The sequence below is a fragment of the Rhinatrema bivittatum genome, chromosome 6 (genome assembly GCF_901001135.1).
Source record: "Rhinatrema bivittatum chromosome 6, aRhiBiv1.1, whole genome shotgun sequence".
Lineage (NCBI taxonomy): Eukaryota > Metazoa > Chordata > Amphibia > Gymnophiona > Rhinatrematidae > Rhinatrema > Rhinatrema bivittatum.
In genome coordinates this window covers 24578239-24650327 of record NC_042620.1, presented here as the reverse complement: position 1 = coordinate 24650327, position 72089 = coordinate 24578239, and the positions used below count along the sequence as shown (strand labels likewise).

Below are 72089 nucleotides of genomic sequence, written 5' to 3'. Positions count from 1 at the left end.
CCCACCGTTGGCATGTGGAGTGGGCTGACTGACGGAGGCCGGCTGGAGCTTTGGCAATAGCAGCCCTCGTTCCCCGCGGGTTGAGCCTTTGGGTACTGGGGCCGGCTGGAGTTAGGTGGGCCTTTGTGTGTAGTCGTCGAAGAGGAGATAGAGAGGTCAGCCCAGAGACAACAGCAGCAAAACTGAAGAGTCTGTACTGGACGAAGCAGAGTACCAGAGACCCGGGCGTCAATAAGAAACCAAAGTCTGACAGGGGGCACCTGAGCAAGAACAGGCCGAAGCCTGAAAGACCAAGTCCAGGACAAAGACAGTGAGGTGTTGTAGAACAAGCTGAAGTCGGAGCAGGTGGCTATCAAGGAGTAGTGGCAAGGCAAGGATGAGGTCAAGTTCAGAAGAGAAGCAATAGCACAATCAAGTGAAGCAGAGGTCTGGGCTAGGAGATGATCAGTAGTATGGTCAGGCGAAGCAGAGGTATGGACTAGGAGATGATCAGTAGCATGGTCAGGCAAAGCAGAGGTCTGGACTAGGAGATGATCAGTAGCATGGTCAGGCGAAGCAGAGGTATGGACTAGGAGATGATCAGTAGCATGGTCAGGTGAAGTAGAGGTCTGGACTAGGAGATGATCAGTAGCGTGGTCAGGCGAAGCAGAGGTCTGGACTAGGAGATGATTCATAGTGTGGTCAGGCGAAGCAGAGGTCTGGACTAGGAGATGATCCGTAGCATGGTCAGGCGAAGCAGAGGTCTGGACTAGGAGATGATCAGTAGCGTAGTCAGGCAAAACAGCGTTCAGGTCCAGGAGAAGATCAATAGCGTAGTCAGGCAAAGCAGTGTTCGGGTCCAGGAGAAGATCAATAGTTTAGTTAGGCAAAGCAGTGGTCGGGTTCAGGAGAAGATCAATAGCTTAGTCAGACAAAGCAGTGGTCGGATCCAAGATAAGATCAATAGTGTAGTCAGGAAAAGCAGTGGTTGGGTCCAGGAGATCGGTCCATAATGAAATCTGGATAGTACGAACACAGGAACAAAGAAGACAAACCAGTAACAGGAACTCGAAGGGATCAGGAACCAGGAACACGAAGGAATCACCAGAAGGCAACGAAGTTCATGTCCAGCATGGGGACCTGTTGCAAAGGCGACGAAAAGGAGCTGAATCTGGCCTTATATACCGGAGCCTCAGCGACGTCATCATTTGGGGCTGCGGCCAAGTTCCCGCCGTGGGCCCTTTAAAGAAAGCAGAGATGCATGCGCATGCACCTAGGGAGGGGCTTGGCACTGGATGGCGGCCTCTCCGCGGACCACATGGAAAGGCCCACCACAGAGCACAGGAGTCTGTTGTAGAACCAGGGGCACCAGGGACGGCCTGGGGATGGAGCCGGCGGCCTACAGCCGCGAGGGAAGTGGAGTCAGATGCTGGATTAGGCAGCAGAAGGTAAGAGGGCCTGGCCATGGCCGGCACACGCAACAAATCCTCCCACATTACTATAGAAATAAAACAATTACCCCCCCCCCCAAGTCTTCCCATATCCCCCCATCCCTGCCATGACACAGCTTATCCCATCTGTCAGGTTCCAGTAGGCCAAATGGAGCAGAAGTCTTTTCATTTCATTTTCAAGCACTAAGTGGTGCATTTTTTATGTAGTTTGGAAACAGGCAAAGTGCGGTGAGGCTGGGGGAGAGCAAACTTGCCTCCCACTTCACTCTTGTCATCTTCAAAAATGGCACTGGGCCAAGCTCTTGCGCCCACCTTATCGCTTGAAAGTTATTCTGGGCAGGGAGGGGAGGTTTAGAAAGGAGGGAGGGAGGAGGGTTAGCAGGCCAGCGGGAGCTCGCCTGAGACGCCAGGGGACGGTGGAAGAGAAGGAGGAAGTCAAGTCATTGTCTCAGTGGGCCACTGAGGGGTGGGGGTGATTATTGAGGCAAGCCAGCCCCTTCATGTTTGTCACAGTAGGCATGAGATCCTCTTGCCTGCCTACTGGTTTTTGTTTGGGCCTGTTAGGATAGGCAATTTCACAACAGTTAGCATAGATGTTATACTTTTTTGGCTTAATATATATTTTAGTAGCAAAGCCATGTTATGGAAGGCAAGTTTAAGCATGCCCTCGGAAAAATATATTACCTAGGGGGTTTTAACTTGCAGGCAATAAATTGTACCAAGTTGCATGTTAAAACATTTGTAGCACATATTTCATTGTGTAGGAGGCCTCATTTCTTTTCTTCCCTCATTCTAGCTCCTCACATTCTGCCATATTTTTCTTCTGTCCATACACTCTCTTAAAATATCATTTCCTTGCACCCTTAGGGGTAAATTTTAAAAGGAGCATGCGCGGCGTACATGGGAGCGCTACCCGGCGAGCACACATGTACGCTCGATTTTACAACATGCGCACACAGGCGCGTGCATGTTATAAAGTCCGGGGTCGGCACGCACAAGGGGGTGCACAATTATGTACCTTGCGCGTGCCGAGCCCGCTCCGAGCCACGCTGCCTTCCCTCTTTCCCTCTCAGGCCGCTCCAAAATCGGAGCGGTCTCGGAGGGAACTTTCCTACCCCCCACCCCACCTTCCCTTCCCCTACCTTCCCCGCCCTTTCCCCCTACCTCTGATGACTTCTTTTTTTTGTTTCTAAACTTACTTCAGCCCTGGGGCTGAAGTAAGTTGTGCGCACCGGCCAGCTGCCAGCACGTGATCCCCGGCACAGCGGCAAATATTGCCACTGTGCTGGGAGCCTGACCCCGCCCCGCCCACATCCCGCCCCCTCCCCGCCCCTTTTTGCAAGCCCCGGGACTTACACGCATCCCGGGGCTTTACGCGTGTCGCCGGGCGTTTTTAAAATAGGCCCGGTGCATAAAACCGGTTACGCGCGTAAATCCTACAACTCTTCCATCTGTTTTCATATCTTTGTTATTCAAAGAGTTTGTGCTCTCTTTCCTTTCCTACTCCTTAAATCCACATTGAAACCATGATTCCTTCTCATCTTGCAAAACTAACTTTTCTCCAGGTAGGATTGCCATTCTCTACTTTGAGACATCTTTTAACTTTATTCACACACTGTCACTCCTTAACTAGTTGTCAACTCTTCATCGTTTTCTAGACCTTTTCATTATTTAGTTCTAAATATATAGGACATCGTCCCTACAACCATCCTACATAATCTTTGATATCCTCTTTTGAAATTTTCATTAAAAGCATGAATGTTGTAATAGGTGATGTCATAATCTGTTCATACTTCCTCGCTGGTCAGATCTGACTGTCTTTGATGAAGCCCTGCATTCTATATTCTGCCTACCTTTGGTGACTTACTATAGGTAGCTGAATGCAACAAGAGGAGGGAGTATGCATGCTAATACCATTACCCTGAGAATAACACGTTATACTGAACTAATTGTGAACCCAAATATTGTAGCTTCAAGATCAGCTCAATGTGTGTAGCTTCAGTTACTTCATGAAGTTCTATGGTATGTGAGATTTTGGAGATTAACAAAAAAAAACCACGCACCATATTTCAATATTTCTAGTCAGTACAGACAAGGATAGTAGACTATAAACTCTGCAGGATTATTAATTCACACTCATTCACAGTCATCTGGGTTATAACCAATGCAGCCTGAAAATCTCTGTAAATGTTGGGAGAAATTCTAGTGCTTCCCGCCTTTAATCTGATCTGACCTAGTTACAGTATTTTTTGACTTTTGGATTTATTGTTGGCAAAGTGCTGATGTTGGTCTGGTAGAGCAGAGCAGCAAAACTTGATTTTCTACTCCAGTAAATATCTAGATGTGCAACTTTTTCTACAAGCCATGATGAAGAGGTTCAGACATGGGGGAGACATTCTAATTGAAGACTGATACGTGCTGGATGAGGATTGACCTGGCCTGGTATGCCTACCTCTAACTGCATGAGTGTACAGTTGGTACAACCACGAAGCTTTTTTTGGGTCAAAAAACAAACACGAAGTATAAGCAGAAGATTTTGTCCTAATCATGAAAACGTGTAGTTATCGTGCAAGAATTATGAAGTGAACTTGTGTCACCCTCACATTTGTTTTGAAGAATAGGAGTAATGGCAGCAATAAGATGCCGGCTTCTGCAACAATCGCTTTAATTGTTCATTCTGTCACACACGCGCACTCTATTAAACACAGATTAGCCAGTATTGAATAAAATGAATACCAACGAAGCCGGCACATCATTCACAGCACGTCAGTGGAAATAATGAATTGCATCGTCTCATGAAAATGTAGAACAGGGCCACAGTGGGTCAAGAGCTTGTTAGAGTTTCATGTTGCCCATTTCTATCCCACTTTTTGAAAACAGGCTAAGTTATGGAGTAAGCTTGATCTCTGGTGAGATCGGTGGGATTTTCTGAACAGCAAGCGCACTTTTACCTGCACTGAGGGGAAGCAGCAATCCAAGCATGTTTTCATGGGAGTAAACCACACCTTTTGCTCAGGTAAAAAGCTTTGATCATTGCCTCCCTAGTTTATATACTTTTTTTTTTGACTTATACAATTCAATAGTTGGATTATCCGTTCTCGAGGGCAGCTTAAGTCTGCATGCGCTCCGACCCTACTCATTGTACAGCTCGGCTCTGAACTTGTTTTCTACAGCAGCTCGAGTTCTAGTTAATCCATGTTATTCCTTCACATTTCTGTCCTTGTGTTTGCATAATAATATAGAGCATAGAAAGAGAGAGAGGTAAGGAGAGCTCCCCACTCACTTTCAGATCCCTGGGAGATTCAGATCTACAGGATGTTTCACGGCAACTTCAATGCCAGAAGTTGTACACTGTTAGAAACCTGCAACAACCTTCTCTAGGAAGTTGATCCTCGTATCCACCACTCTGCGAATAAATATATTTTTTTATGTTACTTCTCAGTCTACTCCTTTTGAATCACATATCATGTTACTTCTTGTGTATTATTTATACCTTTGAGGTATTTGAAGGTTTATATGTTGGATGGCGGGCTTGATGGACCCTCGGTCTGACCCAGAAGGGCAACTTCTGATGTTCTTATGTTCTTATATAGACCCTCCCCTTACATTCAGGCACCTCAAAGGTATAAATAATACACATGAAGCAAATAGTTTCCAGTGAAACAAGACATCATGATATGAGGTTCAAAGGCGGTAGATTCAGTAGTAACATTAGAGAAAGATGGTAGATGTATGGAAAACAGTAACAGTGATGGAAGCAAAAGCAGCAATAGAATGTAAGAAGGAATGGAATTGGCACAGAAGACAGAAGACTCTTACGGGTCGATTTTAAATGCCCTGTGCACTCAAATACCAGGAGATATGTGTGTGGCTGGGCCGCATGTGCCGATCACATTTTCAGAGCAGGCCCAGGCACGCACGTATCTCCCGGTATGCGCGGAAGAGCCGTGTTTCTGAAAAGGGGCAGGCCGGGGACGGGGTCTGGGCAGGGGCTGACTGGACAGCGTCATTAGGTGCTGTGCCAGTGAAGCGTGTGCCGGTAGCCGGCTGGCGCACAGAACTTACTTCTGCTCATCAGAACAGGTACGTTTTAAAACAAAAAAAATGAGGGTAGGTAGGTAGGTCGGGGCGGAGAGGGGAAAAGGGAGGAAGGGTAGCTAGGAGGTTAGGGATGTTCCCTCCCAGACCGTTCCTTTATTGGAGTGGAATGGGAGGAAACTGAGGAAGGCCAAGTTGCAACAACACATTTATTAAAAATCCCCCCTTGCACGCACGAGTCAGCAGCCACGTACACGTGCGTGTTGATATAAAATCGGGCGCGCATGTACGTGCCTGTATTTTATAACCCGCGTGTAGAGACGCGCGCATGTTATAAAATTTGCACGTCCATGAGCGCACACCAGGAAGCGTGCACACATGGACCCCCATGCAGTCCTTTTAAAATGTACCTCTTAGTTGGGAATAAGGGTAGAAACATGCTTAATTGAGGTCTGTGACATTGCAAAAGGAAGTAAATTCAGCTTGCTAGATTGTCTTTGTGATCCTTGTATTCCATCATAAATCCTTCCTTTCATTCATCTGTACTTATTTTACTATCTGGTTCAAAGCCAGAAGGAAGAGATCAGTCAGTCCTGCTTGTTCAGTCTTTGCTTTAAAGTGTCAGTATCAGCAAAAATACAAATAAAAAACTTGTAACTATTCAGAAGGTAGGTAAAACATGGCAAATCATGAAAATCCTTCTTTGCATTTTGACATTTATTCCTTTCTTGATAAGATTTAAGTGTTTAAAGCCCTGGAAAGCTCCTTTTTTCTTAGTCACCCCTAGCACAGCTAAGTAAATCACACCGATCACACCGATCACACCAATACAAAATGTGAAATATGAATACAGCACAAAGGGAGGATGCGTGAACTCGGAGAATATAACATTTTAAACAAAGACCTGTGGCCTTTCCTCTCTTTCCCTTAGGACTATAATATTTTGCCCATTTGTTTTGGGGATTTAGAATGACATTTTCTGTTGCCATTATATAATGCAGGATCCGACCATCTCAACCCAGTTCCTGTAAGGACGTATTTTGAACCTGGAATTAGATGACTAACTTGCTCTTAAAAACATCTGGGCAGATGCCCTCTCATGCTCCTTCCAGGTGGCAGACATCCAAGATCCTCCTAGACACATCATTGACCCAGCTAGGATCCTCCAAGCTACTTCCATGACCATCCTGTCAGAGAAGATGGTCATTCCTCGCAAATTCAGAGAAAAGGTTTTGAGATGGTCCCATGACTCCCATGTCACAGGTCACCCTGGAAGGGCCTGAACACTTTTGCTGCAATAACAGTACTACTGGTGGCCTCGAATGAAGTGAGATGTTCAGGCCTATGTGGATTCTTGTCCCATCTGTGCGCAGCAGAAGTCTCTGTCAGGACAACCCCGAAAGTTATTACAGTTGTTACCAGCTCCCAAGGAGCCTTGGATCCATTTTTCCATGGATTTTAAAGTGGACCTTCTGCTCTCAGATAGCGCCACTGTAATTTGTGTGGTGGTTGATCGCTTTTCTAGTTGGCTCACTTTATCCCTCTTCCGGGACTTCCCTCTGCACCAGAGATAGCATGCTTGTTTATGCTTCACATCTTCTGTTTGTACGGATTACCCAAACATATTGTATCGGACCGGAGAGTATAGTTCACAGCCAGATACTGGCTATCGCTGTGTAAGAAGCTCGGCATCTCCCTAAACTTCATGACTGCTTATCAGCCCCAAGGAAATGGCCAATCCGACTGTACCAACCGAACACTTGAGACCTTCCTTTGAGCCTGTACCAACAAACACCAGGATAACTTGGCCTCCCTCCTGCCATGGGAAGAGTTCTCTCACAATTCTCACATCTGCAGTGCCATCGGGTCATTGCTTTTCCAAACAGTCTATGGGAAAACAGCCTTTGCCTCCTCTGCCTCTTCCCATGGCTGTACCGTCACCAGCGGCTCAGTTGTCTGCTCAGGAGCTCCAGAATCTCTGGAACCATACCAATGATATGATCAAAAAGGCAGCCAAAAGGGTCAAAAAGACCACTGATGTGCATCAAAGACCCGCACTGCGTTTTAAGGCAGGGGAGAAAGTGTGGGTTAAGCATGTGCAACATACTTCTCAGGGTGCCATCCATGCGTCTTTCTCCTCGGTACATCAGACTATTCACTATCCTTCGACAAGTCGGGCCCGTAACTTACCAGCTGAGACATCTCCATACACTGGGTATCCACAGTGTTTTCCCACGTATCATTAAAACCCTTAATGCTCTCCTGGCCCTCCAGGGCATCACTCACACTGCAGGTATTCAGCAGTAAGGAAGGCACAATTCACAAAGTAGAGGAGATTCTGAATTCTCGTCGGAGGGGCAAGAAGTTGGAGTACCTCATTTACTGGAAAGGGTAATGGCCGCAAAGAAAATACATGGGAACCCACCGGCAACATTCTGGATACCAACCTGCTAAAGGAGTTTTATGCTCTCCAGCCCAAGTGACCGAGAGCCTCAGTGAATGGATTTAAGAGGGGGGGGGGAACTGTTGTGCTCGGTGGTCTGCAGGATAAGGCCATGGACCGCCACCCTTACCTCCAGCCTTAACGCAGTGGCAGGCCCACTGGGCCATAACATAGCCGACCACCACACTTCTGCAGGCCCAACCTGGCCCGCAGCAAGACGCTGCTGGTCGCACTTGATGCCTCCTCTAGGCATGCGCACGCATGCCCGGCTGAGATTTAAAAGGCCCACAGTGGGAAATTCCCCACAGTACACGTCACTAATGCCACTGCCTTCAGCCCTCATAAGGGCCTTGCTCTCGAATCTCCATGTCTCGGCAGCGGGTTGTCTACCTCATCAATAGTGTAGTTGCCACAGCTGCAGCTTCACCCACAGCCGCAGCCTCAGCCGGAGCCGCAGTTTGCCTTGTGTCAGCCACAGTCGCAACTTGTCTTCAGCCTCAGACTCAGCCAGCCAAAGTTTGTCTTCTTCTCCTCATCACCAGAGACATTTTCCTAAGACCTGCCGCCCCAGGAAGGGATGAACCTGTGGGGAAAGGGGCTGGTAAAGACGAAGTTCCAGCCAATCTCTGCTTCCATTATCCACTGTGAAGCCTAGATCTCTTTCCTGGGTGGTAACTCCTAAGACAGAACCTAACATTGTGTAACTACAGCATGGGTTATTTTTTCCTAAATGCATCACTTTGCACTTGTCCATGTTAAATTTCATCTGCCATTTGAAAGCCCAATCATCCAGTCTCGCAAGATCTTCCTATAATTCATCACAATCCTCTTGAGATTTAACTACTCTGCATAATTTTGTGTCATCCACAAATTTGATCACCGCACTCATTGTATTCCTTTCCAGATCATTTATAAATATATTAAAAAGCACCGGTCCAAGTACAGATCCCTGAGGCACTCCACTGTTTACCCTTTTCCACTGAGAAAATTAACCATTTAATCCTACTCTCTGTTTCCTGTCTTTTAACCACTTGTAATCCACGAAAGGACATCACCTCCTATCCCATGACTTTTTAGTTTTCGTAGAAGCTTCTCATGAGGGACTTTGTCGAACACCTTCTGAAAATCCAAATACACTACATCTCCTGGTTCACCTTTATCCACATGTTTATTAACCCCTTCAAAAAAATGTAGGAGATTTGTGAGGCAAGACTTCCCTTGGGTAAATCCATGCTGGCTGTGTCCCATCAAACCATGTCTGTCTAAATGTTTTGCGATTTTATTCTTTGTAACAGTTTCTATGATTTTTCCTGGCACTGAAGTCAGGCTCACTGTAGTTTTCCTTAGTATCTTTTACGTTTCAATTGCTATTGCCAAGTGGCCCAACTACATTTATCTCTTGCACCAGATCCTGCATTGTATTGAGCTTTAGATCTAGAATATTGCCCCCTCTCGTCAGTTCCAGGACCAGGTGCTCCAGTCATCTATGGCATCTAGAAACTTTACTTCCCTCGCATATTCCGATGAGTCATTTACCTAATCAGTATTGGGGAAATTGAAATCTCTCATTGTTGTTGTGTGGCCTTATGTGTTACTGTTTGCAATTTATGTTAGCATTTTTCTGTCTGTTTCTTCATCCTGGCCAGGCGGACGGGAGTACATCTCCACTGCTTTACTCTTCCCCCATCACACAAGGAGTTCCTATCCAGAGAGATTCCAATGGTGCATTTTGTCTCCTGCAAAACTTTTATCTTGTTTGACTCACCCCTCCACCAATTTGACCTGAGCTATCATTTCAATATAATTTTTACCCTGATATGACATTGTCCCATTCATTAGCCTCCTTCCACCAAATCTCTGTGATGTCTATTATGTCCACTTCTTTCATTGCCGTACATTCCAACTCTTCAATTCTATTTGTTTGGACTTCTGGAATCCACATAAGTGTGTTCACAGCATGCCTAGCAGTTCAAATGGATGATCTGGAATCATCTCTCTCTATAAGCTCCTTATTTAAATGTGCCTGGACTACATCTGCTCTATCAGAAACTCTCCATTGGGATATTCTAACTTCTCCTTTATGCCAGTATCTTAAGTGACTACCAGCTTTCCCCCGTGATCTAGTTTTAAAGCTGCTCTAGCTCCTTTTTAAATATTGGTGGCTGAATTCCACCCTGGTTAAGTATAGGCTTTCCCTTCCTCCAAAATGTTGCCCAGTGCCTAAGAAACCTAAAGTCCTCTTCCCTGCGCACAGTGTGAAACAGCACATATAGTTTTAGCTGCATTCGGGAAGGGCAACTTTCAAAACTACCGTTCTTTCCAGGGAAATAGGTTTTTACCCAGGTGTGAAGGATTATATATTATTAGATCCTCCTTAAAAGCCAAGGCCCTTCCACTCTGAGGGCGTTCTCCTTAGACGGGAATAAGAAGTTAGGCCCAGGTAGAACATGGAGGCCCCAGGGAAGAGAAGGAAGCCTGGGGAAGGCCAGTACTGTTGAGCTGTGAGTTATATTGCTGTCTTTTATTTTGTGAACAGTGAAGGGAAGCAGAGCTGCTTCTTTTTAATTTTCTTGTCATTAATAAAGAATTTTATGAGAGAACAGCCAGAGTGCAGTCTGAATCTCTTCTCTGGCTAGCCCAAGACCGCTCACGGTGTCACGCCAGGTGAATGCCTCTGAACGTTTTCCTCTGGGAGGGAAGTTTTGGAAAGTCCTTCTCAGGTGTGCAACTTGGCCGTTGGAAAACTGTCCCCCTCCAATCCGGCTGAAAGTAGATGCAGCGTTGCACAACTTGTGCACTTTCTACCACATTCAGAAGAGGCATTCTGGGTTCGTTTAGTTTGAGATTGGGGGGAGGGAAGGGGGGAAGCATGACACATGTAGATTGCATTTGAAAACCTGTGCATGTCATTTTCCATGGAAAAAATACCTGCAGAAGTTAAAAAAAACCCCCAAAAACAAACAGGTGCCAATGCTCCTGCAGCAAGTTTCAAAGTAAAAGTATGCATGCACTTTCACTTTCAGAATGGTGGCAAAATTCCTGGGTACCAACCATCCGTGAACTTGTCCCAGTGCAGCTGGTTTGTAAGTTGCCTCCTGTATGACGACTTTTATTCAATAGATTAACGCCGTGGTTATTTTTCTGCAGTTATTTCAGTTTGCTGATACAATCCTTTTCCAGAGGATAAGCAGAAGGAAGCAAAGCAGGCCACCACATGCAACGCAGGGAAAACTGGGTTAGCTTTGTGCCGAAAAGAAACAGAGCTGGTTGTCAGTCCTGCAAACGTGGCTTTTGGTGTGTGATCTAGAATTCATGGGAACGTGTAGGTAGCAGCAGAATTCAATGCGCTGCCAGCTCATTCGACGCTGAGCACGCAGTATCCTGTCAGATGGCAACACGGAAATGCAACTATGGCATTTCACATTTCTATATGAAAAACACCATAATCCTTGACTGTATTATCAGATTTGTTTTGGTAGAACTATATTCCAGTATTTTGCCTGAAATCAATTAATGTAAGAATAAACTAGAAAACTGCAGCTTTGCCTTAAAACACATGAAATCTGTTTTGTTTTGGTAAATGTTGGTATTAATAAGAAAAATGCATAGCTGTGCTTCATTGACATGAGTAAACAGTTTGTAAAACCAAGTGACAAGCCATTGATCATGTCATGTCAAGCATTCAATTGCTCTGTGATTTGACACCAACTGGCTGGAGATCACGGTTGCAAGCCCTCTGCCAGTGCAGGGTCAATACTTTTGACTACACTGTATTAACAAAGGCTCTGTTCACGGTTCCTGCTAACCCAATGCCTCTTCCCTACGCCATCCCAAGAGCAGAGGCTCATTTACCTGGCGCTGGAGAGCCTAATCTCTGACTCAGCAGCAGCTCCGGGTACACAGCTCACCTGGGCGCACGGTTTCCCCACTCTGGTAAACATGGAAGGCAGTTCTCCAAAACCAAAGGATAAAAGATCAGTGTCACTGGAAAGAGGTCATGAGGGATACTCCAAAGGTCTTGTAGCAGATGCTTGAACGGAAATCAAGCGCGAGATCTGTGATTTCAGAGTGCCAAGAAGGAGTTTCATATTTTCCGCTACCCAATATGGATTTATTTAGAAACGATTTTTGATTATTTTTTCTTTTTGGGCAAGGAAAAATGAAGGGAAACCTGCCTGGCATTGATCTTGGTGGAATGACATCTTGTCTTTTGCAACATGCTTACATCAGCAGAAAAGAAAGTTTAGCATTAAGACTCCACTAACAGCTGAAGGTAAAATTTGCAAATGCCACATCAATTTTCAGTGACATTTCGGATTACAGTATGCATTCATGGAGTTCAGCGAAAGCTTTTATTCTGACAAGGGGTTTGTCTAGTGCTTACAGTAATAGGCTGGTAACTAGGCAACCGGTGTTCAAATTCTGCTTCTCCCTCTGGCATCTCTTGTGGCCTTGGGCAAATCATTTTTGGGTCCATACACTAACGGTCATTGAAATCGGGAACTGATGCCTTATCTGGCTAACGTTAATGAGTGTTTCATTGGCCGGGTGAATGCACAATGTGCTAAATAATTAGATGCATCATAGGGCAGGCTAAAAATCTGTGCTAATCCCTTAATACACATAGGGCTGGTGCAAGGGGGTTAGGCGCCCTCGGGACCTACTGACTTGCGCCGCCCACCCTGGTCATGCCGACGTCCCCCACCCCTGGTCGTAGCCCCAACTCCTACCTCTCGCGAGCGGAGGTGGCAAAGAGGAGTGGAGATTCAAACCCCCAGTCCTATTTGCTGCTGCTGCTCTCGCCCCCTAATGGTCGACGCCCAGGCCCAGGCCTAGGGCGCCTGGTGCTTCCGCCAGCCCTGAATACACATAGGTGTGGAATCATTTGTTCAGGGGTCAATCCTGATGGTCTATGGGTTCTTTAGAAAGTGCTCATTCAGGTGGTGCAGTGGAACGTGGGTGAAAGCACTCACATGAAAGGTTGACCAAATCCTCTCTGTGGCAGCACTGATAGCAAGAGCCAGGATTAGAATTCATTGTGGACAAGTCCTAAGTTGTGGTTTCAACTGGTCTGACTTGTATTTATAAAGAAAAATATTTGCAATGCTGCTACACAGAGACAATTTGAGTTTACACAGTTCTAAATTTTTCTGTGCTAATCAAATGGGTCAATTTCACAGTTCATTCCAAATATTTTACATCATTCCCTTTCTCGATACGATTCTCATGAAAACATTGAGGATATCAAAGCTTGTTGCTTTACCCAACCTTCTTGGGATAGAAGATCTAACAATTTACTGTCCAGTAAAGACTTCCTCCTGCTAATGGTTTCTAGAGATAGGCATCGGCCTCAAAGCCTGGTCCCGATGCTTAGGCCCAAGCTGAAGCCTTGACCTTGAGTAGGCCTAGGCCATGGTAGGTTGCCATGACCTTGGGCTTGGCCCGTCGCAAGGCTCAGGCTTTGGATCCCTCCCTGACTGGAGTAAGTGGGGGCTGGGGAGGATCCTGGCCCCGGTATTTTTCATGTGGGAGGGATGGGTGGGGGGGAATGGGAGCCCTTGAGAGACCCCTTTCCTTATTTTTTTTTTCCTTTTCTGGGAGGGAGGGGAATTTTATGTTTATTTTGTTTTTTAACAAAATTTATGGGACCACACCTCCAAAAATGAAACAAAATTGTTTCTTCATCCCACCGCTAATATCCGAGGCATCTGTATGACCAACATTGAATATTGTTAATGACTTTAAAATGAAAATATTCATTGGCTCTCATTTTGGTCTGTTATGGTAGTTTGAAAAGAAAAAAAAAAAGTTTCAATTCATGTATTCGGGCTCTTGGTTTTGGAGGATTAAGGAAATGAAAAACACATCCTTCCAAACTGAGCTTACCTGAATTCCTCCTTAAATCTCCTGCTGTACTGGCTTTGAAAGGGAAACCGATGGGGAAGTTTCTAGAAGAAAGATTCGGTACTTCAGGTATCGTGTTTTCTGCATGTAGCTCTGTTTCTTCTGCTAACATCCACTTTCCAATTTTTTTCTTTTTCAAAAAGCCTGTTTGAGAAAAGAATTAAAAAGAAGAGCTGTCAGTCCTTCGTTCCACAGATCTGAAACCCTCACACACACCTAGACACAAAAGAAACGGCACCGCAGAAGAATAATGACATTTTTTTTTCTACAAGTTGAGAGGAAGACAGTGTGAAGGGAACTCGGCAAATTGTGATTCATTTATAAATAGTGACTTTTTCCTTCTGTCTTACTTTTTGTGTGTGCAAAACAAAGATGGCTTTGACCTGGCTAGGAGTAACAGTGGCTGCCAAATGTGTAGGCAGAATTCAATATATTCTCTTTTGTAAAGAAGCTGTCAGTGTGAGATGAGAACAAGAGAGAAATGCTGAGCTGTTGTCTTGGTTTTTCCTTTCCAGCAAATTCCACATTCCCCTCCTCCTCCCCAATTACGCTTTGCCTACTCCCCCCTACTAATTGTAGTGCCCCTTGCATCGGTTCCTTGGAAACTGAAGAGATGCAGCCGTGGCATTGCTGGTGCTTCGGTTTTAGAAAATCAGAGCGCATGTCCCAGTTTCCTTTCACCTTTCCGTTCGAAGTACGAAAGGAAAAGAGCAGGGACACGTTTAAAATTCAAGGGCATGTTCAAAGTTGGAGCATTTCAGCCTAGTTCAACAGTCGGATGCAAAATTTGGATTGTCCCCTCCCCCCGATTTCCTGGAGAAAAATTGTCTAGACTCATGCAGTGGATTTGCCAAGTTGCGGGAATCTGCGTTGAAGTTGCCTACTTGCAGAGCCCCGCGGTCGGGCACATCTGCTGGAACTTCAGTGTAGATTTGCAAATATGGGGGTTTTACATTGGATTTCTTTATCTTAAAAGATTGATAACCTTATTTAGCAAACCCACGGATGTATTTTTGGGCTTGTTGAACTGGTTTGCAATTTTGCTTTTCGGCTCAGTGGTTCATCTTTTCTCCTTTGTCTTCCTGGGAAATGAGCGCCATGATCATTTGCAAATGCCTGTGGACTTTTCTCCTATCTTCACAGGCTCTGGAATTTGTCGCCAGAGGATGTGGTTAGTGCCTTTAGAGTAGCTGTGTTTAAAAAAGGATTGGATAAGTTCTTGGAGGAGAAGTCCATTACCTGCTATTAAGTTCACTTAGAGAATAGCCACTGCCATTAGCAATGGTTACATGGAATAGACTTAGTTTTTGGGTACTTGCCAGGTTCTTGTGGTCTGATTTGGCCTCTGTTGGAAACAGGATGCTGCGCTTGATGGACCCTTGGTCTGACCCATCATGGCAATTTCTTATGTTCTTATGCTTTCCTTCCTCCTCTTCCTAGTTTGGTCATTGCAGTAATGGTCCTGAGGCCAGAGGCCATGCATCAGGGTTCTTTCTGGAATCCTCTATCATGGGCTCTAAGGTCAGCCTCAGGTGTGACCTTTATTGATGACCATGATTCCCTCTCCACCAGGGGCTAAGAGAACTGACTTTGCAACATCCCTAGCCTCCCCTGTCCTGGGGTACAGAAGACCTGATCTGGGTGTATATCAAAGCAGGGTTTTTATGCATGGCAGTGCAGTATGCTGTCACTGACCCAACAGCCAGCTTCGATTAATTTTTTTTTTAAGTTCACAGAAACATTTTTAATTGCCTCAATTTGATAGAGAAGCCATGTGCAGTTGACGGTTTAAGCACCATTACTAACCATGTTTATTTATTTTTTTATTTATGTAAAAGTTTTTTTTTTTACACAAACACAAATCATTCTAAGCAGATTACAATGTAAAACACATCACAGCAACAGAAGAAAAGCAAGTTTGCTTACCGTAAACGGTGTTTCCGTAGATAGCAGGATGAATTTGCCATGCTGTCATGGGATCTGTCAATTAGGTCCGGGAGGCAGAGATTAGATTTACCAAGCAGAGATTAGATTTTAGCTCTTTGCGGCTGCGCGTGTGTTCCCACGCAGGAAAGTAACAGATTCTCCTCAGTCTGTGATTAAGCTGTAGTATGGTCGAAGAGACGGCGACTGCCAGGGAGGAGGGTGGGTCAGCATGGTTAATTTATCCGGCTATCTAAGGAAACATCGTTTACGGTAAGCAAACTTGCTTTTTCCCATTGATAGCAGGGCTGAATTAGTCATGCTGTCATGGGAGTCCCAAGCTCCCTATCACGTTGTTTATGATATATATGTTTGTACGTGATCATTAACAGTGTGGCAGTCACCGTGAAGAAGAGGATAGAGATTGCAGGATTGCGTGCCCTATCTTCGCATCAGTGGCTGCTTGTTTATCAAGGCAGTAGTGAGATCTGAAGGTATGGAGCGATGACTATGTAGCTGCCTTACAAATGTCTACAGGTTGTACATTCTTAAGGTGTGCCAAGGAGACTGCCACTGCTCTGACTTGGTGAACTTTAGGAACAGAATGTCGCTGTAGTTTCTGTTTGTCGTAGCAGAATGTGATGCACTGTGCTATCCAGCTGGAGATGGTGCGTTTAGCCACTGGTAGTCCAGGTGCCTTCGGGTCGAAAGAGACAAAGAGTTGAGAAACACAGGAGTCTGAGTTTGTTCTCTCTTTGTAGTATCCTAAGGCTCTTTTGCAATCTAGTGTATGCAGTAATTTTTCCCTATCATTTGCATGAGGTTTAGGGAAAAAGTTGGGTAGTTCTATGGTTTAATTGAGATGGAATTGAGAAACCACTTTTGGTAGGAAGGACGGGTGAGTTCGGAGAACTACCTTTTGATGATGAAACTGTAAATTTGAAGAATAATGGACCAAGGCCTGTAATTCACTGACTCGTCGTGCTGATGTTACTGCAACCAAGAATACCACCTTCCATGTGAGGTATTTAATGTGTGCCGAGTCCATGGGTTCAAACGGAAAAAGCATGAGCTGTTCAAGAACTATGTTGAGGTTTCATGGAACTGGAGGCTTAGAGATCGGAGGACGAAGTTAACCCCTTAATGAAATGAGATAGTAAGGGGTGATTTGATATAGGAATATTGTTAACTGGTCTATGATATGCCGCTATGGCACTGAGATGAACTCTAATGGATGATGTTGCGAGACCAGCTGCATATAGTGTATGAAGATAATCCATGAGTAGCTCAGGTGAGCAGTCCAATGGTGGTACGCCCTTGGAAATGCACCAGGTAGTGTAGCGTTTCAATTTATAGCTATAATTTTTCCTTGTTGAGAGTTTCCTGGATTCTAACAAGATGAATTGTGCAGAAGTGGAAACTCCTTGTTCTGTTAAAAGGAGCCTCTCAATCTCCATGCTGTCAAGTGGAGAGATGAGTGTAGTGGGTATAGGAGCATCCCTTGATCTTGGCAGAGAGGATCTGGACAATTCGGTAATCAAATTGGATTCGTGATGGACAGTTGGAGAAGGAAACTGTACCACAGTTGCCTCGGCCAAGCCGGGGCTATGAGTATTAATTGAGCTTTGTCTGCTATGCACTTTTGAATTGTCCTTGTTATGAGTGGTATAAGAGGAAAGGCATACAGGAGGCCTGTCGTCCACGGGATGAGAAAGGCGTCTTGAGCGATCCTGAATTGGCTTGGTCATATCGAGCAGAATTTGGGAACTTGAGCGTTGATCTCCGTTGCAAAGAGATCTATCGCAGGTGTCCCCCACTGAATGAAGATGTCTTGGGCTACATCCGAATTGAGTGCCCATTCGTGAGGATGAAAGAAGCGGCTTAGCCTGTCCGCTCTTGTATTTTCCACTCCCGGTAGGTAAGTTGCTTGCAGATGTATGCAATTTCGGTGAGCATGTTCGAAGATTGCCAGGGTCTCCTTGCAAAGGGACCATGAACCGGACCCTCCTTGTTTGTTGATGTAAAACATCGCCACTTGTTTGTTCATGTATATCATGACCCTGCGACCTTTCAGGTGGTCTTGAAACACTTGTAGTGCATTTCAAATCGCTTTGAGTTCTAATAAGTTTATCTGCAGGGTCTGCTCGGAGATTGTCTTTGTGTTTCGTAAATCTCGAGATGTGCTCCCCATCCCTTGCAAGACGCATCTGTGGTTAAGACTGTGTTGTGAGGAGGGGAACTGAATAATGCCCCCTTGGACAGGGTGGAGTCTAGGAGCCACCATGTTATGTCCTGTCTCATCTCGGCGGTCAACGATAACGTCTGTGTCAACGGTTGTGAGTGTTGTTTCCATTGACATTTTAGACCCCATTGCAGGTGTCTCATGTGTAGCCTGGTGTTGGGAACTGTGAAAACAGTTGCCACCATGTGGCCTAGAACTAACAAAACTTGTCTCGCCGAAGGTCTTTGAGTATGGTTCAACACATGGCGAAGTTGACGCAGTTGTGCTATTCTCTCGGTTGGGAGGTATTCCTGGTTGCAAGTGGTGTCCAGGCATGCTGCTATGAATTGCAGCTGTTGTGTTGGTTGTAGGTGTGATCTCTGAAAATTGACCACCAGTCCTAATTCCTGTAAGCACTCTATCACCTGCCTGAGGTGGTCGATTAAGATATCTGGAGCTGAGGCAATTATTAGCCAATCATCCAGATATGGAAAAATGGTTATACCCTGTTGTCTGAGATGAGCCACCACCACAACTATACATTTGGTGAAAACCCTGGGTGCAGCCGACAGTCCAAAGGGAAGAACTTTGTACTGGTAGTAGTGAAGCTTGTAGCAGAAGCACAGGTATCGCCAAGAGGATGGATGGATTGGAATATGTGTGTAAGCATCCTTTAGATCGATGGAACACATGCAGTCGTTGGGTTGAATCAGAGGTAGGATCGATTTCAAAAATACCATCTTGAATTTCTCTTTGATCAGGAATTTGTTCAATTCCCGCAGATCTAGTATGCGATGAAGGCCACCCGACTTTTTAGGTATGAGGAAATATGGGGAATAAAACCCCGCTTGTCGGGTCTTCAGGGAAATCCGTCGAATGGCCTGTTTGCAAAGCAAAGCAATTTCCTCCCCCAGTTGCGGTTGGAAGCTTTGAATCTTTAGAGTGGAAAGGTGAGGTAGCATGGGTTTTGTGGTAAATTGGAGTTGGTAACCATGTTGTACTATCTCTAAAACCAATTGATCGGATGTTATTCTTTCCCAGGCTGCCAGGCAAGAATGTATTCTGCTGGGTGGTGCTTGGTGTTGTGGTGGTGGCTGGGTACTAAAAGATGGCGTAGATTTTACTGTGGCAGCCGGTTGCTGTGCCTGCTGTCTTTGGTTACGTGCTTTGCCCCTACGTTGGTTCAGGGTCTGCTGTTGCAGCTTAGAACACTGATAAGATGGATACAGTTGTGTACGAAAGGACCTGTAAGGTCTGCGGGCATATGATTGTCGATGAGTGGATCTGACATAACGACTTGTGGTTGAGTAGTGAGGATGTGATGTTAAGGATTGAACTGCTAGAGCTTGCTCTTTCAATTTGCCCACTGTGTCCTAAAATCATTCTCCGAACTGGTTGTCTCCTGAACACGGGAGGTTCACCAGCTTCTCGTGTAAATCTTCCTGTATCGTACTGGAACGTAACCATGCCATTCTACGGGCTGCGATGGCTGTTGCAGACACTCTGGAAGATGCCTCAAATCCCTCATATATCGACCGCAGAAGGTGTCGAGAACATTCTTCCATATTGTGAAGAGGTGGTGGTATCTGATCTGCCGTCGAGGAAAGCATACCTTTTATGGCTTGTATGCACTCATATAGGTATTGTACCATGTAGAATTGGTGCTGCATAATGCAGGCATTCATCATTGAGTTGTGGTACATCTTCCTGCCAAACTCATTTAAATATCGGTTATCCTTGCCTGGTGGATATGAGGTATGCGACTTTGTTTTCTTGAATCTTTGCATCGCAGATTCCACTACAATTGAAGCATACGGTAATTGTGGCATAGAGTAAGGCGATGTTTTCCGCATACGAAATTTTATATCTGTTTTCCTTGAAACCACTGACAGAGAGTAAGGTGTTTCCCACGATTTCTGTAAGACGGTATGTAGGAGTTCTTGTGGTGGAAGAGATGTTTGTTCCCGTGGAGTATCAAAAATTTTTAGGAGACCTAAGGTTTATGATCTATGGTCTGTCTCCTTATGGACCTCTAGGTGTAATATAGTACCCAATTTTTCTAAACTTTTGGGTACGTAAGGTCCTCTGGAGGAGAATACGGTTCTTGCGGTTGTTCCTGTGGGTCCGACGGGAACCCGGTAGATGATGATAGGGAGGTTTGTGGAGACGGGGAATCGATAGATGTATCTTGTTTTTGAATTGGTGAAACTGGTCGTTTTGTTCTTGGGGATTCCAGAGGCTCCACCGACGGTTCTCTTGAAGTATGTGTATTATGTTCCGGGGAACTCACAGAGAGTTCATTAGACATCTTAAAGGATGATTGAAGAGTTTCATGAAACCCTGCTAATGATTGGGATAATTTTGTGTGAGGAGGCATTGTTGGACGACCAGATGGATTTGGTAAGTCACATGCTTTAGAGTGCATTAGAGGCACTTGAGGTAAATTGCTTGGAACATCATATTCTTTCCCTATCTTGTCATCTGCTGTCCTAATGGAATTATCTGAGGATGTAGAAGCATTAGAGGAAGTGACCTGTATTATCTCTCTATGAGATAAGGTCCTTGCACCTTGTGTGTGAGACAACGTAGACATAGAAGGGCTTACTTCCCATGTTTCACTCATCTTCGAAGTCTTTTTATGGTGCGAGTGATGTGAATGTCTCTTATGAGAAGACAGTGATCGTTTTCTCTGTTTTGTTGTCAAACCTGTAGAAGTGGATCTCGAAGAGCATGAAGTACCCCAGCGGTTCAGTGTTACCGTTGGAGAGGCAGAACAAGATACTTCTGAGGACTCATGTCATCGTTTAACCCATGTTTCCTTGGGTGAGATGGGTGTTTGGATTTATCTTCAGCTCTTTGTGGTGTATAATGCGATGCCGTAAGTTTATGCGTCATTAGGCCTCTAATGTGTTGTGTAGGCGTCGGGCTTCTCGATGCTGTAGAATCTTGTTGTGTAATGTGCGTCGCCTTCTGTGCTGTGTGCGTCAATGTTTTCAGCGCCATGTGAGCAGATTTTGACTTGTGCGCAGATTTCGTCTTGTGTGCAGATCTCGACTTGTGCGCATATGTTTTCGGCGCCATGTGCGTAAATATCTGTGGCACCTTTGCCTCCGGCGCCATGCGCTCAGCCGGCGCCCTGTGCGCAGATGGCGCCGTGCGTGCAGACATCTTTGTCGCCATGCGCGCAGATGTCTTCGGTGCCAGGCACGCAGATGTCTTCGGCGCCATGTGTGTGGATGTATTCGGCGCCATGTGTGCAGAAGTTTTGTGCACCAATAATGTCTTGGGCGCAGAAGTTGTGTGCGCCGATGGTACTTCAGGCGCTGAAGGCATCTTGGGCGCATAAGTTTTTGTCGCCGAAATTTTAGGTGTCGTTGTTTCCCGCGCCGGTGATTCTGGCTCTGTCGGTTCCTTCAAATCCGATGGCCTATGCCTTCATGGCAAGTCCTTTCCTCCAAGCCTGGAGGGGTGAGGATCCCATGACGATGCTCTCTTCTGTGCTGGAAGCATAGTTTTTGAGGGGCCAGGTGACGAATGAGCCTCCGATGGTTGCGATGGGCTGAAAAGTTCCCGCATTCAATAAGCCTGCTGTTTCTGGGCTCTCGGGGACATTCGGGCACAGAATTCACAGGCTTGTAGATTGGGATCTAGCCCCAGGCATCGGTAACATCGGTCATGGCCATCCGTGACCGACATTACCTTGCCGCAAGTACAGGGTTTAAACCCCGATTTCTTAGACATTTTTAGAAAATTTAATAAAACGCTGAGAAGTCAGCTCCGCGTGCGATCCCACCTGCGGAAAAAACAGACTGAGGAGAATCTGTTACTTTCCTGCGCAGGAACAGACGCGCAGTCGCAGAGAGCTAAAATCTAATCTCTGCTTGGTAAAGCTCCGCTCCCGGACCTGATTGACAGATTCCATGACAGCATGGCTAATTCAGCCCTGCTATCAACGGGAAAAAAACCCGATTGATAGACAAAATAACTATAAAGGTTTTTAGTAACGTCTTCATCAAAATCATCCCTTAAAGAAAATCACGAGAGAAAGACATAGAGCCTGTACCCAGAAAAGGTCATCACTGATTTAAGTATGCCTGGAACAACCTTCCAGTGTCTCATGCGCCCTCCTTGATCCTGTTCAAGACCTGCCTCAAAACGTTCTTTTTTGAGGTTGTGTTTACATTTTCAGCCCCAGCTTTTTCCAATCTAGCCTTGACCAATGTAACTATGTTTGCTATACTAAACACATTTCCTGAAACTTATCTTTGTGTGTCTTGACTACATTTAAAGCTCCATGAAGCAGACACTAGTTCATATGCAACTAAAGTGTATTATGCTGATTCAATAGCCCTATTTATTTATTTATTTATCTGAATTATATTCCATTTTTCAACAAAGTGGATGACAGATCTATTTATTTATTTATTTATTTGATTAGTGGTAGTAAGTGGGTATATTGGTAGGATGGAAACACAGTGCTAATGATAATGCCTGAATTGGCATTCATACAACAAGGATTAACAGATAATCTAATGAAAAATAAGGATCATCTATCCAATTTAATTGCTGTTGCATTACCTTAGCTGAATTTTAAAACCGGCATGTGTGTCGACCCGCCCCAAGGGACTTGGCTATTTTATAACATATCCAAGACATATGCATGCATGTTATAAAAAAGCCGTGTCCCTGGGCACATGCACATTTGCACCCAATTTTAAGTGGGGGGATTTTAATTAGGGGCACGCGCCAACACCATTGCCACTAAAACCGGTTCATTCCCAGTTCATCTAGATAAGAGATAGTTCTTCCAAACCCCGGCATAGTTTATTAGCCTTCTTTCCCCCCCCAGTTAGCTCTGACCCATTAAACACTGCTGATCTGCCGTTTTCTTTATTTTATCACTTATATGTCAGAAATAGCAGAAGTAAAGTTATATGGCATGGAACCTCGGCATGTGCCGGGGCACTTACGTCTTTACATGCACTTGTCAGGTACATGCCCCGATACACTCATGCCCTGCCCAGACCATACCCACACGTTTTGAAAACGTTCGTGATATGCACGATCTGGGAGATACGTATGTATCTCAGTGACTTTTAAAATCCACTCGGCATGCACAAGCCCAACATATTCACGCATCTCTTAATTCATGCATGTGCCAGGCTTTTAAAATTCCCCTTTTTTTGACCTCTGTCTTTTCTTTCACTCTTTTGCAACTAATCCTCTATGCTTATCCCATACCTTCTTTCATACTAGGGGTGTGAATCGTGTGATCGATCATCTTAACGATCGATTTTGGCTGGGGGGGGAGGGAAATCTGATCATCGTGTTTTGTTTTGTTTTTTAAATCGTTAAAAATCGTAAATCGGGGGAGGGCGGGAAAACCGGCACACCAAAAAAACCCTAAAACCCACCCCGAACCTTTAAAACAAATCCCCCACCCTCCCGAACCCCCCAAAATGTTTTAAATTACCTGGGGTCCAGTGGGGGGCTCCCGGCGCGATCTCCCTCTCTCTGGCCACGACTGCGTTAAGAGAAATGGCGCCGGTGGCCCTTTGCCCTTATCATGTGACAGGGCAAAGGTAGCGCCGGCGCCATTTTGTTTCCTGGCTCCCGACGTCATGCATGCAGGAGATCGCCCCCGGACCCCCGCTGGACCCCCAGGGACTTTTGGCCAGCTTGGGGGTGGGGCCTCCTGACCCCCACAAGACTTGCCAAAAGTCCAGCGGGGGTCCGGGAGCGACCTCCTGCACACGGGCCGTATTGCCAATCTTCAAAATGGCGCCGGCGCTACCTTTTCCCTGTCACATGATAAGGGCAAAGGGCCACCGGCGCCATTTCTCTTAACGCAGTCATGGCCAGAGAGAGGGAGATCGCGCCGGGAGCCCCCCACTGGACCCCAGGTAATTTAAAACGTTTTGGGGGGGGGGGTTCGGGAGGGTGGGGGATTTGTTTTAAAGGTTCGGGGTGGGTTTTAGGGTTTTTTTGGTGTGCCGGTTTTCCCGCGCCATATTTAACGATACAATACAAATGCCCCTGACGATAAATCGGGGGCATTTGTATTGTATTGTGCACTCTAACGATTTTGGACGATTTTAAAATTATCTGACAATAATTTTAATCGTTCAAAGACGATTCACATCCCTATTTCATACTGTTATTGTTTTGGTTTGTGTACTACCTCCACATTGGGAAGCTATTGTTGTGGGTGTGGACCCTTCGGCCGAGGTGGAATTGGTGCAACTTGCAGGTTCCCACTTTCGGCAGGCCAAGCTGGCTGAAACAGAGGCCTAACTGGAGCTTCACCAATACCAGTCTTTGTTCTTCTTAGGTTGAGCCCCAGGTCCCTGCAGAGGTGAAGATCCGTCGAGTTGAAGGTGTTGCAGGCCAGCACTATGGAGTGAAGTCTGAGTCTAGCAGTGATCAGGGCAGGAGGCAGGCTTTCAAGGTCAGATTTAGGCTGGGGTCAGAGGTGGGCAGACTTCACTCTGTCAAGAATCAGGCGGTGGTCAGTGGCAGGTGGAGTTCAGTCAGAAGCGGTAAACAGGAAGTGGTCAAAGATAGGTAGAGGTCAAGCAGAGTCGATGTCCAATCTGAAGTCAAAGCCAGAGATCCATCCGAGAAGATGAAGAACGAAGAGGAGGATGGAGGACGAGGAATCAAACAAGCGGGAGGAAGACGCTGAAGACAGACAAGGGGGAAGACTGACCACAAAGAAGACGAGAACTCAAATACAGACCAGACTGCCACAGGAATCAGGAATGGAGCACAGCAGGAAGCAGATAGCAGGAACCAGGATCAGGAACAATGCAGAGGAAAAACACTTATCCAATGGAGCTAACCTATTGCTGAGGCATGGAGCAAATGCTAGAGTGGGCTTTTAAAGGCCCAAGACAGTGACTTCATCAAAAGGAGCTGTGGGGATTTTCCCACTGTGGTCCATTTAAATTCTGACCAGAGGCATGTATGCATGCCTAAGGATGATGCGTCAGCTTGGAACCTGTTGAGAACGTCTCGGACATGAATCCCTGTGGCCTGTGGCTGATTTGAGTGATGCTGTTCCTGCCACGACAGCGGCATGGTGCTTTGGTGGACTCTGGTTGTGCTGAAACACGGTGCATCTGCCTGGGCCGGAGTGGAGGTGAAAGCAGCAGTCTATAGAAATAGCTCACAGACCGCCAAGCATAACAGTACCCCTGTCTTAAACCCCCTCCAGAGACCTTGAGTTTGTAGAGGTACCAACTGTGAAGTGTACTATGGGCCTCTATGGGTCTCTTGGGTCAAATAATAGGTTCTATAACCAAAGAATTGGTTTTGCCCTCTAGTTTTAAAATTCTGGGGAATGAACCTGAACCACAGGCAAAGAAATGGTCCTTCCTGGGATGCTTTAGCCAAGGGCAGGCCCCAAAATTGGGGTAGGATTGATCTCTTTCCTTTCAGGATCCAGGCTGGCAGGTACAGATAGAATCAAAGGCTTCTTATCCCTCTCTTGCCAAAGGAGGATGTGCCGGGCTTGTATCTCTGCATCTTTCCTGGTCACCAAACTTTCAAATCTTTTCATGGCGTGGTTGTTTTCCTTTTCCAGGCTTTCACGTTCAGCCCTCTCTTGACCCAGATGCTCTTTCAAATTCCAAAGATTATTTTAAAAGTATTCTCCTGAAGGTACTGTGGGGTTGTTTGAGTTCCTTAAGACTCCCTTCCGGAGGTTGGGAGAATCGGGATGGTGGAGGCCATGACCATCGAGCGAGACCATTCATCAGACTTCAAACAAGATCCTACGCACCCCGGTCCCCAATGCGTGAGTTCTGTTGTGGACCAGTCGAATTGTGGCTGATATCTTCACAGCCATGGCAGGCCTAGGATAACTGGGCTCACAGCTCTTGGAAGAACGTGGAAGCTGATGGTTTCCAAATGTGCAAGTCCTACCCTTAACATGAATGTTTTGGTTGTGCAGGTCACCAGTCCCAGAAGGGGTTCTTCATGGATGGATTATAGTGCCAATTGTGATACTGAGGTGATTCTGCTTGTGGGGCAGGTCGCGAGCAACTCACCTCCCAACTTCCCAGATGCTGCCAACTCCCGATGCCGGCAGGTGCCGCTTCGGTCCTGTGCGGCCCTGACCCACTGTTGATGCCATCATTGCCACCTTGCTTCTCTGCACTCCAGAATGCCACTTCATCTGACACTGCTTCTTCCATTTTTGCGGCCTGGAACCCCGCCACCATGGCTCCTGCTCCTGTCAGCATGCCTAAGCATGCATGTGTCTCTTCAAGATTTAAAGGGCCCATGGCGGGAAAAACCCACAGTGCCTTTAGATGATGTCATCTCCTACTAGCCCTATAAATGGGTCCCTCAGTCAGTTCATCGTGGCCTTTGCAATTGTTTGCTAGCACTTTCAAGTTCTTCCATGTTTCTTGTTCTATGTTCCTGGTCTCTGGGCTCCGTTGGTCTGGTCTTTTGTTCCTGAATCCATGTCTTCACTTTTGTTCCTGAATTCAAGTCTTCATCTTGTTCCTGGTATCCAAGCCTTCACCATGTTCTGAAATCCATGTCTTCATTCCTGGTCTCATCGTGTTGTCTGGTTCTGAGTCTTCTAAATCCTGTTCTTGGTCTGTGTCCTGTCCAGGGTTTTCATTGCTGGTTCAAGCCTTCAGAAGTCCTTCCTTGTTTTTAAAGTCTGAGTCTGAGTTCTGAGTTCCTGAGTCTGAGTCCAAGTTCCTGAATCTGAGTTCGTGAGTCCAATCCCCAGTCTTCAAAGTCTTGTTCCAGCTTTTGCCTTGTTCCCGAGTCCAGTGCCTATGCCACTATTGTTGTGGTCCACGACCAGCCCACGGATTGCGTAGGGTGCACAGCGGTGCTGGATCTTTTCAGAGACTTCATCTTGTCCAAGCCTTCAATGCCTTTGTCTAGTCCTAAATCGTCGGAACATTCGTCTTGTGTCCTCACACACAAACCACTTCCAAGCAGCAGTCCTTTCGGAGTGGCAGGAGGGCTACCCCAGAGATCAGTGTTGCATTGCTGTGTCTCCCTTCCTGGTGCATTCTGGACATCCAAGTGTTCCTGTTCCAGCCAAGTGTGTTCCTAGCTCCAAGACAAGAGATCCATTCCAGTCAGCCCATACTCGGATGCCCACGGCTCCCTCAGATGACATCATCTCCTGATAGCCCTAGAAATGAGCATCTCAGTCAGTTCTTTGTGGCCTTTGCAATGGTTTGCTAGAACTTTCAAGGTCGTCCATGATTCTTGTTCCATGTTCCATGTCTCCGGACTCTGTTGGGCTCATCGTCTTGTTCCTGAATCCATGTTGCTGTGAACGTGGAGGTGCGGTTGCTTGCTCTAGAGGGATGTGAGCCCTTGGACCATGGCGTGGCTCAGGGAGGAGCCCGAAGACACATACCATGGGAGGTGAGAGTGTCCAAGCAAGGGCTGGAGCTGGAACAAGGCTGGACCAGAATCGAGGCGTGGAACATCGGAGGAACTGGAACAAGGCAGACTCAGACCTCCACTGGACCTGCATGCACAGGTGAGACCCAGCAACACAATGCTGATCTCAAAAGTAGTCCTCTGGCCACTTTGTAGCCCTTACGGATCTGCCGTTTGGGATCGACAAGTGTGTGATGTCAAATGGAGGCAGAGGGCAGGAACATGATGAGACATGGAACCGAGGAACTCAGATTCAGACTCAAGGGACTTGGAAGACTCAGATGAGGATTCAAGGAACTTAGAAGACTCAGATGAGGATTCAGGATTCAGGCACTAGTACAGGGTGAGTACTGCACCACAGCACTCCCTACACAGCCGCCTACACTTCACGCTGGAAGTGAAGCAGACTCCAGACGAGAAGATGAAGATTTGAAGCTGGAAACATGACGAAGATTCAGGAGAGGCCTGCACTGAGGCGTGCAGGGGGCCTCCTGACCTCCCCAAGCTGGCCAAAAGTTCCGTTTGTGTCCAACGAGGGGTCTGGGAGCGGAACCGCGGTGGACCACGTGACGGCCTCGTCACTCCGACGTGACGCGGACGTCACGTGCTCCTCGCAAAGGAATAGAATAATGGCTTCCTGACTCCCCGCTGGACCACCAGGGAGTTTTGGTAAGTCTTGGGGGGGATTAAGGAGGGTGAGGGGTTTAAATTTTTATTTAGGATCAACGATCGCGATTTCCAACGTATTCAACATAGCTATGTTGAATAAGTTGGAAATCCGATCGTTTTCGCCTCATCACTTTTTTAAGTTAAAAAAAAAAAAGTAGCGTTTTACATATAAGTTCAAAACGAATGCACACCCCTAGTTCCTGGTCTTATCAAACTCCTGGTTCCTGGGCCTCCTGAATCCTGTTCCGAGTCTGTGTCCTGTCCAGAGTCTTTGTTGCTGGTTCAAGCCTTCGGAAGTCCTTCCTTGTTTTTAAAGTCTGATGCTGAGTTCCAAATTCCTGAGTCTGAATCCGAGTTCCTGAATCTGAGTTCGTGAGTCCAGTCCCCAGTCTTAGAGTCTTGTTCCATCTTCTGCCTTGTTCCTGAGTCCAGTGCCTTTGTGTAGGGTGCACTGTGGTACTGGACCTCTTCAGAGCCTTTGGCCTGGATTTTAAAAAGGCTACGCGCGTAAATCTCTGGGATTTATGCGCATGACTGGGCTAACGCGCGCCGGGCCTAATTAAAAAGGTCAGGTCATGCGCATAAATCCCAGGGACACACGTATGTCCCAAGGCATCGGGGACTGGGTGGGGAATGGGCAGGGAGATACTGGGGTGGGGCGGGGCAGGACTTGAGGCCCTCGGCCATTTGCCGCTGTACCAGAGGATTGCGTGCCGGCAGGGTGCTGGCGCGCACTACTTGCGCCTGCCTCCGCAACAGTTCTAATGCTAATTCTGAATCTAAACCCTTTGAGCTTCATTATTATTAGGGATATGCAGGGCAAAAAATTTGTTTTTGTTTTTTGGTTTGTTTTCGGGAAGTTTTTTTTTACATGAATTTCGATTCGTGGATTGCTTGATTCATTTCATTCATGTGAAAAAAAAAATGAATCAAGCAATTAACCCCCCCCCCCCCACACACACACAAAATGGCCAAAAACAAAAAAGAGCCCTCCCTCCTGCCCTCCTGGAAAAACGCTTGGGTCAGGATCTTCCCCAGTCCCCACTTACCAGGTCCGCTGTCTCGGACTAAGCTGAATCCTCAGGCTTGCGTAGGCTGAGGTTTCGACCTAGTGCTAGGCCCAAAGCCTTGGGTTTGAATAGGCCGAGACTGAGGCCTCTTCCTAGGCCTGATGCCAAGGCCGAGGCCTATGCTAGTGCCTGGACCCAAGCCCGACTTTGCAGCCTAGTTTGGAGGCCGGTGAGTGAGGCTGCTCACAGTTGGGGCCCAAGAGCAGCAGAGCACAACACATCTTCACCTTTGATCCTGAATCTAATTATTAGGAAGGGAATAGTGAATAAAACAGAGGATGTCATAATTTATTTATTTTATTTATTTAAAGGCTTTTATATACCGATAGCCGTTTACACATCATATCAGTTTACAAGGAACAGTGTGCTTATAAATAGAAGCGTAATATTTACATGGAACAATTGGTAACCTGATAACAGAAATATAATATAATTAATGAGAAAACTATGTACATGAGAAAATATATTAATGGAGGGAAGATAGAAATATGAAATAATTAACTTAAAGGTTATGAACAAGAATATAATACAGTAAGGGTATAGTATTAACATGCGATAGCGGGATTATGTACAAGTTGGTCGGTACTGGTAGGGAGATGAGAAGTTTTTACATGGATTCTCAGGGGGGTAAAAAGGGTATACGTAGGGGGGGTGTTAGTCAAAGGCCTGTTTGATGAGCCATGTTTTTAAAATTTTTTTAAAATTTCTGTGTGCACGGCTCTATGTGGAGGTCAGGGGGCATTGTGTTCCACAGTGAGGGACCTGCTATCGAGAATGCTCTGTCCCTTGTGGCGGAGAGGTGTATGAGTTTAGGGGAAGGTATTTGTACGGTTCCTAGGTAAGCTGATCTAGTGGGTCTGTTGGATGTGTGAAAGCGGAAAGAGTCATGTAGCCATTGTATGCTTTCGTTGACTAGTGTCTTATGTATGAGGGATAGGCTTTAGTACTGAATTCTCGAGGCAATAGGGAGCCAGTGGAGATCTCTTAGTATCGGAGTAATATGGTCGCTCTTGCGAGTGTTGGTGAGAATTCTGGCTGTAGCATTCTGTAGTAATTGTAGGGGTTTGATGGAAGAGTTTGGGAGTCCTAGGAGGAGGGAGTTACAATAGTCAATTTTAGAGAAAAGGATGGTTTGGAGAACAGTTCGAAAATCAGAGTTATGAAGGAGGGGTCTTAATTTCTTTAATATATGGAGCTTGAAATAGCATTCTTTTAGGGTGGATTTAATGAATGGTTTTAAGTTCAAGTGGTTGTCGATAGTAACACCAAGGTTTCGTGCGTGTGGAGAGATGGGTTTGAGGAGGGGTGAGGAGCTGGAGTAAGTGTGAGCATTGGAGGATATGACGATGAGTTCTGTTTTGGCTGGGTTAAGTGCAAGGTTCATGTTTGTGAGGAGATAGTTGATGGTGGTGAGACAGTTGTTCCATGTCTTTAGGGCCTTAGGTAGAGAGTCAGTAAAGGGGATGAGTATTTGGACATAGTCCGTGTATATGTAGTGTGTGATGCCTAGGTTAGTTAGGAGTTTGCAGAGGGGTAACATGTATATGTTGAAGAGGGTAGAGGAAAGGGAGGAACCTTGGGGAACACCACGGGTAATGTTAATAGGATCGGATTCGTTGTTACCCAGCTTGACCTTGCAGTATCTGTTTTCAAGGTAGGATTTCAGCCAGAGTAGTGCTGTTCCTGTTATGCCAATTTCAGGAGGTATGAGTGACCATTGTCCATTCCTTTAAGTATATTGTCGGTGAGTGATATTAAGAGAGTTTCCATACTGAGGAATTTACGGAAGCCAAATTGGGAAGGGGATAGTATCTTGTGGTTGTCAAGGTTTTCAGAGAGGTGGAGGTTGACTATTTTTTCTGTAATTTTGGCTAGAAGAGGAAGGTTTGAGATGGGTCTAAAATTGGTGGGCTCTGTAGGCTTGAGCTTGGGTTTCTTGAGAATGGGTTTGACAACTGCTTGTTTTAGGGTGGAGGGGACGATACCTTGTGAGAGTGAACAATTGATTATATCGGATATGGGTTTTGCTATTATGTTGGGTATGGATAGTAAGAGTTTGGACAGGATGGTGTCAGAAAGATGAGAGGAGGGTTTGACTTTCTTTAATAGGGTTTCTATTTCAGTCGAGAGGTGTCTTCAAAGGAATCAAGGCTGGTGGTCATGTTTATCGGGGGAGGATGGCATTGGAGGTGTCTGTGGGAAAATTTCCTGTGAGGATGGAGATTTTGTTTTGGAAGAAGAGTAAGGTCATTACATTTGCTTTTGGAGCCGTTGTCTGCTATATGTGTGGTGGAGATTTTAGTGAGTTCAGATATAATGGAAAAGAGGGCTTTAGCATTGTACTGGAAGTCAAGGATTTTACGGGTGTAGAAGTCCTGTTTTGTTTTTTGGATGGAGGTCCTATAGTCATGCATGGAGGCAAGATACGAGCCGCGTAGTGTGGGTGAAGGGTGTTTTCATCAGTGTCTTTCTTTGTTTCTTAGGTCGTTTTTAAGTTTTTTTAAATCCAGAGAGTACCATGGTTTTTTGCTGTTATGGGCTGGGTTTATGGTTTTTGTGGTGAGCGGGCATATTTTATCAGCAATTTCTTGAGTAATGTTGTACCAGGAGGAGAGGGTGGATTCAGTGTTTACTAAGTCAATTTTGTTGGGAATATCAGAGCTGGCGGAGATCAGCTCATCTCTGGTGCAGGTTTTTTGGAATTGGAAGGAGTGGTTGTGTGGAGGAGGGGAGGAGGGGAGGAGGGGAGGAAGTAGGTTTTTTTATAGATAGGGTGGTGTTTATGAGGGTGTGGTCAGACCATGGTACTGGGGAGCATGACGGGGTATGTGTGGTGTGGATGCTGGAGTTCATGAAAATTAAGTCTAGTGTGTGGCCTGCTTTGTGGGTGGGGTGGTTTATAATTTGTTTGAAGCCCATAGCGTCGAGTGAGGAGATGAATGCTTCGCATGAGGGCGATTGTGTCAACATGGAGATTGAAGTCACCGAGCAGGATGGTCGGTATGTCGAGGTCTAGGTTTTCAGCAAAAAATTCAATGAAGGGGGAGGTATTGCTTTTTTAATGCCTCTGTATTGTTCCACGGTGAGACCACACCTTGAATACTATGTACACATCACAATATTGTGGATTATGGCAGACAAAGATCAATTGGCCCATCCAGTTCTTCATGTTTAATTATTGTGATAGGTAATATCCCAATGTACAAGTAAATAATTAATGCTATTTGGATGATTATTTAATAAAAACAAAATTTGAAACACATTCAACTGCTACAAAATACAGCAGCTAGAATTGTGTTTGGTGTCTCCAAGTTTGATCACGTTTAACCATTACTTCAGAATTTATATTGGTTACAAGTTTATTGCTGAGTTCTTTTTAAATTACTTTGCCTGGCTTTTAAGGCCTTATCCAAGGGTAAGCCTGATTATCTAGCTAATTTTTATTGAAAAATAAGAAAATAATGCTCGTGATTTATTTTATTTTTTTCTCTTTTGGGACCATCATTTCGAACTGTCTGTTTCATCTGATGTTAAAATTTGTCAAGTACTTAAGGCTACCTGTAGAAGAGCAGAGTTCTTTTTTTGTCTTATCTACTGACTGCTGTTGTGGGCATGGACCCTTGGACCAAGGTGGAGTTGGCACAACTTGCAGGGTAGAGTGCTGCAGGTCCCCACCTTCAGTAGGCGAAGTCGAATGAGGCAGAAGCCCAGCTGGAGCTGTGCCTATACAAGCCCACATTCCCCTCCGGTTCAGCTTTCAGATGCCAGGGCCAGCAAGACTTAGAAGGAGGCCTCTGCTGGAGGTTGGATGATTAATTGAGGAAGCTGAGTAGTACAGACAAATCAGAGAGCAGGCTGGGGTCAGTGACAAGTGGCATTCAAGGATGTCCAGAAGGCAGGCAGGAGTCAGTGGCAGTCGGCATTCAAGGATATCCAGAAACAGGCTGTGGTCAGTGGCAAACAGTGTTCAAGAATGTCCTGAAGTAGGCTGTGGTCAGTGGCAGGCAACATTTAAGGATGTCCAGAAGCAGGCTGAGGTCAATACCGGGTATCTGTGCAAAGGAAAGGTGGGATGGATAGGCAGGGCAGGGAGGCAGACAGGCGAGGAGATGTGAAACACTGAAGAACTAGAGATCGGACCACGAGAACTGAAGAGCAAGGACATCAAAGATTACTGGAACTGAAGACAAGGATGAAGACCAGGAACACAAGACGAAGATCACTGGAACAGAAGACCCAGAACACAGGAATTTGAGAATGCAGGCAGAGGCAACTCATACTACAAGGACTGTAGGGAGACATGTTGCCGAGGCGAGGAGGAGATGCAACAGTGGTCTTTTAGACGTCTTTCCTTGCAAGGTCATCATGGGGCACCACTGGCCTTTTCCCACCAAGGACCCTTTAAATGAAGAGTCATTGGGCGTGAACGCACCTTGGGGGGGGGCTGAAGAGAGTGTTATCAGCGTCATTCTGCAAAGACAGTTGGTGGTGTCCTCTGCTGCACTGAGGAGTGGCATCCTACTATGCTGGGGAGGAGAGACGCCCAGCAGTGTCGGGGAACAGCTGCCGAGACCCAACCTGATAGGTAAATGTGGTAATTCGCTGGAGGAGCCTGTGGACCGCTAAATACAACAACTGTATTATTAGTTCTACTTATATACATATTTTTTTTCATTTGTAGTTTTACTCACATTAATAAAGTGGTCTTTCTGTACTCAAGTTTGTGAAACTAAAAGAGCAGTAGCCAAGGAAAGATTAGAAAAACTTAATTAAAATTATACAGATAAATATAAAAGGGAACATACAAAGGGTGTAATAGAGTACAATATTTGAGAGGGGCTTTGTCTTTAGACATGCTTTCTGGAAGCTGTATGTTTGTAGCTTTCTTCACTAAAGCGAGGAGGTCATGCAATTCAAGGAGGAAGTAACTAGAATGAAAAGCATCTCCCTCAATAATCAGGGAGCAGAAGGTTTACACCCCTTCCCCCCCACACACAAAGAGTTCAAAGGACTAGCAATAGATGGGTTTTAGGGAAGTAGTAGAGTAACACCTCTAAATGTGCTTCCCCTCAAAAAAAAAAAAAAAAAAAAGATGCCACTAGAGAAAGCCTTCATGGTTTTGGAAACAGAAAATACCATTGAAGAAACAGCTTATGTGGTAAAAGAGCTGAAGAAAAATATCCACTGTACAATAGAACACAAGAGTAGTGTCAAAATCCCACAAAAGATCAGAAAGCTCCTTCTGCTGGGAGACTCCATCATCACTCGGCACAACTAGAGAGAAACAAACAAGTAAAATGCTTAATGCTTACCATGATTCTCAGCTGGCAAGGTTAATACTAATATCCTTTAGGGAGGGTCATTTGCTGAGGCCCAGGCATCGGGACCCAGCCTCTGTGCCAGCGGCAACATTTTTATTTATTTATTTATTAAAGGCTTTTATATACCAAATTTCTTGATACAAATAAATCAGCTCGGTTTACATCGAACAAGTAGAAAATTATAACCAACCAAACAGTAGAGACGATTTGAAGGAGTATAAAGTTACATTATAACAAGGATGTGTAAACTTGGAGTAGGAAATAAGATGGGGGACAAAAGATTATAATATACATTGGAGAATGCGAGGGAGGCAAGGAGCAGTCCTCATGATAATTTGTAAACGTTTTCTTAATAATTTATATACATGGTTTAGCGCTTGTTTGTATGCATAGTTGCTAGAACAGTTATAAGTCAGGCTGTTGGGCTGGTGTCGGTGAAGGCTCGGCAGAACAGCCATGTCTTTAATTTCTTTTTAAAAGTTAGAAGGCATGATTCCTGCCTGAGGTCCGGAGGCATGGTGTTCCAGATGGAGGGACCTGTGATGGAGAATGTCCGGTCTCTGATATTTGAGTGTTGTATAGCTTTGATAGAAGGTACATGTAGGGATCCCTTGTAGGCATCCCTTAAAGGTCTAGATGTTGAGTGCAGTTTGAGGGGGTATCGCAGGTCAAGAGGGGTCTGATGGTGAATATGTTTGTGGATTAATGTAAGAGATTTATGAAGAATCCTGAATTGTACTGGGAGCCAATGGAGATCTTTTAGAATGGGAGAGATATGCGCTCTTCGATTGGTATTTGTCAAAATTCTCACCGTTGCGTTTTGGAATAACTGGAGGGGTTTTACAGTGGAGGCCGGGAGTCCTTGCAATATGGAATTACAGTAGTCGATTTTGGTAAATAGAATGGCTTGGAGGACAGATCTAAAATCATAATGGAATAGGAGCGGTTTGAGTTTTTTGAGTACTTGTAGCTTGTAGAAGCACTCTTTTGTAGTGTGTTTTATGAATTGCTTTAGGTTCAGGTGATTGTCAATGATGACTCCTAGATCTCTAGCGTGGGATGTTTGTATGATTATCTGCATCTGATGTTGAAAAGGACTGCTTTCTGGGGTGATTAGTAATAGTTCAGTTTTGGAAGTGTTGAGCACCAGATTGAGGCTTGAGAGGTGATGATTGATCATTTGCAGATGAGAGTCCCAAAACTTGATTGTTGATTCGAGTGAATTGGATATTGGGATTAAAATTTGAACGTCATCTGCATAAATATAGAACTTGAGTTTCAGTTTTGTGAGTAAGTGGCAGAGAGGTAGAATGTAAATATTGAACAGTGTAGGCGATAAAGAAGAGCCCTGGGGGACTCCGAATGGTGCGTTGGTGTGAGAGGATTCCTTGTTCTTGATTTTAACCTTATAGCCTCTATTGTTAAGGAAGGAGTCGAACCAACTAAGGGCTGATCCTGTAATACCTATGTCTGATAGACGGTTTAGAAGGGTATTATGATTTACCGTATCGAAAGCTGCAGAGATGTCAAGAAGAGCTAAGAGGAATGATTGTCCTTTATCAAAGCCAATGTAGACTTGATCGAGGAGTGAAATGAGGAGTGTTTCGGTATTGTGTTCTTTTCTAAAGCCATATTGTGATGGGTGAAGAATATTATGATCTTCTAGATAATTTGAAAGTTGTTTATTTACAATTTTCTCCATGATCTTAGCTACGAATGGGAGATTTGATATAGGGCGATAGTTGATAAGGTCATCCGGATCCAGGTTAGGTTTTTTGAGTATGGGTTTGAGTGTAGCCATTTTGAGAGCATCTGGGTATATTCCTTGTGAGAGGGAACAATTGATAATATCGGCTAGATGTTTGGAGATGTATTCTGGTATGAGAATCAGAGATTTGGAAGGTATTTGGTCTAGAGAGTGGGTCGAAGGCTTCAGTCTTTTTATTAAGTTTTCCACCTCTAAAGTGTGAGTAAGGTCAAAGGAGTCCAAACTTGTATCTGTGTTCAGTGGGTGGAGGGTATTCTGAGGCAGTGAGTTTAGGTTGGTTGGTAATCTAGCCAGGGTGTTAGAAATTTTGTTCTGAAAGAATACAGCTAGATCGTTGGCTTTCTCTTGGGCTGTGTCGTCTGGAGTAGTAGGGGGCGCAGTTTTGGTAAGTTCCGATACATACGAAAAAAGTACTTTCGCGTCAAACATCATATCAATGTTTTCACGTCAAAACATTTGCGTCAAAACATCACATCAATGTTTTCGCGTCAAACATTGGGCCTGGTCCCGGGCTCCAGTCTAGGCCGAGGTCACAGTGACCTACTGTGATCTCAGCCTAAGCAAGGCTAAGGCTTCGGCCTGGGCCTAGGCCTCACCGGTAGTGGATCCCCTCCCCACACCAGGTAAGTGGGGGCCGGGGATATCCTTGCCCCTTCATTTCCCCGGGTGGGATGGATAGATGATGCAGGATGGGAGACCTCCGTTTTTGTTTTTTGGTTCTTTTTGTTTTTTAAATGTTTGATTTGTGGTTTTTTCACAAATGAAATAAAGCAAACTTTTCATGAACCGAAATTCATGGGAAAAACCCTCCTGAAAATGAGCCAAAAACCAAAAACACATTTTTTTCCCTGGCACACCCGTAGACAGAAGCATCAACACCCCAAGGCACTGTGAGAGAAGCAAAGCAGCATCAAGAGTGAAGAGTGGCAAGAAACCCCAAGGCTCCAGAAGAGGGCAAAGGGCACCCAAAACAATGGCATGAAGTCCCCAATATACTGAAAGAGCTGACAAGTAGCATCAACAAAAGCACCATGAGAGGGAAACGAAGAAGCAAATGTGTCAGACAGTACTCCAAGCCACTGACAGAGTATGAAAGCAGCACAAATAGTGGCACACAAAGAACTGTGAGCATTGCAAAGCAGTCTCCATGATAGTCAGCTCTCAGCGGGTAACAGGCAAGGCATGTCAAATCTTATGTTCTTATGGTTAATTAATTAGTTAGTTAATAGTTAATTAATATATGTATTATTTATTTATTTATGCCTTTTATATGCCATCGCTCCAAACGTAGATCACAAATATAGCATTGAGTTACATTTTAGAAAGATAATACATTTCAAAATGCATTAATATAAAAGTATGAAAAAGACATAAGAATAAGAGAATTATTATTACAACAGTGGAGAATAATTCCAAGGAGTTATTTGAAAGTTTAAGAAAGTATACAAATAAGAGAAAGTTAAGAGTGAGATCAGTCTTTTTACTAAGTATATTAGAATAATTTCAGGTGAGTTCATAGGCTTTTTTGAAGAGCCATGTTTTAGATCTTGTTTGAATTTCTTTTTTTCAGTTGTTAGTCTTAGTGGATTACGTAGGGAAGAACACCTGATCGCCCTGTGAGTGGGGCAAAGCATTTGACATGATCCTCTTGTGAGAGAATTTTGCTCAGATTTTTCTCTCCTTTTCTGTACTCATGTAGGACTTCATTGGTATATTTGTCATCTTGCTTGTTTAGCCATTTTTTAGAATTAGGTGACTAATAATGAAGATCTACGATGAAACAAACAGCTTCTTAGAAAATATGAGAAACAAAGGAGAAAAAAATCCTTCTACAGAACACCTAAATATAAATAACAACAAAACTCAACTAAACAAATACCATGAACTAATTAACAAAACAAAAAAACAATATTATGCAAACCAAATACACGATATCATCTTCAGTTCCAAACTACTTTTTGAAACTGATTGTAACCTCATCAAAGATCCTTCTTCAATTCCATCTAACTCTTATGAATTTACTAAAGAATCTTGCAATGAATATGCAAACTTCTTACTACAAAAAATAATCTCTCTCACATCTAATTTCCAATCTAACAAAAAAGTTATCAAACCTGAAGATAATTCTACTCAATGAAGATGGATATCTTTCGACATTGTGTCCAAAATTGAAATTAACCAGCTAATTAACAAGATGAAACCTCTTGATCCGATTCCTGTGAACACCCTAAAAAAGGTTAACACCTTAATTACACCAATAATAACAAAAATTGTAAATCAATCTTTGCTGCTTTGCATCCCCCTCTTTACTCGCATCATAAAAAACATCCATGCATGAATACAGGATCACCATCCTAAAAACAAAATACGACTTCCATGCACGTAAAACATTCGACTATCAGTACAATACCAAGGCTCTATTCACACTGATATCAAACCTAACTGGACCTTCCCCCACACACAGCCCAAAAGCAAATGTGCCAATTTAGCCTCCTTCTTCCACAACAAAGTCACCAAACTGACAGCAAACCTTCCCCCCGACACGGCCTTCACCATGACCCCCGCCCCCCCCAAACACCACTGCCAACCTAGAACACCTTGAAACTACATCGGCACTTGAAATTGAATCCCTACTAAAGAAAATCAAACGCTCCACACACCCCATAGACAACATCCCCGCCAAAATGCTACAAACCATCCCCAAAACAATAGCCTCCACCCTCGCAGAGATGATCAATTGTTCCATCACACATGGTATAGTCCCTGCCTCCCTCAAGCAAGCAATCATGAAACCATCCTAAAAAACCTAACCTCGATACTTCAGAACTATCCAACTATTGCCCAATCTCAAACTTACCACTCCTAGCCAAAATCACTGAAAAGGTAGTCAGCCTCCACCTCACTGAATACCTAGACACACACAACATTCTATCCCCATCTCAGTTTGGTTTCCGTAAATTTTTCTGTACTGAAACACTCCTATTGTCCCTCACAGACACCTTTCTCAAACGCATGGATAATGGTCAAGCCTTCCTCCTTGCTATGATTGACATCTCCTCTGCCTTCGATACTGTCAGTCACAAGATCCTCCTAAACAACCTCTCTAACATAGGCATATCTGGAACTGCCCATTGCTGGTTCAAATCGTACCTTGAAAACAGACAATTCAAGGTCAAATTAAACAACAGCGAATCTGACCCCATTAAACTTACCCGAGGTATCCCCCAAGGCTCTGCCCTCCCCTCAACCCTCTTCAACATCTACCTGCTACCCCTCTGCCACCTCTTAACCAACTTAGGCATCGTCCACTTCAAATACGTGGATGACGTCCAAATCATTATCCCCATTATCGATTCACTAGACAATGCATTACTAGTCTGGAACAACCTTATCAACTCGATCAACCACCTCCTATCTAACCTCAATTTGGTACTCAACACCAACAAAACTGAACTCATTATTTCACACAATCCCACCACACATTACCCCACACCTAGCACATCACCCCTCCCGACCCCTATCTCTCAACAAGCACGCAACCTGGGTGTTATCATCGACAACCAACTGAACCTGAAAGCATTCATAAAATCCACTTTAAAAGAATGCTACTTTAAACTCCATGTATAAAAGAAAATTAGGCCTCTCTTACATTATTTATTTATTTATTTAACACTTTTCTATACCGACCTTCATGGTAGAGACCATATCAGGTCGGTTCACATCGAATAGGGGAACTGAACCAAGAACAATAACCAAAACAAAAGGTTGAACGTGAAAAAGCAAAGTTACATTTAACAGGGAAATTAAACTTGGAGGCATAGACTGCTCGAAGGAAGGAAAGGCTAGAGATAGCAGAGAAATTATTAGTATAAACATGTATATATAAAATATATACATGTATATATAAAATATATACATATATACATATATACATGTGTATATATATATATATATATATATATATACATATATATATATGTAAATATATACATGCCCATGACTTCCGCACTGTCCTTCAAACCTTAATCTTTGCCAAGATAGACTACTGTAATTCTCTCCTATTAGGCCTCCCCCCTCTACCATCAAACCCCTCCAGTTATTACAGAATGCCACTGCCAGAATACTAACCAATATCCGTAGAAAAGACCACATCACACCCATCCTAAGAGACCTACACTGGCTTCCAATCTCATCTAGAATTCTTTACAAAACACTCTCCCTTATACACAAAACCTTACACAACCAGCATTGGGTTGATGCGATGGCATCCATGACAAAGAACTTGACATCCAAATAGGCAAAACACAAGGCAGGGACATTGGCACTGTCTCTCAGGGCGCCCTACTCAGGCCACCTGCGGGACTAAGTCGCGGACCACCCTGTCCCACTGCGCACCCTACACAGCCCATAAGGCTGGTCACGGACCACAAGGAGAACGGGACAGTGCAGGAAAGGTCCAGGCAAGGAGGAACTCCAATGACGGAGCCAGTGTCATCCGAAGCTTCCCCCAAGGCTGGCAGGAATGGAGGCTCAGGAGCCCAGGGACACTTCCCACCGGCAAGCCACCTCATTCTCAGGCATACACCATCCGAGAGCATCGGCTTACAGGAACAGAGGGCTCGAGAGCACCAGACAAAGACATGGGGAAGAACATCCTGGGAGGAAGACACATCAGGATGCGGGCCGGCGCCTAAGAAACAGCAGGGACAGTGTCAGAAGAGGCAGGGCTGAGCCTGGAAGCAGGCTCCAACGTCGGCAGCGGCTCCAGCCACTGCAGGAGGCCCCGGGGGCGGCTCCAGCCGCTACTCCAGCCTGGGGCTGTGGCCTTAGCGCCGCGAAGATGAAGTCAACGTCGGGGGCAGTCCCAGCCCCGTTGGAAGACGCCGGAGGGCCGCGGCTCCGACCGCGGAGCAGGAGAACAAGCAGGGCGGCCTCCGGGCCGCGGGAGAGAGAAGCAGAGCGCGGCTCCAGCCGTGTGGGAGGCCCTACGACGGCGTCCTGCCGCGTCGGGTGAAGATGCAGCGTAGGTAAGTGAGCCTGCTCGCGGGGGAACCCGCGGGCAGTGTTCATAACAACATCTCCAAAACCATCCATACTAAACTTAGAAATAGCCAGTATATCAACTGCTGATGAAGTTCATGAACTAGGAATCCAAATTGATGAAAACCTCAACATGAAAAAACATATCTCGAAGATAATCAAATCTGGTTAGGCAAACTCAGAATGCTTCACCATCTGAATCCTTTATTAACCTTCCAGGACTTCCACAAGTAATACAAACTCTAGTTTTTTCTAATCTAGAATACTGCAATTCATAATTTTTTGGCTTTAATGAAAACTTAATTAAACCTCTTCAACTATTCCAAAATGCCTGTGCCAGAATTCTCACTGGAACTAGAAAATTTGACCATATCACTCCCACCCTGATAGATCTTCATTGGCTTCCAATAACCTTCCAAATCCAATACAAAGTATTATCAATTATCTTCAATACCATCAATAATATTAACTCATCTCCTCCTAGAATTTCAATACAACTCTACAATCCAACAGGAGATCTAAGATCCCAAAACAAAGGCATTTTTTCAATACCTTCCAACAATATTGCTCATCTTAACTAAATCAGAGATTGTTTATTTTCTATTGTAGTCCCAAACTTTGCAACTCCCTACCTAATCCACAACTGAAAAAAAGAAATTCAAACAAGATCTAAAACATGGCTCTTCAAAAAAGCCTATGAACTCACCTGAAATTATTCTAACATACTTAGTAAAAAGACTGATCTCACTCTTAACTTTCTCTAATTTGTATACTTTCTTAACCTTTTTGTTTAAATAACTCCTTGGAATTATTCTCCACTGTTGTAATAAATAATAATTCTCTTATTCTTATGTCTTTTTCATACTTTTATATTAATGCATTTTGAAATTTATTATCTTTCTAAAATGTAGCTCAATGCTATATTTGTAAACCATTGTGATCTACTTTTGGAACGATGGCATATAAAAGGCATAAATAAATAAATAAATGCATATATTAATTAACTATTAACTAACTAATTAATTAACCATAAGAACAGAAGATTAGACATGCCTTGCCTATTACCCGCTGAGAACTGACTATTGTGGAGGATACACATTATTCAAATAAATTGTGGGTCAGGACAAGGTCCATCAAGGCTAGAATCCTGTCTCTAACTGAGCCAATCTGGGTTACAAATATTCATCATTCCCGCCAGGCTCGGTGCTACTGGGTATGCAAACCACGCGACTGCATGGGGCGGCACCCCTGGGAGGAAGTGGCGGCAGTGGCACTGAGGAGAGGGAGAGGGCTGGAGTGGAGCTCCTGGTGGCTGCAGATTGAAGAGAGATTCAGCATGGGACACCCGCATCCCAAGATTAGAGAGAGGCTTGGCTCAACGTTGAGCGCTTGCAGCCCAACATTCACACATGGGCAAAGACAACAACAAAAAAAAAAAAGGAAGGGGCCTGGCATGTCTGAAGATTTCAAAGAAAGGAAGAGGCTGGGCAGCACACCCAGGTGGAAAACTATGGAGAGAGAAAGGCCCAGTTGAGTGAGAGAGGGAGTGTGTTTGTATATGAAAGCATGCATGACAGAGGATGCATGCTTGTTTGCAAGTGAGTGAGAGTTCTTGTATGTGTGAGCGCGGGTGAGAGTACATGAGTATGTGTGTGCTATGTGGGTGTTAGAGGAAGCATGTGTGTTAGGAAGTGTGTGTGTATATGAGAGAGAGAGAGAGCGAGGAGAAAGTATGTGCTGGCTCCCCACCCTGACATCATTTCTGTTTTGATACAGGTCCCCTGAGGCAGTGTTCAGGATTTTGGGACTCTCAACTTGGAGTTTTGGTCTTGGGAAGAACTGAATACTATTGATGAACTGTAGTGATGGCTGACAAACTTTGAATGGTAACTTGTTAAAGGACTCTACATTGGTATCATCTTGCTCCTCCTTTCAATTCCTGGGGGTGATGTCATTGTGCACGAATCACATTGTGGAATGTTTCAGTGAAAAAAAGATTACGGCAAAAGATGGCAGGTGTGGGGATTGTACAAAGTGGCTGATAACACTTAAAAGCCCCATTTGATGCCTGTAATTAACATTTTTGCTAAATTTTTTTATTAAATTATTATTGTGGGATTCTGATGTATTTTTTAAATTAATTACCTCTCTCTTTTTTGACATTTTTTGTTCAAAAGCATGAGCCATAGGTGCAGAGCATTGCAGCAGGAAGAGTGGCATCGGTGAAGTGCATAGCAGAAAGCTAGGAGATTTTAGTCTTACAATAAATCACTGTCGTATAGCAGTGCGGATACCCAAACATACAAGTGCAAGGCCTTCAAACATGGAGACCATGCTAAGCCAGGAAGGAGGGTGGCATCAAAATCCCAAGGCACTGAAAGAGCAGCAAAACAGCAATAACAGTGGCATAGGCGCCATCCCAAGGAACTATGAGAGGTGCAGCAAATGGGGGTAAGACTTAGAGAAACACAATTCAACCCTGACTACTTTGCTGCATTTTCAAGTACCCAGTGCACTGCACTTTTGCAGTTTAACTCTTTCTGTGCAAATGTCAGTATACTGAGGATTGCATCTAGTAGTACTTCCATCTGACTGACTTTCTTTTCTGCCTTTTCATTCTTACACAGTTACATAATGTGGTTACTGCCATATCCCTGAAAAACAGTAAAACACATTTTTGACAAACAGTAAAGTGTGTCAGAAAAAGACATGGCAAACCCAATTCACAATTCTCCTAGTTTCTTCTCAGTCTCTTTTCTCAATTTTTCTTCAGCTGTCAGAGATAGAAATCTACATAAGCATACACCCTGTCCTGCAGGCTGCAGCCCAGAGGCAAATGAGCTTTAATGGTACTTGACTCAAACTTTCTTTTCAGGTTGTCTCAGAGTGGAGGTATAGCCTAGTGCAGGGGTGGGCAGTTCCGGTCCTCGAGGGCCACAAACCAGTCTGGTTTTCAGGATATCCCTAATGAATATGCATGAGAGAGATTTGCATGCACTCTGCCTCAGTTGTATGCAAATCTATGTCATGCATAGTAGTAGGCTACAAACCAGAGTTCAAATGCTGCTGCTGCTGCTCCTTGTTTCCCTGAGCAAATCACTCTATCCTCTATTGCCTCAGGTACAGACTTAGACTGTGAGCTCATGGGGAACAGGAAAATACTCCCAGTACCTAACAGTAATCTGCTTTAAAGTGCCTCAAAAGCAGAATATAAATTAAATAAATCTTGGAAATGAATGCAGATGCCAGCTTGGATAGGCTACTTACAAAAAATGCTTAACATTGATTGATGCTGGCTTCTTCCTTGATCCTTCCCACCCCATCTCTGGTCAGTCTAGAGTCAGAGTGACATCCTTGGTTGCTAACTTATCTTGAACAGAATCTCTCCTCACGCCTCTAGTTTTGCTTCTCCCATAGACTTTAAAGGGAAACAAATGAAATGGAAATTTTCATTTATTTTTAGGGCAGTGGCTATCTATATTTGTTTTTCAGGAAATGAAACAAAGTAATCTGGTTTGAATGCACATCCCTATAAGACAAGAAGAAATATCTAGAAGGCTATGACAAGACATGGTCATAATATAGAACAGGGGTAGGCAACTCCAGTCCTGGAGTGCCACAAACAGGTTTGGTTTTCAGGGCCTCCACAATAAATATGCATGAGATATATTTGCATATAATGGAGGCAACACATGTTTTTGAGTGATATTGTGTAACCTTTTCTGCGAATTCCCACTGACACACTAATAAAAGTGAGGTCCGTTTAAGACTTCCACAAATTTTACAATCATACCAGAGGTCTCTTGCCTGCCTTTGAGTTAGTTGTACAGTGGGCAAGTAGAACTAATGAGTTCTTGTGTAAAGGAACCCTAATATTATTTGTTTGAAAAAAATAAGCAGCCTACCTCTTTGTTGTACTGTAGATTAAAGGTTGATGGTACTTCCTTAAACTGTGATATAAATGCACTTACTGGGGCGGATTTTAAAAGGGTTACGCACGTAAATCTTCAGGATTTACGCGCGTAACCACTCCTGCGCACGCCGAGCCTATTTTGCATAGGCCCGGCGACGCGCGCAAAGCCCCGGTACGCGCGTATGTCCCAGGGCTTTGTGAAAGGGGTGGGGGCGGGACCGAGGCCTCCAGTACAGCGGCTGTGCCGGGGGATCGCGTGCCGGCACTTGGCCAGCGCGCGCAACCTACGCCTGCCCAGAGGCAGGCACAACTTTCCTTGGAGGGAACGGGGAAAGCCATCGGGGCTCCCCTAGGGCTCGGTGCGCGTAAGGTGCACTAGTGTGCACCCCCTTGCACGCGCCGACCCTGATTTTATAACATGCACGCGGTTGCGCGTGCATGTTATAAAATCGGGTGTACATTTGTGCGCACCGGGTAGCGCGCAGAAATGTACCTCGCATGTGTAGGTTTAAAAATCCAGCCCACTGTGAATAGGTTTTAGTGATAAAAAGCATCTTTCCATTGCTGTGTGTTTCACTGAAGTCATATGAACCTGTTCCTAAACTGTAGTTTGAAACTTTAGGTCATCTCTTTATTGATATTATCTTACATTGCTCTATGTAAGAAATATAGCTTAAAATGTAAAATGTGTTATATTGCAATGCAAAATACTTTAACTTGCATGTTGAAGAGTTGCTTGCTTATTGGTCAAGCAGAAGCCATTCCCAGAGGTAGCTGAGCTCTGAATAAAAGCATGTGGAAACTAAAGACCCTAATATTATTTGTTTGAAAAAGCTACCCTGGTTGCACCATCGATTGTTACAGAGGCATTATAATAGCATCCAATGTATTCCCCATTCCTTCCTAACAATACCCAACATTCTATTGGCTTTTTTTTGACCGCCGCCACACACTGAGCTGAGGATTTCAAAGTATTGCTCACAGTGACTCCAAGATCCTTTTCCTGGATGGTGATGCCTAAGATGGAACGCAGCATCGTGTACCTGGTGTTTGGATTCTTCTTCCCTATTTGCATCACTTTGAACGTGTTCACATTAATTTCATCTGCTATTTAGATACCCGATCGCCCCGTCTCACAAGGTCCTCTTGCAGTTCCTCATAGTTGGCTCGTGATTACATTTCTATCCATTGGTGCCTGCCATCCCCTCGTTCTATGATTTGGGATGTTCATGCACTGCTGTTGCCCTTTGTCCTTCTTTTCATGCCATGGGGTGTTCTTGATACTTTTGGTGATTTGGGGTGCTGTTGCCTCTACTGCTGATGCCTGCCAACAAGTTTCATAGATAGTTGATGGATGGGGATGGACGAGATGGGGTGGGGTGGGTGAGGATGGTGGTTGGTGGTTTGGGTACCAGGAATCCATGTTCTTGACAATTGCCCAGAATGTTAAAGAGCAGGTGAGGAACACAACTGGACAGACTCTATGGGCCAGTTGGTCTTTCTCTTTCATCATGTTGCAGTGTTACTGTGTTAGACAATATCAAACTAACCAAGCCAGCTAATTGGACTACCTGTTTCCTGTTTAGCATGCAAATCTCCATTCTGTCTGAGTCATGTACTGGAAAACAAAGTGTGAGTCAGCTTGGAAATGTTGATTGCTTGTACTATGCACCCGTTCATTTGTGAGTCACTTTCTGTCCCTCTTCCTCTGTTCACTAATCTATTTGGGCAAAGCATAATATTGCTTCTTGTCCCTTTTCAAAATTTGAAAGCTGTCATGCACATTTACTGCCAAATTTGGTAGTCGGAAGTGGCCACATACATGTTTCTGTAGGAATTATTATAATAATAATCTATTTGCATGATGGATAACAAGCATTTAGTACCTGAGGGTGATCAGTTACTTTTCTGTTACCAACTTTCCTCGTTAAGAAAAAGAAAAAGTTTAATACCTGGCAAAGCAGAATAATGATATTTTTCTGGGGAAGTTTCCTTGGAAATAACAGCCAGAGGGAATAAAACTCAGGGGACTCATTGGAAAGCTGGAACAAACAAACGATAGCACAGAGACAGATCTAGGTATGACAAGTATACTCCAAACTTACTCCTGGCAACTTCAGGAAGTAAAACGAAATTGTCACAAGTTAACTTTTCAATTAATTTGTGCCAATAATTTACAATACATACAAAAATAGATCAGTGAGGAATCTGAATGGAAAGCGATCATGCCAGGAACTGTAGTAAAAAAAAAAAAAAAAAAAAGGGGGAAAGACTGAATTAGTGAGAACTAAGGAAGATAATAGAACTTTAGTATCTCAGGCAGTGAATCCTGCACTTATCCTCTGAGGAAAGATTGCTAGGAGCAGATGTCTAATTATTTAGCAGTACTGGCACAGTTCGGGTGATGTCATGACCAGATGTATGCCGATATTTACAGTGAAGGAAGAAATAGTGCAAGCTAGATTTTTCATTATTGTGGAAATAGTTGCAACAGAAAAAGTACTTATGTGCGGTCTTTCATGTTATTTTCATTTATATATTTAAAACATTTATAAATATATACCCCCTAGTCTAAGTTCAAGGCAGCTAACATAAGAACATACATAAAATGAACAAAAATATAAAACAGCACAAGATCGTCAAGAGGTGCCTCATGGGCAAATCTAAAATAGAATTTTAAAACCCACCAAAGCCGGTAGAAAGGACAAGCAACAGAAACCTGCCAATAAATAATATGCTCCTGCCCTTGTCATTGTGCTTGAGGATCAAAGGCCACTTGAAACAAATAACTTCTTAACAGCTTTCTAAAGCTCTTGGAATAAGATGTCAGCCGGAGGTGGTCTGGTAAAGTGCTCTAGAATCTGGGACCTGCAGTGGATGAATATTTTAAGATATTCTTTGCTTTTATGAATATTTTATGATAATCTAGTCTAACCAGCACTGAACACAAACCATGTAAGCTAAGGAATACAAGCTTGTAAAGTAAAATAAACAAAAAAATAGAGAAATAAAATAAATAAATAGATAAATAAATAAAATGCAAGGTCTATTGTCCCAACTAGACGTGCATCCCTATCTGAAGATACGGTGAATAGTCTGGCCTGAGAGGATCTTAGTGCATGTAACAGAACATAGGTCTTCACTTAAGAACGGATCCATAGTGACTCTGGACTTTTAAGTAACTTGTTAATAATCATGGCGACTTTGCATTTCATTCACCATGAGATAGGAAGCCAGTGAGCAACATGTTGCCTTACATTCAGCCCTGTTAGTACGTGGACAGCAATGTTCTTTTTACCTCAGAGTTTAGTGGGAAATGTTTTAACAAATAAGGTGAAAATCAATAAAATTAATATTTTTCACTGCATTCATATTTTTTTTCAAACCTGCCTTGGACACTCTCTCTGGGATCAACCACGCAGAGGCCCGCCTAAGACCAGCCGGCCCCAATACCCAAGGGCTCAACCTGCGGGGAACGAGGGCTGGTATTGGCGAAACTCCAGTCAGCTTCCGCTTCCCGTTTGGCCTTGCCTCCCAACGGTGGGGACCTGTGGGGGCTTCCTCCATGGTTAACGCCAACACCACCTCAGGCCAAGGGTCCACTACCGCAATAGGATCAGCTCACAGTTGTTTCACTACTAGACTGGCTATATTCTAACAGGTAGATTTTAAAAGGGGGTTGGGGGGGGGGGGGGAGGAGAGAGAGAGAGAGAGAACCTCTTTATAAGGCTCAGCTTGACACTCAATATATGGACCATTGTAAGGAGGGCACTTTGATTCGGGGTGAGTTTTAGGGAAGCAGGTTGGGGTTTGTGGGGTGGTGTTACAGAAACATTCAGAGGTATTCTTTGTAAAATTGACATCACTAAATAATTTTAGACCTTATAAGTGATGAAATTCTACAAGAGGAGTTGATTTGTACAATGAAGCTAGCATTTTAGGTTTTGTGGAAAATTGCCCTTATCGTGTTGCACATTTTATTCCTGATGCCAAACTGGAAAGATGTAAAGCACTACTACCGAGTCCCACACTAACAAAATCTCCAAACAAAAGAAGAGTAGGAAATCCGATTGATCTTTAACAGGTGTCATACAACAGTGCTAAGACTGCGCTATGTGTAGCAACAGTGCATATGCACTTAAGGCCTGATTTTCAAAAGAATTTACACAATTAAAAATGGGTTTTACATATGTAAATGCCCTTTAACTTTGTAAGTGGGCTTTTGAACATTGCTACAATATATGCCATTGAATTGTCCATGGGATTTATCTGGGTAAAGGGCTTTTGAAAACTGCTATGATAGTAGTTACATTTACACGTGTAAATGCTTTTCAAAATTACCTCCTTAGATTATAATCATTATCCTAAAAAAAACAACCCAAAAACTGACCAACATTTGTTTTATATTTATTTAATATTGCAAATAATGTCCATGCAACAATTCAAAAAATAAAAAATGCTTAAAACTATACTCTATATACACTCTTACTTGATGTCTCTAGCTGTATCCTTCTTTTGGAATTCTCTCTTTCCCATCTCTTCCACACGTGTGTGTTAGAAAACCTGAGTATAAAACATTACAAGTGAATTTTTAAAGGGCCACGTGCGTAAATAACGGAGGTTACACGCCTGGCTGGGCCTTGTGCGCACCGCGTGCTTTTGCAGAAGGGCCCAGCCATGCACGAAACCCCCATAACATGCAGAAGTGCTGGGTCCAAAGAAAGGGGTGGGCCATGGGGCGTAGTCTAGGCGGGGAGGGGGGGGCGGACCATGACAGTGCCATTTGACGCTGACCCAGGGAAGCACACGCCGGCAGCTAGCCAGCATGCGGAGATTACTTCTGCTCCAGAGGAGCAGTAAGTAATCAAACAAAAACAAATGTAAGTAGCTAGGAAGGGGTTAGTGGTCGCGGAGGAGAGAGGAAAGGGTAGGAAGGTTACGTAGGGCTAAAGGAAAGTTCCCTCCTAGGCTGCTCCTTAATTGGCGTGGACTGGGAGGGAACTGGGGGAAGCCCTACTCCTGTCGCCGCATTTGGGCTTTTAAAATTTCCCCCCTGTGCGTGGAGGAGGCCATCTGCCTGCACATAAGTGCGTGGATGTTAAAATCCACTGCGCATGTGCATGCGGATATCATATTTTAAAACACATGCGCGCCGATGCGTGCATGTTATAAAATAGCCGCATCCATGTGCATGTGCAGGGAACCATGCACACATGGACGTACGTGCGTGTGGGTCTTAAAATTGACTCCTTATTGTTTAAGAAAGCAAATGTTGCTTACCTGTAACAGGTGTTCTCACAGGACAGCAGGATGTTAGTCCTCACATATGGGTGACCTCACAGGATGGAGCCCAATCATGGAACACTTTTGTCAATGTTTCTAGAACTTTGACTGGCACCTACGGGGCATGCCTAGCATGGCACCAATCCTGCAACCAGCAGGGGTCCCCCTTCAGTCTTGTTTAAAAGCTATAGTAAGTGCCAAAAAATAAAATAAGAAAACGTAACGAATCCAACACCGCGGGGTGGCGGGCGGGTTTCGTGAGGACTAACATCCTGCTGTCCTGTGAGAACACCTGTTACAGGTAAGCAACATTTGCTTTCTCACAGGACAAGCAGGATGGTAGTCCTCACATATGGGTGAGTACCGAGCTGAGGATGTCCGAGTATGCACCAAATGTACTCAAAGACATGCAACAGGCACAACAACTGGGGTGGAATTTGGTAGAGGGCATCCTGAACCCTAACGGGCAGGCGGAAAGGTGTTAGTATATCAAGTTGCAAAAAGGTTGCGCAAGACAGACTGGCCGAAGATGGAATCTTGTCTTCCAGCCTTGTCTAAACAATAGTGGGCTGTGAAGGTATGGAGAGAACTGCAGGTAGCAGCCCTACAAATATCAGGAAGTGGCACCGAGCATAGGTGCGCTACTGAAGTTGCCATGGCCCTGACAGAGTGTGCTTTAACACAGTCTTGAAGTGGAATGCCTGCTTGCTGATAGCAAAAAGATATGCAGTCCACTAACCAGGAGGAGAGAGTCTGCTTACCCACAGGCTGCCCTAATTTGATGGAATGGAAAGAGACAAACAATTGAGTGCTTTTCCTGTGGGGAGTTGTACAGTCTAGATAGAACGCTAGAGCCCGTTTACAGTCAAGGGTATGCAGAGCCTGTTCTCCTGAATTGGAATGGGGCCTGGGAAAGAAGGTAGGTAGTATAATGGATTGATTAATGTGAAACTCTGATACAACCTTAGGCAAGAACTTAGGGTGAGTGCGGAGTACTGCCCGGTCATGCAGATGTTTAGTGTAAGGCGGATAGGTAACTAGGGCCTGTAACTCACTAACTCTGCGTACAGAGGTCACAACACTCCCGGTATCAGGGATAGGGCACTGTGTGCAGGAAGATCACAACACTCCTGGTATTAGGGATAGGGCACTGCATGCAGGAAGATCACAACACCCCTGGTATCAGGGATAGGGCACTGCGTGCAGGAAGATCACAACACTCCCAGTATCAGGGATACGGCACTGCATGCAGGAAGATCACAACACTCCCGGTATCAGGGCTAGGGCACAAGTTCTAGTCACATTGACTGATCACATTACTTTTTTTGTCAAGCTACCAACTGTTTCCATTTCCCATCCCCCATATATTGTCAGTGGGAACCTTGGTAACATGAATAAATAAGAGGGCAGCCAATAGGAATACATATTCATTCCTAAACTGACCTTAACTGACCTGAAAAGTGTCAAATTGTATCATTTTCTGTTAGTGCGCACTAACAATGGTTAGTGCACACTAACTCCCGTTAGTGCACACTAATCGGAAAAACCGATTTTTTAACTTTCTTCTCCTGCCAGACGATTTCGATCGTTAAGACGATCGGGCACACGAATCACATCCCTACATTACACAGACTTTATGACGGTCTGTTATGGACATGGTGCAAGTACAGTCCGGCCATGGCTTTTGAAAAAATTGAGCCACGATGCGGTCGACGGCTAGTAGGCCACAAGAGCCAAACTTGACAAGAATCGACCGGAACCAGGTAAAAACTTACCGGAGTACCACGGGAGCAAAAATTCGAAAGGGGGACCCCTGTTGGGTATGAAAGTTTGTAGTAATTCCATGAGGAAAATTCCTGTCAGGAATCTCTATGGAGCTCCTTAAACCGCATGGCTACTGCTGCACGGAAAAAAGAAGACTGAAGGGGGACCCCTGCTGGTTGCAGGGTTAGTGCCATCCTGGGCATGCCCAGTATGTGCCAGTCAAAGTTCTAGAAACTTTGACAAAAGTGTTCCATGATTGGGCTCCATCCTGTGATGTCACCCATGTGTGAGGACGAACATCCTGCTTGTCCTGTGAGAAATATGCATAAGGTCATTTTTGGAGTTACTGATTTTGGTGCTTGATCTGTATGGAATTCCAAGGAGAAGAGGAAAGGATGACGTTATTACTGTGGCAGTTGGAGGGATGGGGGGGGGGGGGGGGGGGCGCAGAGCGACAGAGCGACAGGATGACTTGTCTAAGGTCAAATACAGAGTGGTGCTTCCTCCATTACACATTGAGAGAGTAACATTGTAAATGACAGGCAGATAGAGATCAAATGGTTAAGCCAGTCTACCCAGGAAGGAGGTCAAGGTGAACCCCCGCGCCAATTCTTCAGGGTTGTGAATGCCGCTCCATGCAGGTTACCTCTCACCTTCTTGTTCACGGTTGTAACTGCTGCGATGTGAAGGTTACCCACTTTCTGAAACGTTATGTTCTTATTTTCTTAATGTTACTACATTTTGCTCCGTGCCTCATTTCTGTCATCTTGCTGCCAAGGATCGTCTGAGTTTATCTCGCGCCCTTTTGAATTCTGAATACAGAATAACAATAGCATGCCATCCTAAAATGTTTTTGACTAGTATAAACTATTGTCTTAAGTTTATTTAAACTGGGGAGAAACAGAATCTACACAGAAGCATTGCTACATAAGGAAGATAACAGGGAGTTTGGCATCTAGCCTGGCATTCTAGGTTATTGAAGGGCAATAATTATGAAAAACATTTGTATATAATTTATAATAATTAGGTTTCACACTGTTTGTAGTAATTATCTTATTTTTTTCACTTCTGTTATTTTTTGGCTCCTTACACTCTCTATTCACTGTTAGGTATCATTTTCTTACTATGGATTATGCCACTTATGTTAGACCTGTGAATGTGAAAGACAGACTGTATGTTGAAAAAGATGAAAAGAATATGGCCCAGAATTTAAAAAGGTTACCCGTGTAAATCCGCGCGTATTTTAAAAAGGCCTGGCGACGTGCGTAAAGCCCCGGGACGCGTGTAAGTCCCGGGGCTTGCAAAAAGGGGCGGGGAGGGAGTGGGGCATGGGCGGTCTGGGGCAGGGTGGGGGTGGGGTCATGCTCCCGGCACAGCGGCCATATTTGCCACTGTGCCGGGGATCTCACGCCGGCAGTCGGCCGACGCGTGCAACTTGCACCTGCCTGGAGGCAGGCACAAAAGGTAAAACATTGGGGGGGGGGGGGGGGGGGGTTAGAGTAGGGCTGGGGTGGGGAAATGTTAGGGGAAGGGGTGGGAAGGTCAGGTTAGGGGAAAGGGAAGTTCCCTCCCAGGCCGCTGAGAATGGGGGAAGGCTGCGCGGCTCGGCACTCGCAAGGTGCACAATTGTGCACCCCCTTGCGTGCGCTGAGCCTGGATTTTGTAACTTGCACGCACCTGCATGCACAAGTTATAAAATCGGGTGTACATGTGCACGCGCCGGGTAGCATACGCACATGTACGCCCATGCACATCCTTTTAAAATGTACCCCTATATGTGCAATGAAATACATCGAAATATGGTTTATTAGTCATAAGATTTTGTCAAAAATCAGTATAAGGTTGGACTTCTATGAAACACCATGAACCCATACAAATCTACCTTGTATAGTGCCACCATACAAAAATAAATTTGTGATAATGACAAAAGACTCATTCATTTCACATGAAACCTTCTGTTTGTAACTTCTAATCATTTGTCCCATAGTCATTAGAGTCCATTTTTTATATATTTTTCAAATTGCTTATAAAAATCCAAACTTCATGTAATTGTTTTTAACTGTGTGCAAAAGACAAGACACCACCAAGATCAGCCGCAACTACCATCTTGCTGTTACTCCTGAAACAGATTTGATCAGTTGAAGCATGGGTCTACTATTAGATTGGAGGTGGACCCTTGACCCAAGGTGGGGTTGACGTTACCCGTAGGGCAAGCCCTACGAGACCCCACCGTCGGGAGGCAGAGCTGGTTGGGAGACAGGGACCTACTGGAGCTTCTCCAATACCAGCCCATGTTCCCCGCAGGTTGAGCCCTTGGGTGCCTGGGCTGGCTGGTCTTAGGCGAGCCTCCATCAGAGGAATCCCAGTTGAAGAGGTGGTGGCTTGCCAGGGACCAGCAGAGGTAACAGGAAGACCGAAGTAGATCCAGATGAGGCAGGGATCCAGAGACCCAAGTGCCAAAGAGTGCCAGGGACGAGTACAGGTGGCGCCAGAGTAGTAGTAGGCTGGAGTCTGAAAGGCCAAGTCCAGGAAGATACCAGAAGACATGGAAAAGAGCTGGCTGGCATCAGGGCAAGCAGCAGATGTGGAATGGTGGTCAAACGAGCAAGGGTTAAAACCGGCAGTCAGTCCAGAGCATAGTCCAAGGCGTAGCAAGGGTCAAAGTCAGAGATCAGTCTGGAGCGTGGTCAAACGTAGCAAGGGTCAAAGCCAGAGGTCAGTCCTGAGCGTGGTCCAGATGTAGCAAGGGTCAAAACCAGAGGTCAATCCTGATCGTGGTCCAGATGTAGCAAGGGTCAAAGCCAAAGGTCAGTCCAAGCAGGGCTAGGAAGGGACCAGGAACGGGTCAGGAACAGGAACGGGATCAGGAACCAGGAACGAAGACAGGAACAGGAACCAGGAATGAAGTCAGGAACAAGCAACGAGTATACGAAAAGCATGGAGACCTGTTGCCAAGGCGAGCTCTGACTGTCAGAGCTCGCTTAAAATAGTCCCTGACTGATGACATCCCTGGAAGGGGTCAGCAGCCCTAGCCGTCCATGGGCCCTTTAAATAAACTACAGAAGCGTGCGCGCATGCCTGGGAAGGGCCGAATGCGAGGAGCAGACGGCGTTGGTGTCTCCGCCTCGTTCCAAGGCCTGCCGGTGACAAGCAGGACCTTGGAGAGAAGGGCAGCGCTGGAGACACTCCCTCTGCATTGCCAGGTGGTGATGCCAGGTAAGGAAGACCAGTAGCGGGCTTTGTGGCCGGCCGACGCAGCATCTGTGTCTGAATGGTGGGGGTTTCGATGGCTTTGCAAGTACAACTACAAGAAGTTTGGATTTTATAAGCAATTTGAAAAAATACATGAAAAATGGATACTTATGACTATTGGATATATTATGAGAAGTTATAAATATAAGGCTTGATATCAAATGAATGAGCCAGTTTGTTAGTGCACAAAAATCCTTCATCATTATTACAACTTTGAGTATGTGTGGTGGCAATGTATAAGCTAGATATTCATAACTTTATGGTTATTAGTCATTACAAGGTTAATACTGTGGAGTGGTTCTGAAATAGTGTTGTCAAGAGAGGACAAATGGCATAGTCTAAGCAGATTGCTTAATATATTTGTTGATTAGATATGGCCTTCCACCGAGCTGTACATAAACATTTATTGAGCAAACAAATACTGTAAATATTGATTGAAGCAAAGTCAAAGCCAGTATTTCCCTCAAGATACAAAAAAGTTGTGTGTGCATGAGCCATAAGTCAATAAAACTCTATGAAGCCCTATTTTCAAATAAGTTTCTCTCATTTTATACCTTGGGCAAAACTCTTTTGCAAGCACAATCTTATTTTCTACCTAGAAAAAAAAATATATATATACACACATATATAGATATATATAGATATAGATAATCTGAATATTAAAAAACTGAACCACTGTTATCTGTCTCACATATGTTATTATTTAATACCTAAAATATCAATAGATACACATTTTTATTATGTTCTACAAAAATTAACTAAAAGTGAATGTATTAAAATTGAGAGCAGCACTGCTAATTTCCCCAAGAATTCCCAGTTTGCCCACAAGACTCAAGCTAAGATCCTGCTATAGATGCCACATCAGAGAATGCTTAAATCATAATGACTGAGTGGTGACTGGTATGGACATGTTTGAAGTTATCCAAGAAGACAATACGGCACATTAAGAAAAGTCATCATTTTTAGGCGAAACAAAGGCCTCTTTTGGGTCAAAGAAGCAATCAAGTTGAAAGTCTGTCCATCTTATGTACATCTTTAAAGCAACAGATTTTCTCCAAAATTAATGGACATTGAGGAGATATTAAGTCTCCAGTCTTTGGCTAAGACTTTTTCAGGTAGAGTGGAGTAGAGAAGTAGCCTAGTGGTTAGCACAGCAGCCTACAGACTAGGAGACCAGCCTTCAATAGGGGTGTGCATTCGTATTGAACATAAATGTAAAACGCTACTTTTTTTTTTTTTTTAACTTAAAAAAGTGATAAGACATAAACGATCGGATTTCCAACTTATTCAACATAGCTATGTTGAATAAGTTGGAAATCGCGATTGTTGATCCAAAATAAAAATTTAAACACCTCACCTTCCTTAATCCCCCCCCCAAGACTTACCACAACTCCCTGGTGATCCAGCGAGGAGTGAGGACGCCATTTCTGAAAGCCTTTCCGAGGAGCAAGTGACGTCGGCGCCACGTCGGAGTGACGCGGCGTCACGTGATTCCCCGCGGGTTCGCGCTGGAACACTCGTTCGGCCCAAAAGGAACTTTTGGCCAGCTTGGGGGGGTCAGGAGGCCCCCCCAAGCTGGCCAAAAGTTCCTTTTGGGCCGAACGAGGGTGCCGGAGGGAACTCGTGGGGAATCACGTGACGCTGCGTCACGCCGACGTCACGTGATTCCCCGCGGGGTCGCTTCCGGGATCCTCGTTCGGCCCAAAAGGAACTTTTGGCCAGCTTGGGGGCCCCCCAAGCTGGCCAAAAGTTCCTTTTGGGCCGAACGAGGATCCCGGAAGCGACCCCGCGGGGAATCACGTGACGTCGGCGCCACGTCGCAGTGACGCGGCGTCACGTGATTCCCCGCGAGTTCCCTCCGGCACCCTCGTTCGGCCCAAAAGGAACTTTTGGCCAGCTTGGGGGTGTCAGGAGGCCCCCCCAAGCTGACCAAAATACTAAATAAATAAAATGCTGGCCAAATGCTGGCTAAATAAATAAAAGCTGGCCAAAAAAACTAAATAAATAAAATGCAGGCAGCTTGGGGAAACTTAAAACTTTTTGGGAAGGACATTCTTGGGAAAATTAGCAGCGCTGGTCACAACTGTAAAATATATGGTTTTAGTTAATTTTGAAGAGTATACTAAAACGATGCATATATTGATATTTTAGGTATTACATACATTTTATGAGATAGATAACAGTTGTTCAGATTAGTAATATTCAGATTGTATCCAGATAATTGAGCAACTTTGCATAGCAGGGTGCCGAATAAATATATTCTTTATGGCTCTAGCTATAGATATAAATATTTATGCATATTTTTTAGGTTGTGGTACCTTTGGCGAAAAACGAAAATGAAACAAAGATGTTAAACATAAGCTTTCAAGAGCGCGTAGCTTTGCAATTGTGAGCAAATATTGTCCGGGGTGCTGAGGACTCCTATCTAACAGTGCCTCGCGTTGGTTCCAGAACAAGGCGTCACATCTTGCACAGAATCCACTTCTCTCCACAATCAGCATGGCTTCTGCTGAACTTCCCATTGAAAGACATTTCTTGGATAGGAAATAGTGTTTCTGAAGAAGTTCAGGTCTCATTTTATTCTCTTGTGCCAATTAAAACAATCCTTATTGTCTATCGCTCTAAAATGTCAACTTTCTTTTTTTTTTTTTGTTAAACTCTGTTATATCTTCTTATGCCCAAATATATTTTGGGGCCTGTATATGATTGTGGTTCAGCCCAGCCCAGTGTTAGCCTCAGATTGCATGGTGGTGTGCCTGGCTGAATATTTTAGCCCTTGACAAATGTAGCATCTGCTGCTAATATAATGAGGCTGCGTGCTATTCAAATACATTTGCCAAATTAGCTGTTAGTGCTGGCACTATGATTAGTGCCACCAATGCATCCCATTATCTGGGGACAGGATAAACAGACAGCAATTTCACAAGCTTTAGTAAGTGAGACAGTGTGTCAGGGTAGACTCAATCTATGCAAAAAACCCCCCCAAAAACCAGACTGCCATTCAAAGGAAGGTTTCTACAGGCAATCAAATCAAATCTTCCCCTGGGCTCCCAACAGCAGTACATTTCAGGATTAATTGGGAACCCCTGTAGTACAATTGGCATGCTGCATCATAAGAAGCATTGATTGGTGCTGAAAATGTCCCCTTTTTCTTCACCTGCATGCATTGGATGCTTGGTGCAGAGTTTAATGAAATGCAACCTTCTGGCATTATTTAGCAGTGCCAGAACGGCGGCACAAGTCATGCTTGCCCCATTCATAAATCTGTTCAGTCCTTCTTGTAAGGGGGCCCTTTGTCTCATATTTGCCTTCTCAGAGGAAGGGCTGTATTTCTTCACAGTTACTGATTTCGTAAAGTTACGCACAGCTTAAAGCTTCTCACGATGCAGCACAACAGGGACCTGATAGGGCAGGAGCGAGCGACTCCTTTTTATATTTTTCACTTTACAGACCCCAGGAAGGTGGTAAGAATCCAGGGGTGGGGGTGGGGCTGGTAGGAGGGGCTTGTTGGAAAGGCCCAGAATGGGATGATTTTGCTGTTTTGGCACCAGGTTGAGGAGGTAAAGCACAGGTTCTTTTTTATTTATTTAATAGTTTGGGGGTTTTTTTTATTTCAGTAATTGAAAACTAAAATAAACATTAAGCAAATTGGAGCACAAAGAGAAGAACCCACCTGAAGTGAAAAAATGAAATGAAGGGAAAACATTTTCCCTCCACATCCCCTAATAAATGCCCTTAGTCACTTTGTCTTCCCCCATATTAATCCTACTTCAGTTTTACTTGGACTGAGAGCTTAAATATTCTTGTTTAAATGAAAACATTTACTATTTACCTTTTACTGTGGCCATTCCCCTCAAGATCTTGTTTATTTATTGTTTCTCTATCTGCCCTCTATTTTATACACCAGTGGTTCTCAACCTTTTCCCCATCGTGACACCCCTGACAGTCCTCGCTCACATGTGTGACACACTGCTCATTACAATTCTTGGCGGAAATAAAAAATAAAGGTCCAGTATTATTTTTATTCTTAAGAATGACACAAGGGAAAGATAAGTACTCAGTCTGAACAGAAATTACTGTTTATGCAAACATCCCACACCAAAACTCCAATTTCCAGCACTCAGTAACCAACTTACCTAAGAAAAGGCAACACTAAAAATATTACACCAGGCCTTAAGACACCAATACACCTCCTATTAGGAAAACGGACCAAGCCAGGCTGCTATAGAGCCCTACACAGAAACTACACGTCAGCAGAAAACCTCACCTGAATCACATGTGCTGACCCTCACCTAACAAAGAATAAAGAGACCAAAACGCATAACTAGAAGCATGCAGACAAAAACTGAACTGGAAACCGCAACAAGCCAGAGTCTCTGTATGCAGTGTAACAAAGGAAAAAAGAAACATCACCCATCCTTATAAAACAAATCAAGAAATATAAAATCAGTAGCAGTAAAACCATACTAACAAAAAGAACAGATTATTTCAAAACAGCTGATGAATGGAATATCCAATAATAAAAACTCATATAAAAAATGTCTAGATATCAATAAAATATTTCAAAATAGCAGACACAAAGACCCAGTAATGAAAAATAAGATTAAAAAAATGCTTTGCTCTGGGAACGTTTGATATCCTGGTGCCCTGAGATTGTTTTGAATTTGCAGGAGGGGGGATGGTTTGCTTGCAACTTTCTCCTCTCTCTGTCACACACAAGCGCTCTCTCTCACACTGGCTCTCACTCACACATATATACACATGCTCTCTCTCACACTGGCTCTCAATCACACACATATACACAAGCGCTCTCTCTCACACTGGCTCTCACTCACACATATATACACATGCTCTCTCTCACACTGGCTCTCAATCACACACATATACACATGCTCTCTCTCTCACTGACTCTCAATCACACACATATACACATACTCTCTCTCTCACTTACATAGGCTCTCAGTCACTCACATATACACATGCTTTTTTTCTCTCACTTACACACAGGTTCTCAATCACATACTTACATGCTCTTTCATCTACACTGGTTTTCAGTCACACACAGACACACATGCTCTCTCTCTCTCTCTCTTACTTATACAAACAGGCTGAGGCTCTTAATCATACATACACATGCTATCTCTCACACACAGATTGTAGGCCAGGTGCTAGCAACATTTGTTACAGCAAACACAGGCTTCACCAAGGGCTTAATGCCCTTTATTAAATGACATTTTCAAGGTGGGAGGGAGGGGAGGGGACATGGGAACTACAGTGAGACAAAACATGTCTTAAAACATTTCAACACTCTTTAATAAATAGTCTCCTAGGGTTCCTACAGTATAATATTATAAAATTACATACAGTACTCTATAATAACCTTCAAAAGTATGAGATTTATGATTATTTTGCATAAATATGAAGTTAAGCCCGCACTTATTTGAAATATCATTGACCAGCTTTATATCCAAATCAAGGCATAATCATTATGGCTATGACCAGTTCTCCTACCCATTCCATGTGATGAACCATTTTGTTCTGAGGGAGCTGCTCCAAATGTATCTTCGGTTCTCAACAGATAGGGGTTCTCATCCCAGAAAAAGCCCGAACTATAAAAACACAAATTGGTTGCACAACACTCAGAAGAGTTATACATATCTCAATTGGATACAGACATTGAAGGCAAAGAATCAACAGCAGCATATAACATGGATATATAACTAGGAAATATTTTACAGGGCAGCATATCTCATAACCAGAGTAAACTTCCAAAGGAGTTATGCACATAAAATTAGAATATATGGACATTAGTGCCTTGTACTTGCATACAGGCATTTTATAAAACATCAAAAGTACAAGTGTATTTTCAATTTCATGACCACATTTAACTGTGCGAAAAAGGAGTAGTCTAGAGGCATTCCTGGGTAGGACCAAGGGGTACGCAAGTATACTGCTATTTTATAAGAGATTTACGTGATATAGCTATCTGGCTAACTTAACTGAGATATTCAATATAAAATTCTAAGAAACCTAAAAAAAACCCAAAGACCAAAAATGGCAGAAAACGAAAGCAAAATGAAAAAAAATCTCATTGCACATCCCTCTAAGAACTAGAAATGGGTGAATGGGTTTTGAGTGGATACAGCCAGACACAAGCTGCAAACTGTTGTTAAGAGTTATCGTATGGGTTTTTCTATTTCCAGCAGTCTACTACTACTACTTAACATTTGTGTAGCACTACACGATGTACGCAGCGCTGTAGAAACACAAAAGACAGTCCCTGCTTACAATCTAATTATCAAACATTCAGGACAAAAGACTTGAGGCATTTCAAGACAATAGTTAAAAAGAAAAGAAAGTTAGTTAGCAAGACTAAAAGCATTCAATCAGGCATAAGAATTAAAAGGAGTTTCAAATGGTGGCTCTTTAGATGAGATTTAAACACAGCAAAAGAGGAAGCATGATGCACCAGTTCAGGAAGACAAGTCCAAGCACCTGGCGCAGCCAGGTAGAAAGCACCGAGTCGGGAATTGCAGTTAAATATGCCTCATACTTTGCTAAATCTTTTTTTTTTTTTTAACAATATCAAAGTAGAGCGATGTCTCTTTGTAAAAATCATTCCCAAATGATTTAATCTATGCTTAAACTTGATAGTTGAATTTTCAGGTGCCATCACAGTCAGTAGCTTGGGTATGCAATGCAAAGACCTGGCTCTTCCTCCAGGCCTTCCCCTAACTTTCTAAGCCATTAATTGTCAACCGGACAGGACTCTGCTTTCCTGGCTAACGCCCTGCCATGTTTAGACATTATAATTAAGCCGCCGTTTCTTTTGTTTCATTGCCTTTTCTAGTTCTCTTCAGTTACACTGTCCTTTATCCTGACTAGCCTAGCCTCCAAGTTATCTACCCTTGTTATATGTAACTTCCGCTTCTAGTGAATTGTTCTTATTTAAGTTATACCCTTTGTTACATGTAAACCGATCTGATATGAAATTTTTCATGAAGGTCGGTATAGAAAAGTGTTAAATAAATAAATAAATAAAAGTAAAAGCTCTGTTATTCAGCATGCATGGATCCAGTTAATTGAATGGCATCCATGCTAGTTCATTGAATATGCTGGTTACCTGGGAGCCAGCCCCCTGCTTCCTGCTCTCTATGCAGGCACCTGCAGGGAACAGGAGGGAAGCGGGTAATGCTAGCGTGAGCAGAGAGGAGCAGAGCAATACTCTTCTGCGCCCTGATCCATCCCCCAGCCCCTTGTCTTCCGGTTCCTTGCTGGGAACACAGAGGGAAGGAGGCAATGTAGGTGTAGACCCAGAGCACAAGGCAGAGCAAAGAAAACCTACCATGCACTAAAATGCTGATCAACACAAACAAAAAAATCTCACTTGATCAAATCAAGATGTTTCTTCGCAGATTTTTTCTTTGTGTTGATTGTCTTCATTCTTGCACTTTTTGGGTTTTTGGATCTTATACTAAAATGCTGGTCAGCACGCTGTTTGTACATTCTTGGCAGCAGGAAAGGAAAAAAAAAACCCAAAAGCCTCATTGCTAGATGCAGATTAGTTGAACTTTCCAGTTGATTAAGTGCCAAGTAATGGGGCTTTTACTGATTTTACTTTAATGAAAACAATCAAAAATATGTTTCTGACAAACAGTGAGGCCAAATCTGAAACCTGGCTGTCTTACTGCAGTAGTTTCTCTTCTGCAAAATAAAATGGTCATGGGGAGTATCAGATTGCACTGTAAGATTATTGCGGTTTAGCTGGGAGCACACATTCTCTGGGTAGAGTACAGCTTCTGAAAGCAATACGTGCGGCTAAGGACTTTCTAATAATTAACATTTGGAAAGTCCATAGGATTGTTTTTATTTTTCCCCCGTATGGGTGGTGCCAGCATTGGCTTATTTACTATCTGCTCATGAATAGCTGGGATCTGCTCTATATACTTTTGAACTTTTACCCTTAAAACCTGATTTTTGTTCAGAATGATATGAAGTGCTGTACGCACTGTAAATGCTCTTCTTGCGTCTTTTGCCAAGGTCTAACTTTCAGGTTGTATTCAGTACAGAAGCAGATTTTTCCTACCTGCAAAATGGTAAATAGGGTAGGGCCAGTTTTCTTTGATACATGCAGAAATTAATGGCATTCTTGCTTAGTTCATGTTACCATGTATTTATTTCCATTTCTTAGCTGCACAAATTTGAGATAAACCCTAGGTGGCGTCAACATAAATACAGCACAGAGTAAAAATGCAGCCTAACTACGGCTGAGGGGGAATATGATAGAGGTTTATAAAATCTTGAGAGGTCTAGAATGGGTAAATGTGAATTGGTTATTTACTCATTTGGATAATAGAAGGAATAGGGGGCACTCCATGAAGTTAGCAAGTAGCACATTTAAAACAAATCGGAGAACATTCTTTTTCACTCAACACACAATTAAGCTCTGGAATTTGTTGCCAGAGGATGTGGTTAGTGCAGTTAATATAACTGGGTTTAAAAAAAGGTTTGGATAAGTTCTTGGAGAAGAAGTCCATTAAATGCTATTAATCAAGTTGACTTAGGGATCAATTTTAAGACCCGTGCGCGTGTGTCCATGTGCGAGCGGCTCCTGGTGCGCACGTGGATGCTCTGATTTTATAACATGCCTGGGTTCAGCTGGTGCCATGTTGACCTTTGGCATCAGCATTTCAGGAACAACTGAAGATCACTTCTGCCACTTTTACATTTGGTGGGGGCTCCTAAAATTAAGGGGGAATCGGGAGGCCAGTGAAATTGGAGAGGGACACCAGTGGGGGTTTCTTATTTGAAATATTGGGTAGATGCAGGGATTTTACTGCAGAACATATTGAGAGCCATACATATAGCAGAATATAACAAGCTTTCTCATAACCTCTCCTTTCCGCCATGGTCTTAGTCCGCTTTGTTAGGTTACCTCTCTCTTTATGAGGCTCTCAGAATCCCCCACAATTAAGTTCCCGGCTTTCTCCCAAGCCATGATTACCATCCGATCCTTTACCTGCTTTCACCCAAGTTACCATGTTACCTATTTTTCACCCGAGTTATGTTATCCAGGTTTTTTTCTACCTTGTTAAAATGTAAGACAAGTCTTTGTCACTGTTGTTTTTTGCAGGTTGTAATGTAAACCGAAGTGATAATTAATCCTGTTAATTGAACCTCGGTATATAAAAAGTTATAAATAAATAAATAAATAAATAAATAAATATAGGAGACTTGATCACTTTGTTACTCAAGAGACCTCATAAATAAAATGGGTGAGTTGTTTTGGATTCACTTATTTGTGGTTTATCATAAACTTAGAAAACCACCTTGAGTGAGCAAACACCCATTTAAATTTTATCATAGGTCTCATGAAGACTTTTATAATCCTTGTAAATAATGGTAAAGAATATATCCATATAAATATATCCATATAAATATAGAATAACTTAGAAGCCAAAGATATTTATCTCTACTAGGTGTTTGCCTGCCCAACATGACGACTCATAGCTTTCATTTAGAGTCAGGTTCTTTTCCCCCCCCTCCCCCTTGCTCATTTACCTCAGTCACACATCCTCCTCCCCCTTGGCCACTGACTCCCCCTTCCCTCCCCTGTCCCCACTCCAACTCCCTCCCCTCACACTCACCCCTCCCCCTTTGGTCACTAACCCCCCCTTCACTCCCCTGCCCCCACTCCAACTCTCACCCTTCACACTCACCTCTCCCCTCTGTGTCTCTCCCCTGACACTCACCGCCGCCTTCATTCTCCCTCCCCTCACTGTCACCTCTCCCCGCCTACTCCCTACCCTTTTGTCAGTGACACCGCACCCTCTCTGAATCTCCTTCCCTGACTCTGATCCCCTCCCGCTCGCAATGCCCACCCAGCTGATACCCCCCATCCCTCTCCCTCTTGTGCGGTTCTGCGCGGCCCGCTCCCGAAGACATGAGGTCAGCGAGGATCCCTCCCTGTCGTGCACGTGACCCGTACCAGATCGCCGCCGCAGCTCCTCCCAGGTGTCAAAGTTCAGCCGGCCGACACCTCCATGCCCGATATCGCCACCGGTCCGCCGCTGCTGCTCCTCCCAGCGCCATGTTGGTCCTGCTGTGCCTGACATGCAGCACTGCTGCTCCTCCCAGCGCCATGTTGGTCCTGCTGTGCCTGACATGCACCACTGCTGCTCCTCCCAGCGCCGTTGGTCCCGCTGTGGCTGACGTGCGCTCCCGCCCACGCATGCGCAGTACAGCAGCTTCATTTCCCAAAGTAGATAGCATGTGTTGCATGTCTGTCCAACAGATGTCGCTGTTTTCCCAACACACATGTAAAAACATGTTTTTCTCTGTAACCATGTGACATCTATGTAATCTAGATAGAGAAGAACCTTGCCGAAAGTGAAAGCAAGGTTGTATCCAAATTTGAAAGCAATTGGTGCAGTAATTTCTGAGATTATCGATTACATCCAAACTATTTTAAATTTTATTTATATAGATAATAGATAAGTACTATGACTTTTCACTTAAACCATCCATGCATGTGCTGCTATATATGGGGCTGATTTTAAAAGCCAGAGGATTTACGCGCATGGGGGGGTTACGCGCATCGGGCCTGTTTTAAAAAGGCCCAGCGACGTGCGTAAAGCCTCGGGATGGAGCGGCCTGGGAGGGAACGGGGGATATGTGTATCCTATCTGCATTTTTAAAAACTGATGCTTTGTTGAAATCTTTTGTTTTCCAGGAGCACCAGCAGACTACAAGACTACAAAATACAGGTAAGCATAGCTTTCACTAAGGGCCGGATTTTAAAAGCCCTACGCACGTAAATCCAGAGGGGGGGTTACACGTGCCGGGTCTATTTTATAAAGGCCCGGCGACGCGCGTAAAGCCCTGGGATGCGTCTAAGTCCCGGGGCTTTACTAAAGGGATGGGGCGTAGGTGGGGAGGGGCAGTGTGGGGCATGGGCGGGGCCAGAGGCCTCTGAGACAGCGGCTAAAATTGGGCGTACATTTGTGCGCGCCGGGTTGCACGCACAAATGTATGCCCTAAAATCCAGCCCTAAGTGTATAGAATCTTATTCTATGATGTGCTTATATGTCTCCTGATATCAAATACTATTAGGTGTTTTTAATTACTAGTATACAATGTCCCATAGAGTTGTGTGCACACACTTACTTTGTCTTCTTCATTCACTTGAAGATGGGGTGGAGCTTGTTTACTTGCTGGTGTTCATGGATTTATGAGGTTACCCTGAAGCTGAGATGCTTTAGGTGCTTGTAGATCGAGGTTAGCGATTCTTGTGTTTGCGGGCGGGATCTGGGGTTTCTCACAGTCCTCAGGATTAGTGCAATTAGTCCATCTCTTAAGAACCTAAGAACATGCCATACTGGGTCAGACCAAGGGTCCATCAAGCCCAGCATCCTGTTTCCAATAGTGGCCAATCCAGGCCATAAGAACCTGGCAAGTACCCAAAAACTAAGTCTATTCCATGTTACCGTTGCTAGTAATGGCAAGCCAGGTTTCAGATTTGGCCTCACTATGGACTTTCCAAATGTTAATTATTAGAAAGTCCTTAGCCGCACGTATTGCTTTCAGAAGCTTTACTCTACCCAGAGAATGTGTGCTCCCAGCTAAACCGCAATAATCTTACAGTGCAAGTTGATACTCCCCATGACCATTTTATTTTGCAGAAGAGAAACTACTGCAGTAAGACAGCCAGGTTTCAGATTTGGCCTCACTGTTTGTCAAAAACATATTTTTGATTGTTTTCATTAAAGTAAAATCAGTAAAAGCCCCATTACTTGGCACTTAATCAACTGGAAAGTTCAACTAATCTGCATCTAGCAATGAGGTTTTTCTAAGTCAACTCAATTAATAGCAGGTAATGGACTTCTCCTCCAAGAACTTATCCAATCCTTTTTAACCATGTCATTTGTTATATTACCTACTACTCTAAAAAAAATCAATAAAAGAAAACTATATCCCTGTTACTAATTTTCTCTTTCCCTAACTAGTGTCTTGCTATTGTGTGTGACTGGATCCTTAGTGAACAATAAGATTTACTAGCTAATCAAATTAAAGAATAATTACATTCCCTAACTTCTTCAGAGGGGAGATTATTTGCTTAGCAACATTAGTGTAAAATCTTGCTTGAAAAACTAATTAGCATCAGGCAATACAGAAAAACTCAGATCTCTCTCAGAAATGTTTTCATCACTCACAGACCTACTTAGAGAGTATTTTTAAAACTGACGCACGTGTGCACATGTGCACGTTTGCTGGCATGCACACATGGACGCTCTGATTTTATAACATATGCGCACTTATGCACGCAAGTTATAAAATCGGCTACTCGCACGTACATGCACGCATGATTTTATATTGACGCGCGCATGTGCACACGAATGCCATGTGGATAGTGTAAGGGAGGTGGAATTTTGGTAGGTTCGAGCGGCGAGGCATTCGACCTATTTCCCAGTTCCCTCCCAGTTTTCCCCAGGAAAATAGCAAACTTCCTAAACCCCCTACCTAACTTACCTCCCTTTTATCCTACTAGCCCCAATCCCTAACATCCTGCTGACTACCCGTTTTTTTTTTTTTAATTAAACTGCTTAAACACAGTCCATAGCAGAAGCAAGTTATGCAGTTGTGGGATCCTGGTGTGCGCTTGTGCTCGTAACAGACTTGATGATGCAGGCCTGGCCCACCCATGCCCTGCCGAGACCATGCCCATGTTCCGCCCCTTTTTCCTAAAACATTTTTCATGTGCATACCGGGAGATTCGTGCATGGCTGTGGGCCTTTTAAAATCCACATGGCCCACGTACTTCCAAGTCACGCACGTATCTACTAGCTTGGCCGCGTGTAGGTTTTAAAAATCTACCTGTATGGGTATGCCCTATTTTTCAAAGTTGATAGTATTTTTTTACCTTATTTTAATAATTATTCTTGGGCAAAAACAATTTCAATTTTCGAATCACCATAAAATAGTATATGGAGGTACTGGTTTATGTATACCAGCTTAATCCTCTTTTAAGTTAAGGCACTGGTTTTATGCACATCAGATTTATCCTTCTTTAAGTTAAGGAACTGATTTATCCATATCAGATTTATCCTTTTATTCCTTAAATAGTATGTCCATAAATACTAACCTTTTGCAAATTCTCTATCAATATCTAATTTATTCCTTTTCAGTCAGACAGCTATCAATGTTGCCAAAGAAGTGTGCAAGTCGGTTGTATTAAAAATTCATTTAATATACCAAACACTTTTTCCTACCTTTTTCCTGGTCTTACTATTAATTACTGGGGTCACATTCACTCACCAGTGTTCCCTAGCTACTTCTCAAGTTTTTGGTGCTTTCACTAGGCCTCTGCGCAGTCAGAGTCAGCCTCAGGTCCTCTCCCTCCGAAGACCAGCTTAGGACTCCCACAGTATTCTCTAAACTGTCACTGCTATGCATTTTACAGAGAATTCCTACGCCTGATGATGTCACGTCACAAAATAGTATGGTTCCTATCTATTTCATTCAACTGAAAACATATATTTCAATTTTAACCAACCAGGTCATGAATATTAGGGATAGAAGTATTTTTAGTAATCTTTCACTTTGGTATAACTAAACAAATAAGTTGCTTTCAAAAGCACTTTGGCTACAGAAAAAATAAAGTTACGCTGCCTTCTCACTTTTATAATTTCTGGACAAGGCTCTGTTGTCATGGAGTCCCTTGGAAACAGCTTCTCTGGTTATTACCACCCTGATGCTTTAGCTGGCGGACATCATTTTTCATGATTGACAGGGACAGAATTTAAAATAAAATGAAATCAATTTTCTCAAAAAAAAAAATGCTTTCTCTCTAAAACACCAACAAAAGTACCATTTTTTAAAGTTTTAATGGTCCTCTGCCATTCCCTGCCATCGGGCATATCAGTGTATATATTTAGGTTTGAAACTTATGTGGGAGCTGCCCATCAAAATCTCCAGGTTTTAAAACTTTAGAATTGGCCAAATCTTTTATTTTAAATATAAAAACAGCCGTCAGGCATTCTATTAGTCAGCCGCTGATATCACTGATGACATCAGTGGGGGCCTTCACATTAGCAATGCACCAGGAGATGTCCCAAGGCTCACGGCACCATGTGGAACCCCCTATGTTGTGGTGGTACATACGTAGTGGCAGCCGCTGCCATCTGGGCCACTTGTGTGATTTTTGAATTTTTTTATTCAGCAGGCCCAGGGGCTGCAGGGGAGACCCTGAGCGGTGACAGCGTTCACCTCTGCTGCCCGCTCTGGCTCCTCCCATGCTCCGTGCCAGTGGGAGTTCCCACTCACTTCAGCAGGATGCTTTTGGCACATGTCGGGAGCCTCGGAGCAGTTGTGGCACTCGCCGGCCGCCCACTCCAGCTTCCCGACTCCTCTCTCCACCTACCTGAAATGCGGCCTGCCCCACCCCCCTGACTCGTGGCAGATGCTGCTTTCCATTTCAAATCGTGGTATGAAGACGCTGAGGCAAACTTGCTTTGCCTGGGCCCGGACCTAAAAAATAAATTTAAAAAATGCGGCCATGCTCCCAGCCTCGGAGCAACATCGGATACTCCCTCTAAATTTAAAAAAATACAAGCAGGCCAGCACTTTCACTGCCCTCTCAGACCCAATGGAGAAGGAACACAAGCACCACAGAGCCCAGGGAGAAGGATAGCATCAGGGCACAGGTAAATATATTTTCTTTCTACCTATCTACCCTAAGGGGCAGATTTTCAAAGGGTTACGCGCGTAACCTACGCGTGTAACCCTGAAAACCTGCTCCTGCACACGCCGAGCCTATTTTGCATGGGCTCGGCGATGAGCACAAGCCCCGGGATGCGCCTATGTCCCGGGGCTTTGAAAAAGGGGCGGGAATGGGGCGGGGCCGGGGGCGGGGACCGAGTCCTCCGGCACAGCAGCCGTGCAGGGGGATGGCGCGCCGGCAGCTGGCCGGCCCGCGCAAGTTATGCTTGCGTAACTCCTGAAATAAAGGTAGGGGGGATTTAGGTAGGGCTGGGAGTGGGTTAGATAGGGGAAGGGAGGGGAAGGTGGGGGGGGGAGTGGAAGGAAAGTTCCCTCTGAGGCCTCTCTGAGGGGAACTCCGGAGCGGCCTTGTAGGGAACGGGGAAAGCCATCGGGGCTCCCCTAGGGCTCAGCGCATGCAAGTTGCACAAGTGTGCACCCCCGTGTGTGCGCTGACACCGGATTTTATAACACGTGCGCGCAGCAGCGCGCACGTGTTATAAAATCAGGTGTACATTTGTGCGCGCCAGGTAGCGCGCAGAAATGTACCCCGCACGCGCAGATTATAAAATCTGCTCCTATTGTACTAACACTTTTCTCCCATTTTGTGTCTATGGGAAAAATGCTTAATAAATGAGGCCTTAAGTTGGGTACTCAGACATTTTATGAATATGCATATGTGCAAAACATGAGCAGGTCCAGTCCTTGTTACCTCATGACTCAGTCCCCTTTGCTGCATCAAATCCTTAGACGGTAACTTCAAAACAAGCGTGCGGGCACCCACCCACACACGTGCGTATGCGTACGCAAGAGGACTGACACCGGAATTTTAAATCATGCGCGTGGTGCGATTTAAAATACGCCCGCAGCGAGTATGTGTGCACCTAATTTTAAGCAGTTACTCGAGCCAGTGTACTTCACATATCTGCCTTAGGCCTTTGTAGGCTTTAAAGTGTGCAAGTCGGTGGATTTTAAAATATACTCAGGCGCAGGGCATTCCCAGTTTTACCCAGTACTGCACCGGTTTGCTCAGTCTCTCTCGAGGTCATCCAGACCCCTCTGGTTCTTCAGCCTTCGTTCTCCCCATTGACCCAGACTCCTCGCCCTGTCGTTATTATTATTATTATTTAACAGTTTTATATACCGAAGTTCTGGTAACAAAGTTACTAATCACTTCGGTTTACATTACAACAATAGATTGACATTATAAAGAATAATGTCTTACAATGAACAGGGTAAAAAGAACTTGGAAAAATAAATAATAATAACTTAATAGGAGTAATTATACAAAGTGGTGGACCGTCCTGGAGATCAAAGCTTAGATATTGAGTTTGAGATTAAGAGAATGCTTAAAAAATGCTTAAAAAAGGCCTAAAAAGAGATTTATTCAGGCGAACACCTCGTCAGGAGCAGCAGTAGATATATACGCGGCTTCCAGCTTCAAAATATGGATATATAGGCGTGTACCTGTGGGCCCCCCCCCCCCCCCCGCCCCAGAACATCCATGCCCCAGCCATGCCCCACCCCCCCTTTAATTTTGCTCGAGCACATGCATACACATGCATAATTAGCAGCTTTTAACGTACACGTCGCTTACTCGTGACTCAGATGCTTGCGTATATGGGCCTTTTAGTGCGAGCAACGCTTTTGAAGTTTACCCCTTACTGTGCGACATTTCATTTATAATACAGAATAACAGACCAGTCAGACCAGCTCTAGGGAGACAGCCTTTTATTACTTATTTGTTTCTGGCCCTGAGAGTCTCCTCCTGTTGTTTTGGGCTTTCAGCTTAATCGAACCCTGCCTTTCTTGGGCTGCAGTTCTGTGAGCCCTCATTTATTTCTGGCCTGGGTTTTGTCCCTATTTTTTT

General features: G+C 44.3%; 1 long non-coding RNA gene across 1 annotated transcript; it reads right to left on the bottom strand.

Annotated features, from left to right (window-relative positions):
• Positions 1 to 13803: 13803 nt before the first annotated feature.
• On the bottom strand, positions 13804 to 68878 carry LOC115093182. Its single transcript, XR_003857199.1, has 3 exons — positions 68777 to 68878; positions 60974 to 61071; positions 13804 to 13959 (listed from the first exon to the last, which is right to left on the bottom strand). It is a non-coding gene; the product is annotated as an uncharacterized LOC115093182 (long non-coding RNA).
• Between the last annotated feature and the right edge of the window lie 3211 nt (positions 68879 to 72089).